Source organism: Littorina saxatilis, linkage group LG4, assembly GCF_037325665.1.
Source record: "Littorina saxatilis isolate snail1 linkage group LG4, US_GU_Lsax_2.0, whole genome shotgun sequence".
NCBI lineage: Eukaryota > Metazoa > Mollusca > Gastropoda > Littorinimorpha > Littorinidae > Littorina > Littorina saxatilis.
The window spans coordinates 59430040-59500550 of NC_090248.1; the positions used below are offsets into that span (position 1 = coordinate 59430040).

The 70511-nt window shown below is 41.1% G+C and overlaps 2 protein-coding genes across 2 annotated transcripts in view; one reads left to right on the forward strand and one right to left on the reverse strand.

Annotated features, from left to right (window-relative positions):
• Positions 1-8540: 8540 nt before the first annotated feature.
• Positions 8541-59899, forward strand: LOC138965236 (sodium- and chloride-dependent GABA transporter 1-like). The gene is made up of 15 exons (XM_070337362.1): positions 8541-9157; positions 13110-13532; positions 27815-27946; positions 30015-30226; positions 31882-31997; positions 35809-35941; positions 37991-38125; positions 41737-41840; positions 42821-42945; positions 44104-44216; positions 45669-45800; positions 47442-47544; positions 48358-48458; positions 53689-53856; positions 56362-59899. The coding sequence occupies exons 2-15, from the start codon at positions 13262-13264 to the stop codon at positions 56467-56469; spliced, it is 1953 nt and encodes a 650-aa protein (XP_070193463.1). The 5' UTR covers positions 8541-9157; positions 13110-13261; the 3' UTR covers positions 56470-59899.
• A 2780-nt stretch (positions 59900-62679) lies between these two features.
• Positions 62680-70511, reverse strand: part of LOC138965229 (uncharacterized) — an 8559-nt gene continuing 727 nt past the window's right edge. The window contains exons 2-4 of the mRNA XM_070337354.1: positions 70060-70165; positions 66905-67047; positions 62680-63829 (exon numbers count right to left, since the gene is read on the reverse strand). Coding sequence (XP_070193455.1) covers positions 63582-63829; positions 66905-67047; positions 70060-70165 — 497 coding nt within the window. The 3' untranslated portion in view covers positions 62680-63581. The remainder of the gene's footprint in view (positions 63830-66904; positions 67048-70059; positions 70166-70511) is intronic.

Consider the following 70511-nt stretch of genomic DNA (forward strand, 5'->3'; position numbering starts at 1 on the left):
CTACTAGCCCGGAGGATATTTTACTCGCCCCTGGCGATCGGGCGGACGATTCGGCCAACCCTGCAAATAAATTCAAGCAAACAAAAGACGATAAAGCGTTTGACTAATACAACAAGCGTAAAGGAAAGAAAGACAGAAACGCTCATATACAAAGGCAGCAAGCACAGCTGTGAAATTCAACATAAGCATTCTAAAAATTTCTTCCCTCCATAATAAATACATCATCAAATAATATTCCCTGAATAGGAACACATGGTTTACATTAACATTATAGGTCGAATTTCTATGCCAAAATAAATACTTTTTGTCACGACCGCGTTCAGTTTCAGAACGTTGTCACCGTTTTCTTCGTCTGCAAAGTTTGTCAAAACACAAGAAAGGTCATTTGGAACGTTTGTTATTGACAAAACAATAATAATAATAATAATAATAATAATAATAATGCAAACTTTTATAGCGCTATTCTAGAAAAATTTCTACTCTTAGCGCTTTACAATACATACATCGACAAAGCATACTATACACGCACAGGCAAAGAAACCGACCAAACATAACCAACAAACTATACATGCACAGGCAAAGAAAACGACCAAACATACAATACACGCACAGGCAAAGATAACGACCAAACATAAGCAAACATATTATGACCAAACATAACCAACATACTATACGCGCGCAGGCAAAGAGAACAATCAGCACATGTAATAATTACTGACAACTAATAATGCAGGCATACAGTGACAATCCAATACACAGCCTAAGCACAAGAACCACAGTAGGCTTCTATATAAAAACGTGTCAACAATACTATTTACACACACACAAACAGTGCTGACACAAAGCGTAGAAAATATATATACACGTTATTATACACAATACGTTACAATCAAAGATATGTCGACCCAACGGTGTCTTAAGTGCACAGACAAACAATAAGTAACAAGAACTTAGCTTGGTTGAGTTTTCGGCCGCTTGCTGGTTAACCGCAAGCGAATAAATTTTTTTTTTCATTTTTCATTCAAGTTTTTGGATTTGAATAGAACAGATTCAATACGCGGGTCAAATTCCACGTACGAATTCGGTATCAACTTTACAAGCCAATTCAATGATCGCGCGAGAGCCCTGCATCTCTTAATATTTGCCGTGTCGTTTCCTCAACCAGTCCCGCACCAAATTTGACAAGGGAGTTAACTCATCGATTTGACAGAGCAGACGACATTGGAGAGCGGCAGATGTATTGAAGTAGGGGGTCAGTGGTTCGATACTCGCCAGTGCCCTGTCTACATAACCCACTTTACACCTTCTTATCAAACACAGGCGTGCCACACTTTGATTTGAGGGAGGACGAAGAAATGGGTTACTTTCGTTCAACGAAACTGTCTTATTCGCGTTTAACAGTCTCAATCGCGCTTGGCACAAACCTTTTTCTTATTTTGTTCTTATTTTTTTATGGCGACATGGCAAGCCGAAAAAGCGACCGAGCAGCTAGCGACAAGCTGTAAACCCTTATACAAATGTGCACAAAAGTCTTCACACATTGTGCAGACTTTCCTCCACAGTGGTTGTTGGTGGATGCTCATCCAATATGCAACATACAGACGTAGAAGTATGCAACAAGTTATTTCCGTTTTGTGTGTCATCCAGTTACCGGCTATGCGATCTTAATTTTAAACGTAATTCACTCTTTGTATTATATTTTTTTATCCAGCTAAAAGATCTTGCGCCGATATTTGTTGAACATTTAACGGCAAGTACCCCGCCCCCCTCTCCCTCTTATCCAACTGAACTCAGACATCTACCGATCTATGTAAAGTTCGATTGTAAGTCATGTCAGACTGGCATGGGCTCAATGCGGTCACCCTAAGCATATTATTCTCAAAAGAAACAGAATAATGAATCTAAGATCAGAACTCAACCCGGTGCGGGTTCCAATTCAGGGTCAGTTAAAAACCGCATACAAGACTAGTAGCGAAGGATCCAGATTTAAATATGTTATGAGGGGGGAGGGGGGCCAGTCTGTTTTTCTCTGTGTGTCTGTCTGTCTGTGTGTCTGTGTGTCTGTTTGTCTGTCTGTCTGTCTCTGTCTGTCTGTCTCTGTCTCTGTCTCTGTCTCTCTCTCTCTGTCTCTCTTTGCCTAAAACTTCTATCCTTTTGTAATAAAGTTCAGTTTCAGTTTCTCTCTCTCTCTCTCTCTCTCTCTCTCTCTCTCTCTCTCTCTCTCTCTCTCTCTCTCTCTCTCTTTCAGTTGGCCTAACCAACTTCTGAGTTCTGAGTTCTCTCTCTCTCTCTCTCTCTCTCTCTCTCTCTCTCTCTCTCTCTCTCTCTCTCTCTCTCTCTCTCTCTCTTTCTCTCTCTTAGTCGACTTTCCTTGCAGTTTTATTTCCAAAACGCCAAAACCTTTCCTTCCCTTCGCTTTCCAGGCTGTTCCATCTTATTGCTTGGCGTTTATTTCACATCAAGAGATGCCCTGTTACGGCAGTAGCGTGTTGACTCCGCTAACACTGCGACGCAGGACACTATCACACAAAAATCCGTTTTCGCCCCATGCAGTTTGCTTTAAAGCAATGCATATCAGGATCAGCTCTGCGGCGGAATTTCCAGGAAATGTAAACAGCTGGAATGCTGGAATTGCAAGTCAAAGGATCCATTGCACAAAGCTGGTAATCGCGCCAGCCATTTTTCAAATCCGGAATAAAGAATTGGTTGGTTGTTGATACTTAACGTCCCTTTAATCCACCTATTTGGCTAGGAATTCCTAAAATAACGAATATCAACAAGATGACAATGAAAATGTACTCACCGGAAACCTGGACAATAACAAACAAAGACAAGAACCGGTTTCATCAGCAAAATTATATTACAAATATAAAAGGAGAGATGCCAGAAAGAAAAAGAAAAAACTCAGTAAAGAAGAAGACAGACATCACCTAACGTTTAACTAACAAAAGAACGTGTTCGTTTTTTTATTGTCCATGTTTCTGGTGAGTACATTTTTAGTGTTATCTTCAATCAATCAATATGAGGCTTATATCGCGCGTATTCCGTGGGTACAGTTTTAAGCGCAGGGATTTATTTTTAATTTTTTCTTTATGTTATGCAATTTATATCGCGCACATATTCAAGGCGCAGGGATTTATTTATGCCGTGTGAGATGGAAATTTTTTTACACAATACATCACGCATTCACATCGGCCAGCAGATCGCAGCCATTTGTGACCCTCCAACACGAAATGAGTCGCATGTCACCTCGCGCGGTTCTGCGCTAGGCTTAATTTAAGTCCGGGGAGTGTCTGGTAACAGTGTGAGGGTCACCTTAGTCACAGGCTTATAACTCAAACAGTTTTCGCTCTTTTCTAAAACAGTTTTCACCACTGGATAGAGCATAACAAACTCTTTATGAAAATGTAAAAATATGAAAATCATGAAAAGGTGACATGCGACTCATCCCGTGGTGGTGGGTCACATTTCGGCGCATATCCTACTTTTCACGGCCTATTATTCCAAGTCACACGGGTATTTTGGTGGACATTTTTATCTATGCCTTTACAATTTTGCCAGGAAAGACCCTTTTGTCAATCGTGGGATCTTTAACGTGCACACCCCAATGTAGTGTACACGAAGGGACCTCGGTTTTCCGTCTCATCCGAAAGACTATCTTGTTCTTGTTGTTATAACCTGCAGTCTCTTGTTCTTATTTTTATAACAAGATATATATTCGTTTTTGGAATATTTCATTGTAGACACAATGACCTATTTCAAACGGAAAAATACCACAAAATGAAAATAACATGATCGCCATGGCTTCACTCTTATCGATCTTTCTTGTTTTTCGTTGTAAGTGGTGCTGACAAAAAGGCTGTGCTATTTTTTTTATTTTTGCTTTTGTCTTTGAAGGTTCTGATACAATAATATCAGAGCGTTTTTATGAAATGCTTTTTGTTGAGGTGCTGAAAGAGCATGATGATCAATATTTGTTTACACCTTCACGGTATTAGGTATTAGGGTCATGTTCCCGGGTGTTCCCCCGACCCCGCCGAAAGAGGTTCAGTGGGGTTTCGTTTTGGTTTGTTTCGTGAAGTTTTATTTTGTTCTTTAGATACCGTGCTTTTTTCACACATTTTGTTTGTTCTCACACAACTGTTTTCTTTTCTAAGCCTAATTGTAACTCAATGAATAAAAAGACATTTACCGCATATTGAGTGGCCACTTAAACAAACATAAAGAGGTAAACTGCTTTGCCATTCCATTTTTTTTGGCTGTGGTAATGCTCAACTACTTTGGGGTGTGGGGGTGGGGGTGAATTTATTTATAAGGAAAAGGTAGGGGATAAATATAGACTGCTCTCAACAACAACAACATCAACAATATCATATCCGTTCCTTGTAACTGCTGTGATTTTGTTGTCTGTGCTTCAACAGATTACTTGCTTAGTTTTTATCTTTTTAAAACGGAAAATTGGCTGAATTTTAAACCACGTTTTACGACGTGTTTGTATTTTATTGTTTTTTATCGTTGGGTTTCTCTTCTTGTCATTACACGCTCTTCGATGGGTTTTAGTGTCTGATCGTTTTGCTGTCAACATTTGGTTCTCTGGAACTGCTGTTGCGCTGCCCGGTAGCTCAGTTGGTAGAGCACTGGACTTGTGATCGGAAGGTCGCAGGTTCGAATTCGGGCCGGGACGGACACGGGTCAACTTTATGTGCAGACCCAGAGACGGAAGCCATGTCCCACCCCCGTGTCATCACAATGGCACGTAAAAGACCTTGGTCATTCTGCCATAAGTGCAGGTGGTTGAATACACCCAAACACGCAGACACCTGGGTAGCGCGACTCCGTTGCTGCTAGCTTTCCACTGGGAGGAAGCGACCCGAATTTCCCAGCGATGGGACAATAAAGTAATGAAAATGAAAATGAAAAATGAACTGTGACGCTTTTTCGGACAGGTGGTGCTCGCTATTTCGCCGATGACGTTTCGTTTCTGTGACTCGTGGTTTGATTTCTCATGGCTTCTTCGACAACTTCCTTCTAGTTTCCTTTCTGCGTCTTTCGTCAGTCGTTTGTGTGCGTGACATCTGCGGAGCTCATGGACACTACCTGATAATTCGACTTCGTCTTGTGACAGAGGTTTCTTCCACACAAAGTTAGTTGATTTGTCTCTCGGCGCCGTCAAACATCAAAGTTATTGAGATTGTATATATATATCAATTAAAGCGACTTCTATATTTGTTTTGTTTTGTTAAATTCTTCGATCACAGGATCAGCAATTTGTCCTGTTATTAGCTAGGGAGATGAATGATTGTCAATCACTGTCTATATGCGCTTTCCGTAAAACAAACCGGAAAAAAAAACCAACCAAGCAACTCAAAATTCCCCTTGAAAAAAGAAGAAAAATTACATTTGTGGCGACATTTTCCAACCAGACGGAAACCTTAAGCGCACCGAAAGCCTTTAACTGCTATATAATTATATTACACCCTTTAATTTAAACAAAAATCTCAAATGATGTCTTCCTTCCAGAAAAGCACCAGCATGCTCTTGTCATTACAACATGACGTGATAAAAGTGCAGTATGAGAAATGTTTTTATATTCTTGGAGTACAATGGCGACAAGTGATACGGATTAAAAAATCATGAAGGGTACATTTATGGATAGTTTAATTTTGAACGAAACGAATCATTCAGGAAAACTACGAATTATCAGCCTTGAGAGTGGATACACAAAATACGTACGTATAAGACAAAATTCAAATATATTTACACTTTGTATTGCTGTGGCTTCCTTCCTCCTCGTAAAAAAAATAAAAATAAAAGGACACAAAAAGTACTGTGCTCACGTTAACACGAAGAGGACAATACAGCCGGACTATACAACAATTACTACTCTGAGGTCTTCGCCAGGTCACATAGAGAACGGGACATGAGAATGAGTGCATCCGGAAATTACAATAAGCACAGATTACCGAAACACAGCTGTTAAACTTTTGAACCATTGAACCTTCAGACACCACTATGAAAGCATTCCTGATATTTGGTGACATAATTACCCCTCTCTCCCCCCCCCCCCCTCCCCAACCGTACTGTGGAAATTATGGGGCGACAGGAAGCCGTTTTGGGGCAATGGGAATCTCTTAATTCGAACGAGTTCTACGCTCGAAGTGATAATTTAGTCTCCAGCAAAATGCACGACGGTATATTTGCCTGTCAGTCAGTCTGTTTCTCTTTGTCTACAGCCTCTGTCTTCGCGTGACCAACACTTAAACTGACAGTCCAGTAGCATCTCGATTTAAAATCGTCCAGGAAAATGAAGTCACCTGGAACATGTAGAGTAGATCATACAAACCGTCTGTGTGACCGTATGTCAGCCTGTCTGTTCTTATGTCCGACACTGACAATCCTAAGTAACACTTCAATATAAATTCGAACGACATATACTTTTCAAGAAGTGGTTTGAAGAATTGAAATTCGAACGACAGATTCTTTACAGGGAGTGGTTTGGACAATTTTAATTCGAAAGACAGATACTTTTAAAGTGCATTGAACAATGTAAATTCAAACAACCACTACTTTTCACGTGCAACGAAGTTCCAACGACAAACTTAGCAAAGTAGGTCAAACGGGACCCGATCCTGGTCACCCAGTTTAGCCGAGACTCCACCAGATGTGGCTCTTTCAACCCTCGATCCTTTCTCTCCCAATAATTGACCATTATGTGGAGGGTCATTGGGCTGACGATTACGCCAGACAGACACGCTGTACGGCGCGGGTTGTGTGACACACACTCACGCTCTCTCCGTCGCACTCGCTTCCAATCTGCGATCCTGGAGCAGACTAATGGGGAGAGCTGACATCGCTGACAGGAAACGTTAACATATCGGTAAAATCCAAGAACAGTGTTCCAAATCCAAGCAATATGTTGCAAGGTACCAAACTTTACATACACAGAGAACTGTGGTAATGTGTTGGAACTTCGGCAAAATCGTCGTGAACAGCAAGCGATAACTTTGACTTTGAAGTTCGATTCATTGCAGTAACAATATTTGCGTATTAATTGTTAGCGATTAAAAGGGAAGTTATGCTATTTTCTGGTACCAACGCAATACAAATGAAAATTGTCCTGTCACGATTTTCATTGTTCAAAGAAAAAAATGAAATTTTCTAGAATGTTTTTGCAGAGCGATCTTAAAACTGTGCACGCCTTGATAGCCCCGGAGGACGGCCAGATTTCAAGGTCACAGCGGAACCGAGTTCAGAAAAAAAATCAATTTTTGATTACATTGGTGCTAGATTTATGTGTGTTAAACTAATATGATTCCCCAACACGATTCTCAGCTTGGAATATGTCCACCGAGTCTCTGTACCCATGCAACCCTCTGCGCAAAATGGGACATCCACAAAAGCATTGAGAAATTATGACTGCATGGACGAGTATCCAGGGACAAACAAACATACTATCATCACCAGCACCTCCACCACAACAACAAGAACAACAACAACAACAACAACAACAACAACACAAACAAACAAACAAACACACACACACACAACAACAACAACAACAACAACAACAACAACAACAACAACAACAACAACCAAGAACAAATGTGACCCTCCACCACGGAATGAGTCGCATGTCACCTTTGCATGATTTTCATATTTTTACAATTTTCTAAAGAGTTTTTTATGCTCTATCCAGTGGTGAAAACCGTTTGAGTTATAAGCCTGTGACTAAGTTGACCCTCACACTGTTACTAGACACTCCCCAGACTTTTATTAAGCCTAGCGCAGAACCGCGCGAGGTGACATGCGACTCATTTCGTGGTGGAGGGTCACAAATATAAAGTACAAAACAAGAAATCAGAGATGATAATAACTCAAAACACGCCCAAGAAGAACAGCATGACAAAACTAAGTTCTGCAAACGTGCAAAACTTCAATACAGGGATCTCGCAGTAAAAACAGCACACTGCAACACACATATCTCGACATTCTTCTTCTTCTTCTTTTCGTTCGCTGTTAGATCGTCAGTCCGGACTGTAGGGCGAACATAAACGTTTTCCAGGGGAAACCTACTGGAAGTGTTAAAACAGTAACAGCGGGCGATGGCACGATCATTTGCAAGGCGTGCAGAGGATACATGTTCTGTCTTTCGTCGCTGTCTGGAGACATTTAAAGGCACAGTCTCACCATCTCAGGTCCGGCCTGGCTTTAATTTGTGATAAAAACATCCCTCCGCTTGAGAGAGAGAGAGAGAGAGAGAGAGAGAGAGAGAGAGAGAGAGAGAGAGAGAGAGACAGAGACAGAGAGACAGAGAGACAGAGAGAGACAGACAGAGAGAAAGAGAGAAAGAGAGACAGAGAGAGCAAGCGAAGAAAATTGAAACTAAGCAGTTGCAGCAGGAGAGGGGACTGCAGTCTTTCAATTACCGCAGACCACGTGGTACAAAAAGGACGGGGGACGGTTGCGCCAGAGTGAGAGGGAGGAGGGAGATAGAGAGAAGGGCAGATGTCCATTACCCTCTAACTGCTCTTCAGTTCCGCACCCCCTGCGCTCGCTAAACTGTTCCTGCTTACCACAGTGCAGCGGGAGGTGGATCATTTCCGTTCTCGTTCCTGTGGCCCGGTCTGCATTCTCTCTCTTCACGCCCGGCCCTGGGTGACACTGCATGACTATACTCGCCGAGTCAATGACATGCGTTCCGCTTTTACAGAACAATGGAACTCGCTTGGCATTTGGAAGTTTTAACTTTATGACACTGTTGACACACTACGGTTTATTATTTTCCGCAGCTGTGCAATAATGCAGAAAGAGACTGTAATCGGAATATTTTAACTGCCAACCTGCACGTGTTCGTCTGTTCAATTTTTGGACAATTACAGACTTTCCAGTGAGCATTAATTCAAAAAGTGACTCTAATCGCACACTCTTAGCTGCCTTAGTGCACTTGTTCGACTTTTCAACTTCTGGCATTTACAATTGTGTCGGTGATCAGTTCTCGAGGATTTACGGACAATGTATGGCATTTCTGCATTTCTCCGTGTTTGTTTAATGCCGAAATTTAGAGGGAACCTATTTTGATATTTGAAACAAGTGCGCCAGTGACAATTCAAATTCCAGGCATTCAAAATCGTCAGTCATCCCTTTGGCGTGTACACTGGTAAGTGCTGGAGTGTGATTCTGACTGCGTCAATGTGAGACGTTGTGTTAGACTCTTTGTCTGTCTCTCCCTGTCTGTCTCTTTGTATGCATGTATCTTTGTCTTTCTCTCTGTTTTTGCTACGTCTCTGTCTGTCTTTGTCTATAGCTCTCTCTCTCTCTCTCTGTCCCTGCTCTATGTCTATGTGTGTGTGTGTGTGTGTGTGTGTGTGTGTGTGTGTGTTTGTGTGCGTGCGTGTGTGTGTGTGTGTGTGAGAGAGAGAGAGAGAGAGCGCGAGAGAGAGAGAGAGCGCGAGAGAGAGAGAGAGAGAGAGAGAGGTAGAGAGAGAGAGAGAGAGAGAGAGAGAGAGAGAGAGAGAGAGAGAGAGAGAGAGAGAGAGATTTCTGTTGTTTGTCTTGGCAAAGGTTAGTGTCACTGTCTCAGACATACCCGATAGAACAATGTTTATGTTGTTCTTCTGAATTAAACAGAATTTCAGAAAGCAGACAAATCCGGCACTGAATTTTAAAGATTTCTTGCGCATTTTACTGTTGAACAGTTTAAAAACATACAGATAACTGTCAAAAAGAAAGCAACACATTTATAGATTAACAAGAATGATCGGAAACGATTTACCTGGGACCTGTTTCAACAATTCGACTCTTTATGAGCGTACTTTATTTACAGTTTGTCTATGAATTATTAAGAATGTTGCCTCTGATTTCAAACAAGTTGTGTATGTTTATAACATACACAAGTCACAGCAGATATCATATCACTGTGACGGCTATTGAGTGATCAATCTAAAATCCACGTTCGATTTGTGAATTATCTGCCTTTGGCGCTACCAGAAGACAGTTATCGCCCTTGGTTGCAAACTCATGGTTTTTTGACACAACTTGTCTTTTTTGAACTCTTAGAATGGAGCAATTGTCGAATAAAAGTTTGCAATTACAGCCTAAGACATCCTTCTCGGTAGGGAAGCACACTTTTTTAACCGATTTTTTGAAAACACGCTCGCATGATACAAAACAAGAACCAGGTGATCCAGAATGTCGTCGAAAAATGACCACTGGTGACCGTTATGTGCGTGAATTACGCCCTAACAAAACCAAGAAGTTGACTCAGTTAATTGAGTATGTTCAGCAAGTGTAGCAGTATGCAAGAAAATAATTTCAGCTAAAATAAAACGGTCAAAGCGGAAGACAATTCCACTATTTCGTCAAATGTACTGAGTGCGAGGACATACAGAATGACTTATTGTTCATCCACTGTAATCATCAGAATCATTGTTTGTGCAAAAATATGATTTTCAAAGAGAGTTTCCGATGGGGTTTCCGTAATTGTCTCAGCATTACCACCAAATATACTGCCGGACCTGTCAGTTCTTATTAATGGCCACATTCAAAACATCGTCCTCCAGTACGGGTGTCACTAGTAAGAAGTAAAATACATCAGAATCCCTGACAAAATGTAAACATAACACTTTATTTTTAAGTCGTGATACACCGACTTTTCTCTTAGAATAAATTGTGTATGAAACTAATCCAGATTCTTTGTAATGCAATAAGCCAAAATAGATCATAAGACTAAAACGTCAGCAAAAAAGGTATTCTGTAGTTTCTTTTGTATCACATCTCCCCTAACAGAGTATCGCATATAAGAACGTGGTGTGCATGCCAATGATGTGGTCGCAAACGTAGCATAGACCATTTTGGTCTCCCCACTCTTACTATATTAATAAATCAATGTCATTAAAGTTCATATCCTCATAAATACCAAGGCTTCCTTTCGACTTAGACATCTTCACAGCAAGAGGCTAAGCGAATATGCTTTTTGATTTTCTTCAGACATTGTTCATATATTTGTTGTTAAAGAACTGTATTCTTCGCTTCATCTTTTAGTTGTTCTCTTGGGAGATACAACAGCGAATCAGAAATCTTTCGTAATGACAAATGCCATGCTGGCAGCAGCTAATTACTAAAACTATGTACCTTCCGGTATAAAACAAGTAACTTTAGTCAACGTCAATGGCCATTATCTTATGAAATAGAGCACAGCACTCCATGAGCCAAGTAACAAAAACAAAAAACAACTGACGTTTGATAAATGCAAGTGCATGGGTGGGACTGAGAAATGGCATGAATCCTGGGGCCGTCCCCCCAAAAATAGAGAAAAAAATAGGACAAAAATGAAGAAGATCGAATCCTGATTTCCGACATACCGGAAGAATCTCACCCATGCAAGTGTTCGAAACACAAACTAGCCCAGTAACATAGATACAAGAAGTATGTACAATATCAGAGAGTTGTTTCAGGTAGCTGACCTCCGTCTTCAGGCCTTTAACTGCACATCTTGATAGAACTGAACCTTTAGTTGAGTGTATGCATATGTTATTAAGAAAATATAGCGTGACAATATATATATATTATACCCCAGATTCGCCTAGGACCACATAACAAGCTATGCTTTCATCAAGTGCGGCCGTGTATTAACATCTAGAATACAGGAACTGCTACATACAAGGGCGCTTGCTCAAGGTTAATAAAACAAATACGTTTTTCATTATAGAAAGTATTAAACATAAGAAACAAAAATTAAGCTAACCATTTAAAGAATTGTGTTTATCAAAAACACGCCCCACAAAATATGCTTGCCTATCCGCCCCGCCCCCCCCCCCCCCCCCCCCAACAGCGACAACAACAAAAACCAACAGCGACAACAACAAAAAAACGTTCGACCCGTGGACGACGCCCATTAGGATTTTTAGACCATGAAAATTTGACAGGTATGTCTCATTATCTTTAAAAGCATCGCCTTTACCGTGATAACAGTTCTGTTCACTATCTCATATCTGCCCAGAAAGAAGATTTTTCTCTCGAAATTAGTTCATTGAAAACATCTCACTCTGCACAGCATGCGGTCAGGCTGTTGTTGTTCGGTATGCGACCAAGTGGAATAATGACCTCATCCTATGTTAGACTCTGGCCAGATATAAGACGTCGAGCCAAAACCTTTACACTCATGTACAGAAATCTAAACAACGAAGTGACTGTGGTAAGATGAACAAAGTTAAAAAACACACACAAAGGAATACTGTACTCACCGATACAAGAACAAGACAAGACGGTACGAATTTTCGCTTATGGAAGCTTCATCAGGAAAAACAAGAACACACAAGACAACAAAAAGCAGACGCAACACGGAACGAACAAGGTTTGAAAGAAAATGGAGGGGAAACACGCAAAAAAGACAACAAAAAGCCATTGTGTGGTAAGAGGCCAAAGTGTGGAAAGAGCCCAAAGTGTGTTTGTGTGTGAATGTGTGTGTGTGTGTCTATGTGTGTGTGTGTGTCTATGTGTGTGTTCATGTGTTTGGTTGTGTGTGTGTGTGTGTGTGTGTGTGTGTGTGTGTGTGTGCGTGTGCGTGCGTGCGTTCGTTTGTTCCCCCCCCCTTTTTATGAATGTGTATCACTTTTAGTCTAGTATGCCTGTGCCCATGAGATCCTCCAACCACTTCTCTCCCCTTTTATTCATTTCCGTTCCTAGAGTTCCTTCCCTTTTTTGCGTTTTTCCCCTATATTTTTTTTCAAACTTTGTTCGTTCCGTGTTGCGTCTGCTTTTTGTTGTCTTTTGTGTTCTTGTTTTTCCTGATGAAGCTTCCATAAGCGAAAATTCGTACCGTCTTCTCTCGTTCTTGTATCGGTGAGTACAGTATTCCTTTGTTAACTCATGTACAGAGATTAACCAATCTTTGACAATTAAAAAAAGAAAGAAAAAGGTAACATTTTTGTACGTTCAATTGAGGACTAAACAAAAACATTCACAAGACCCTCGACCTGACGGGTTCAAAGTGGACAAACGAGAGAAACAGCCGAAACAAATAAATTAAAGAAAGCTGTGACTTATGAACAATCTCCCCAAGATGGTCGTAGCAATCTTCGACGTGAATCTTTTCTCTATTTCTGTCGCAGTCAAGATTTTTCAGTCCATTGCCGCCGCGAACTCAGGCCGCACTTGCGGTAGGGGCTACAGAAGTCCTTCCAACCCCTCCACCACAACCACTACCACCACCCCAACCTCCTCGCCCTCCAACGCCTCTTACAACCACAACACCTCTCCAGCCATGGAGAAGCAGCAGCCCAACAACCAGAAGAAGGAATGCATCGAGATGACCATAGATGGCCGGGTGCCCCCTGTCGGCGGGAGTCTGTCCAGGGAGACCACTCTGTCCATCGAGGCCAACGGACGCACGATCGAGACGAAGCTTGACGACGGGATCCCGGAGCGAGAGATGTGGAACGGTCAGGTTGAGTTCATTCTGGCCTGTGTCGGGCAGTGCATCGGCCTGGGCAATGTGGTCCGCTTCCCCTACCTATGCTACAGAAACGGCGGTGGTGAGTGGAGTTGTGTGTTTGTTGTAATACTACGCGTCATTTGACTAGGCAGATGCGTTTGCAATGTGGTCCGCTTCCCCTACCTCTGCTACAGAAACGGCGGTGGTGAGTGGAGTTGTGTGTTTGTTATAATGGACTGGGTGGCCGAGTGGTAACGCACTTGCGCTCGGAAGCGAGAGGTTGCGAGTTCGACCCTGGGTCAGGGCGTTAGCAATTTTCTCCCCCCTTTCCTAACCTAGGTGGTGGGTTCAAGTGCTAGTCTTTCGGATGAGACGAAAAACCGAGGTCCCTTCGTGTACACTACATTGGGGTGTGCACGTTAAAGATCCCACGATTGACAAAAGGGTCTTTCCTGGCAAAATTGTATAGGCATAGATAAAAAATGTCCACCAAAAATACCCGTGTGACTTGGAATGATAGGCCGTGAAAAGTAGGATATGCGCCGAAATGGCTGCGATCTGCTGGTCGATGTGAATGCGTGATGTATTGTGTAAAAAATTCCATCTCACACGGCATAAATAGATCCCTGCGCCTTGAGTCCGAGTCTGGAGATACGTGCGCGATATAAGACTTCATATAATATAACAAATAATACTACGCGTCATTTGACTAGGCAGATGCGTTTGCAATGTGGTTCGCTTCCCCTACCTCTGCTACAGAAACGGCGGTGGTGAGTGGAGTTGTGTGTTTGTTATAACACAGTGGAAGCCTCGTTTTCAGATCTCCAGATCACTGAGAAAATAAGGTCTCAAAAATGAGGGAGTCTTAAACTAGTCGTACATTTGTGACCCTCCACCACGGAATGAGTCGCATGTCACCTTTGCATGATTTTCATATTTTTATATTTTCCTAAAGAGTTTTTTATGCTCTATCCAGTGGTGAAACCCGTTTTAGAAAAGAGCGAAAACTGTTTGAGTTATAGGCCTGTGACTAAGGTGACCCTCACACTGTTACCAGACACTCCCCGGACTTATATTAAGCCTAGCGAAGAAGCGCGCGAGGTGACATGCGACTCATTTCGTGGTGGAGGGTCACATTTACAGAAGTGATGAACAGACAATCTGAAAAAAATAAGACCTTAAAAGGAAGGAAGTCTTAAATTGGGGGTCTTAAGAGTGGAGTTATGCTGTACTACGCTTCGTTAAACTAGGCAGATGCGTTTGAGTGCATATCTTTGTGATGAAACCGTTTATGTAAACAACACGCAAAACGTGTTCCGTTAAAAGGCCGCGGTCAATAAATATGAAACAAAAGTCGATATGCCCCCCGAGGACCGACAAAAAAAGCTGGTCTGACAACAAACCACCAAACATCGTTTTTGTCATCATTTTGGTAGTGAGAAAATAAGATCACAATCAACACAGGGAGCCATGCTTTGAAACACGGATTCCGTGCTGATAACCACACAAGTTCCGTCTGCCTCAAAATTAATGGTTTACAGAACGATATAAATCTTCTCACGAAAAAAGCAGTTCTAACCTTATGGAACACACTAACAACAGCATTTAATAGCATTAAATGACACAGTTCCTTTGAATGGGTATTTAGCTTGCGTAAACCACACACCAGTTTTCGTGGTTTATTTTACCCCTGAGCCATCGTGAACCCGTGTGATCCACTGTCCTTTTTTTCACAATTTAGTCGTCAGTTTGTGATTTCAATGGGACTCGCTGTATCTGCAATAGCACGTTATTGTGTACCTCTGAATCTAAAATGCAACCAACGACTGCGAGTCACACGAACTTATTGGTGGAGTTTTGCTTCAAACAAGCAAGCGCTATGCAGAAAATTCGTTTGCTTGGGAAACACGACTTTGCGTGACTAGCTTCCGGGCTCCCTTTTTTAAAACTAACAAAACTTCGAATTGTACTGATCTTGTCTTGCTGAAAAAATAATTATTTTATGATTTAAGAATGTTTGTGTAACAAGCTGTCAAATTATTATTTCGATTTTAAAAGTTAGTTCTAGCGCCAAAACGAAGCGTCCGATTGTGGGTTAGACAATCCGGCTGGCCACGCACAAATCATTTCTTTGAAAAATGCTCGCTCTTTACGGAGGGCACCTATAGGATGTTCTCAAGCGGTGAGTGTTTAAACGAAAAGGTGTTTGTATTGTGTGTCAAAGCCTGACAGTGTCTGTGACCAGAAACTGATGGTTTACGAGAAGCTGAGTGTGCCTTGAAGCTGTTATGATTTTTGTGTAGATTTGAACACGGGGAAACTTGCTTTGGTACATTTGATTGTATGGGGGTATCTGTGTTATAGGTCTCACTGTACAAACACTACCTCTTGTAAAATAATCTGTTTGCTGAATATGGCAAGAGAACGGATGTCCTTTCCAGTCAGCATATAACTGGTTTTTATAATAACGGCCCAATCATAAAGATCTGCACGTAAACGTGTCTGCCTTTTTTCTTTTATGACGGGTAGTATATAAAATGCTATGCGTATAATTTGCGTTTGTTATAGAAATGGTGTTGTGTACAAGTATATATTTGTTATAATAAATGCGGCGAGTACCATTGTGTGATAATATAAGATGTTTGATGGGTTGTTGACAGACCAGCTTTTTTGTCGTCCGAGGGGGAGCATATCGTCTTTTGTTTCATATTTATTGACCAAGGCCGAAGGCCGCGGTCAATAAATATGAAACAAAAGTCGATATGCCCCCCGAGGACCGACAAAAAAAAGCTGGTCTGACAACAAACCACCAAACATCGTTTTTGTCATCATTTTGGTAGTGAGAAAATAAGATCACAATCAACACAGGGAGCCATGCTTTGAAACACGGATTCCGTGCTGATAACCACACGAGTTCCGTGCGGATAACCACTGGCAATCAAAGCTGGCGTGTGAAAGCAACTTTCTGTATTTTTGAGTTCATAAAATGTTGGGATGAATATGTCAGGTTTGAGGATGCACAGTTCTGTTTGTTCATCTCGGTATTCCACTCCCTCGGCTTTCAGTTGTGAGTATTAAGCTTAGTAATCGAATGTGGACGCTACGTTGGGTCAAAGGTCACAGAAGATTTGCGTCGTTCAGCGAAGGAAAGAATTGCGATCTTGTTTCCGACTCAGTACCTCTTTGTTTTTCATTAGACCTGTCAATCTGCTTGCTCGACTTTGTGAGATGTTTGCATATCTTGTTGCTATTTTCTTTGCTTTTATCATTATTTCTTATTTGTGCTTCGTTTATCGATACAACGTCTTGTGCACCGGTCAAAATGTGTGTGTCAGGGTTTAATTGGTTTGACTTGAACTTGACGTTCGTGTTTCTCACACAAAGATACACGCACTCCATGACTTTGTAAGAAGACATAACATATCGGTAGGTTTCATTTGTTTGTGATGAATTTATAGAAGTAGTTTTGTTGTCTTGTTTACTTTTGCCAGTTTGCCAGTTGGATTTTGGAACTTTGCAAAGCAGTGTCGTGTCGTCTGTTTAGGTCTGGGGAAACGCCAATGAAAAGAGCCGAAGAATCCTCGAGCGTTTCTATTGGGTTTGCTTTTGATTATCCATGTAATAGGGCTTCCTGCAACTATGGTAACCGGGGATTTATTCCCCGGGGAACATGCGATTTATTTCCCAGGTGCTTGTGAATGAAAACTCGTGAAAATGATGACAACAGATAATATGGGCAATATTCTCCCTTTCCTTGACTTTTAGAAACGTCGGGGGCGAGTAAAGCTGCTTCTTGTTCAATTGCCTTAATATTCATACAGAAGCAGTTTTTCTCCCAGGTCAACATATGTGCAGACCTGCTAGTGCCTGTTCGTGTGTACACGTATACAAGCACAAGACCAAGTTTGCACGGGGGAAAAAATCATATTATCTATGTCAGAGTTCGGTGGTTTATGCAAACAATAAATTCCATACACGTCAAAGGTCACTCGTGCTGAGTCCCGAGTGTACGTCGGCGTTTCACCAATGAAAGAAGTAGAAGAAGAATTTTGTACAGTCAAATCTGTGCAGATTCTTCTCTCAATCAAAGTCATGCACGCACGCGCATGATAAAGATCCCAAGACAATACCCATAACTATATATATAAGCAGAGTTCTAAATCAGTCCACGCAAGCACGGAGAATGAAAGGTTCTAATGTGTTTGTTTGCATGGGGCGGCGTAAAAAACAAAACAAAACAAGTCGCGTAAAGCAAAAATACAACATTTAGTCAAGCTCAGTCGAACTCACAGAATGAAACTAAACGCATTGCATTTTTTTCCGCAAGACCGTACACTCGTAGCATCGTCTGTCCACCGCTCGTGGCAAAGGCAGTGAAATTAACAATCCAGAAAAGCGCGGTAGCGGTTGCGCTGAGGAGAATAGCACGCTTTTCTATATCTCTATTCTTTTTAACTCTCTGAATGTGTTTTTAATCCAAACATATCATATCTATATGTTTTTGGAATCAGGAACGGACAAGGAATAAGATGAAATTGTTTTTAAATCGATTTCGGAAATTTAATTTTAATCATAATTTTTATATTTTTAATTTTCAGAGCTTGTTTTTAATCCAAATATAACATATGTATATGTTTTTAGAATCAAAAAATGATGAAGAATACGATAAACGTAATTTTGGATCGTTTTATAAACAAATAATTTTAATTACAATTTTCAGATTTTTAATGACCAAAGTCAATCATTAATTTTTAAGCCTCCAAGCTGAAATGCAACCCCTATCATATCTATATGTTTTTGGAATCAGGAACGGACAAGGAATAAGATGAAATTGTTTTTAAATCAGTGTAATGTACGTATGTATGCATGCATGGTGATGTGTGTCTGCATATGTGTCTGGTTGGTTTTTATTTTATTTTTACCGTGCCGTGCCAAGATGAAATCCTTTTGCAAAATTGGTGAATAAATATCTTGTATCTTGTATCTTGTAAGTTTGGCCTTCGTCGAAGATTGCTTGGCCAAAATTTCGATCAATTTGATTGAAAAATGAGGGTGTGACAGTGCCGCCTCAACTTTTACAAAATGCCGGATATGACGTCATCAAAGACATTTATCGAAAAACTGAAAAATATGTCTGGGAATATCATACCCAGAAACTACACACACACACACACACACACACACACACACACACACACACACACACACACACACACACACACACACACACACACACACACACACACACACACACACACACACACACACACTTACACCACGACCCTCGTCTCGATTTCCCCCTCTATGTTAAGACATTTAGTCAAAACTTGACTAAATGTAAAAAGGACTGCAACAACACCAACACCACCACCAACACCAACAACAACAACAACAAGCCTCCGGCGCTGCACGCTTTACCCAGGGGTAGCAGCTCATATTTCTTTTGAAAAAATGCCCCAAGAACTATCAAGAATGTCACATATCAAATACGTATCATAATCTAAATTCAGGGTTCAGATAAAGCCCCAAACTGACAAATAAAACCAGTTTTCTTATTCTTCGTCTCCAATACTATAACATAACGTCTCACAAGAGGTTAATTATATGATCAGTATGAGATTTATGACGGGTCCTAACTTCACACAATGTAGCACGCAACATCCTGATTACAAAAAAACAAAAACGAATCAGTTTACGCAATTCTCACCCATACAACAGCAGTTAAACAAGTTGAAAAACAAAAGAGTTGTGTACTCACCGATACAAGCTATAGGACAGCACAATAATACGAACTTTCGCTTATAAAAGCTTCATCAGGTAACAAAAACAAAGGACAACAAAAAGCAAAAGCAACACTGATGGAACGAACACGGACAACAAAAAGCAAAAGCAACACTGATGGAACGAACAAGGACAACAAAAAGCAAAAGCAACACTGATGGAACGAACACGGACAACAAAAAGCAAAAGCAACACTGATGGAACGAACACGGACAAGGTTGGACAAGAAGATGGAGGGCATTTAGCATTTTTTAGAGTTTTAGCATTCGGACACATACATCCGAGGCAGATTGTGGTTTTTACAGTACTGTACACTTAATAATCTGGCTTTACACTAACACTTTTAGACTGATTTTCCAAACATAGTGGTCCAAGATTTCATGCATACAATAACAACTGGTTTCTGGTACCTCTTCCCTTGGACAGCGGTGTTTTTCTCCTCAGATGGGTATCTCAAACACGAAAATTATAAGCGAATTGTTCATTGAATGTTTCTCATTATATCAATGCCAAGTGTCTGCTTCTGCATAGATCTCACAGTTGTCAATAGTTTGTTTGCTTCCAAGACACACGTCAGGTTGAAAAATAACGTATAAGCGCGCGAACGTCTGTAGACTCTGGTGCTTTTCCGCTGCAGTTGAAATATTTATAAAGTTTAAGAATGACACTAGTACAAAAACAAGTAGGTGGTTCTGTTCAGCTGTCATTGTTATGTTCTTTGAAGTACAAACACGTTGTAATTGTCTTCTACCCTTCCCTACTGAAAAGCTGGGAGTTCATTTCCGGTCAAGTGCCGATAATCTGATATAATGGGATGACGCCATTTGCACAGCTCTGTGATAACAATAAAATATCCGAGCATAGGGCAGGATCATCTGAAAATCACAGAATCAACCACGTCTGTAGACCAGGAGAAAAACAATGAATGCGGAGTCTGAGGAGTTTCCGTAACAGTCCTCGTCTTCCTCCTGAATTGATATGCAGAGAAGAACGTCGGCAATTTTTGGAACTCTGATAAGATCAGGCCATAAGCAGATTTCAGCGGATGTGTAGGGCTTTTCTTATTTGGTCTGATTAGATCAGATCATAAACGAATTAGGATCGATTTCATAACAGAGTGCTGAGCTGAGTTTTACACAGCAGGATCGAGTTTGAGCCGACCTCTCAAAAAAAGCGAGTGTCAGCCGTGGACGTGCTCTGCATTGAATTTGATTGTGCGTGGCTGTATAGAGCAGTGTGTGTTACCGTCATTTTCCTGTATCATAACCACAGACCCATTCATGTACACAAAGAATAATCCAATGTACAATACAATACAATACAATACAATACAGTACAATACAATACAATACAATACAATACAATACAATGCTGTAGAGCAGTGTGTGTTACCGTCATTTTCCTGTATCATAACCACAGACCCATTCATGTACACAAAGAATAATCCAATGTACAATACAATACAATACAATACAATACAGTACAATACAATACAATACAATACAATACAATGCTCTTGGTACCGTCATTTTCCTGTGTTATAATCACAGACCCATACAGCTACATACTGAATAATCCAATGTACAATACAATACGTAGAGGTTACATGCCGAGTCTCAGTGATTATTAAAAATAATGGTCGAAGTTAGCGGATCATGAAAAATGCGAGCTTTAGCGAGCTTTTTCATGACCGCGAACTGAGACCATTATTTTTTATAATCACTGAGACGAGGTGTGTAACCTCTTTATTCCTCCTTTCTTCAGTTATTCAAAGAAAAGAGGAGTTTTTTTGCGAAAGTTTGATCGAATCCTATTCACTCAACCAGTCAACCTGCGCAGGCGATCGATTAATGCGCGGTTGTATAGTTCCGTGCAAATCATTCCATTCTGTTAACACTTCTTGTCAGTTTTCCTATTTTGGACTAAAATCAAGTACACAGATATGCTGTTATTCTGCTGTGGCGGCAAAGGCAGATATTGTGTGTTCCGTATATGTTTTGGTATCGCTTAGGATAATGTTCTTTCGTCAAATGGGACTAGCAGACGAACTTTTGCACCCGTGTTCCAACGTTAAAAACTGTATGAAGTTCAGTTTTCTGGGGAAAATAGTGTATGAAACCGCTTTATGTTGTTTAAATTGATGAGATGTGTGCATTTGGTTGCGTGTGATCTGTTTATTAAATGAAATATTGTTGAAAACTGACCGTCGGATTGCAGTCTGTTGTTGAAGAAACTGAGTGAAAAGAAATTTGAAAGGGGAACTACTCTTGTCGTTAGACAAAGTATGAGAGTTACTTGCCTTGGAAATTTGCTTGTGATGAACGTTTGTGCACAGCAGACCTAGATTCTGAAAACAACCAAACTCATGGATTTCATATGGAGATTCATGTGTTCAAGCCTGTAGTTGTTAATTTAAATGCGGTATGTTTGTATTGTTTGCTCCAGAGATGTATACTTCGTACATTAGAGCGTTCGGAACTTTTCAGTCGCAAAAGTAGTACCGACGCAGAACAGCTTCTCAACCCATTGCGCTATCGAGGATTCAGGCTGTTGCTTGGTCGTTATTTGTTTGGTTGCTTGGTGTTTATCGAAAAATAACTCGCTCTACAAGTGTACAGAGGTAGAGAAGCAGAGGGGAGGGGGGGGGGGGGAATAGAATACAATACATCCGCTTGCACACATACCAAAACTCAACAGCCTGACCCCAGTACAGAATGGTCATTTCGTTGTGAAATGAATTCGGAGATTAACATTTGTATACTAAAAGTAACCACATGAACTTGGCTAGGATGTCGATTTGCATTTGAAGTTGAGGGATGGTCTTATCCCGTGTAAAAGTTTAACCAGTTCTCCGTTTCTTAGAGGCGAGAATTGGCGAGTGACGCGAGTTTGGCGATGAAGTACCGTTTCTTGGGCAATGCTCGCCGCGAGGGACGCTAGGATTCTCGCCGCGAACGCTAGGTAGCCTTGGGCTTGATGGCTTGGCGAGAAAACATGGCGGCCGCACTGCTGTCAATCCGCTTGGCTGTCCATGGCTCTTTCCCGACTAGTGCAGACGACCTTTTCGGTATCAACCAATGGTGTTTAATTCTTGCGAAGCTAGCCGTCAAACCGTTTCATATACACTCTCGCCTCCTAGCTCCGCGAGCGGCTAGCCTCAATAATGTATCGCTTGAAAGAAACATGGGTAAAATGTGAGGTGGTGAACCGAATCGATAATACGAAAAGAAGTGTACCTTTGAATAATCCTCGCATCACTGGTATAATAACTTAGATAAGGGTTTCTCTTGTAAGTCAATGTGACAGCGCACGCAAAAACCAAATACATTGATTTCTTTTTTTGTTTTGTTTGTTTTTCTGATTGAAAATGAGTTTTTGTTAAAGTCATTAACTAGAGAAGCGGATTCTGGGTGACATGCAAAAAACAGATTCATGGAAATCATTCCTCGTTAGGGAACTGCGGGCTTCTGATTGCTCAGGGGACTAGCGCCAACGTTTGTGGGAAATAAACTCAGAAGTTACGGAATCTACAGAAACTGTGCACCGAGTTGCAAGCAAATAATGTATTTGGTAAGACTAGACATGTAACAATTCAAAACCTAAAAATTCTTCCACAAACTGTTACCTGCCAATAGGTTTCAGCATGTAACTCAACAGTGTTTTGTGCAACGTATACCTGTCTCTCCCCTCCCCCCCCCCCCCCCCCCCATACGCTGTAATAAATCAATGCTATTCACATTCTTTAAAATTCCGAGCAGACACGCATTCCGCAAATAATGAACAACATTCATACTCTCGTCTGGGTTGTGTGCTGATGTTAGGACCAACACAAATTTCGCCGAGCTGGTCACGGCGGAAAGCGCAGCTACTTTATAAATAGGTTTTGGTTTCCGAAAGGTCAGCGGTTCGCTATTCGTGTTACAGAGACAAATGGATGTCCTGGTAGTAGACTCAAAAGTAATAGTGCCCACGTTGGAAGTTAATCCCGACATCTGCGGTCGTTAGCCACAATTAATTCGACTAACAAATCCCAACTCTGCTCAGAAAACTGGCAAGCTGTTCATATGTGGTATGTGTCAAAGTGGAAGCACGCGCTTTTCCCATGTAACAGACTGGAAATAACTGTGGTGTGATACATAATCGTCCACACGGCATGGACGATACTTCTTTCAAGTAAATGGGCCGTTTCTTGCATGTTCTCAACAGTACCACGACCGAACTCGAAGCAAAACAAAAGTAGGGGAGTTATTTTTCTTTTGCAACAATTATCTTTTCACTGGAGCCTTGTAGCTGGATTCTTCTTCGTTGCTGGTTTCATTTTGAGGGTCGCTTAATTTTAACCATGATTTCCTTAATTAATTGTGTTTACGTTTTCACATGAGATGAGTAAAAGTCAACTTCAATTGCATTCAAGAAGCAGTGTAAGCACTGCATTTGAAAAAAAAATGTTGTTTAGTTTTTGTAAGTAAATGAAACTCGCGTGTCACGCAAAGATGTCGACCAAAAACAGGAATGGTCATACCTTTGCTCATTGTACAGGAAGCTACTTTATAGCAGAAGTTTATTTTAAGCTGAAACTAGTTGATTTGAAGAGTTCAGATATTCAACAGCACCAGACAACATTTTAAAATCAGCTGAGACTAGCAACGGTAAGAAAACAACTGACCTGAACTGACTGTTACGCACGTTTCATGCTCTCACACAAATCCACTCTGTCAGATGGGGTAAATGACTATAGAGCTCATTACTGTAGATATTGAGATCTGAACACCAAAGCAACCATATTCAAACCTAAAATGCATCTAAACCACAATGAAAATTCCGCGTCACGCGCGAAACGTGCGTCATGGAAAATGATATGTGTATGTGTAGAGCGATTGAGAGAAAACTACTTGACCGTTCTTCATACAACTTTACATGAGAGTTCCTGGAAATAATATATCCCCAGATGTTTTGTTTAAATGTTGTCGATACATGTCTTGGATGACCTCATACCCGGCTTTTTCTGAAAGTTGAGGCGGCACTGTCACACCTTCATTGTTTGATTGAAATGTTGGTCAAGCAATCTTCGACGATGCACTATGGGATTGCATTTCACTTGGAAGCTTACCAATTAAATAATGAGTTTGGTCATTGAACATTCTGAAAATGCTAATTAAAATTAAAAACATTAGAAATTGATCCAAAAATGATTTCATCTCGTTCGTTATCATTTTCTCATTCCCAAAACATATACATATGTTATATTTGGGTTAAAAATAAGCTCAGAAAGTTAAAAATCATTTCCCTGTTAAGCGCTGGTCATGTTCGAAGCCTTGCGGTTGATGTCGAAACAGCTTTTGTTTTACCTTTGTGTTAAAATAAGATGCATGCGGAACATAAATAACCAAATTTGGATGAGCTAAAAGTTACTTAATTTTTCACCTCCGATTCCCCCCTTTTGTGACCAGCGGCAAAGAAGAACCCAGCTTAAACTCTCAGTCTGCTTTAGTCGCGATTACCACAAGTATGTATACCATATGCATGACCCAGTTCAACGCGTTGGAGACAGATAGGGTGTGATAGTGTACAAAGGAATCCCTCTCTCTTTTGGCAAAAGGGCAGCGCTTTCCCGCATTTGGTTTCATTGCCATTCGACCTTCAGTGGCTAAGTAGTTAAAGGCACAGTCCTTCGCGTGAAAACCGCTCTTCGTACTCTCTTGAGAGTCGGAGTGGCGCAGTGGTTAGAGCGCTTGCCTCTCACGCTGGAGGTCGTGGTTCACAAATACCCGATTTTCCGAGCGCTCTTCAGTCCACCCAGCTTGAAATGGGTACCTGACCCTCTTTAGAGCCGGGGGAGGAAAAGGCGGTGAGGGAGAGGAGATGGGCACCACCCTCATAAATCTGGCCCCAGAAAAGTTGAGATCTCTGACATCTCTCTCCCCTACAACCAGATGGCTATGGTAATACCTTTACCTTGTTTTTACTCTCTTGATCAGACCTGTCCCGGCTTTTAAAGCGAACAAGACCATCCCTTCTCTTGGACACATACCAACGATCAATATCCTGACTGCTTGCTGCGCACAGTGAGAGTGTGTTGATGAAATCAATTAATAGAGAGCCAATAGTTGTCCTTAAACTATTAGTTCATCAAACTTGTCTCACGTTGCGCAGAACGCGCCAGGCTGTTCATTTTGGATATCGATCGGGAAGAGGGAAGGAGTTATTTTAAGATGTCGTTTCTAAACCTTCTAAACTTGATACAGATGGCAGCAGTAATTCAAGCCAGCATGAAAGTTACACATCTGCACAAATACGGAACGATTTTAATGTTTGCACATGTTAAAGAGTCTGCGCAAGTTTGATGGCTGTGTATTCTCTTTTCCCACCCAGACATACATTTAAACAAAAACTTAAGAAATTATGAACGGGACTCAAACAGGTATTCTCCTACATAAACACACGCTGAAGACAACTTGACATGGTACAGATATCCAAACTTCAATTCCAAGCTAATCATAACATGCCGGGTTTGTGAGCAAGGTTCTTGAAGATCCCCAAGCTTTTCATAACATGCAATGTACTTTAAGATCCCCAAGCTGTTCCCAACGCGGCAGCTATGAACTTGAAGCTCCCAGAGTGTGTGCTCGTTGAGGTTTCAAAAACCATCGATCACAATGAGAAAAACTGTCAATTAAATCGTTACCCGAAGCGTCTGCGGGTCTGGGATCTCTCTCAGCGTTGGAGAACGTTTGGCTTTTTTGTAGTGGGCACTCGTGCACTTCAGAAGAAACGGCCAATTATTGGCCCCGCACGACGGGCAGGGTTCAATGCGGCGAGCCGCCTGTGAAACGTTTTCAGGGCGTCCTATTGAAAAAGGGCGATGGCGTATTGATACGCTCCGCTTTCTGCCCGCTTGGCGCACGAAGGCGGACGTGACTCGGGTGAATATGACAACCTGGCTGTCCTTCTTCACAGCGAGCTCATGGACCACAATCTGTCCTAACTCCTCTCTTTTCACTTTGCTGTCTAGAATTTAAATCTTCGCAGTGTATCTCTTTCTAGATTACTTTCTAAAGCAAACAGGACTGGGTGGCCGAGTGGTAACGCACTTGCACTCGGAAGCGAGAGGTTGCGAGTTCGACCCTGGGTCAGGGCGTTAGCAATTTTCTCCCCCCTTTCCTAACCTAGGTGGTGGGTTCAAGTGCTAGTCTTTCGGATGAGACGAAAACCCGAGGTCCCTTCGTGTACACTACATTGGGGTGTGCATGTTAAATATCCCACGATTGACAAAAGGGTCTTTCCTGGCAAAATTGTATAGGCATAGATACAAAAATGTCCACCAAAATACCCGTGTGACTTGGAATAATAGGCCGTGAAAAGTAGGATATGCGCCGAAATGGCTGCGATCTGCTGGTCGATGTGAATGCGTGATGTATTGTGTAAAACATTCCATCTCACACGGCATAAATAGATCCCTGCGCCTTGAGTCCGAGTCTGGAGATACGCGCGCGATATAAGACTTCATATCTCTTCTTGTTTGTTGTTCTGTTTTCAAACAATGACAGGCGTTATGTTTGCGGGAATATGCAAAAAACGTTGCGCGTTCAGCCGAATCCCTAATCTAAAGGCTAACTAGTGAATTCAAGTAGCTTTCCTTGATTGTTGCATCACTTGCTTCATTTGTTCAAGGCGTTATGTCCCTTACTTTTGTCTGCAAAAACAAGAAAAATACCCTTATTGTTTGCTCTGAATTGTCGTGAACAAATGATTTCTTTAACATTTTAGTTTATGTACTAAGTAATGAATAACTCTGTCGTTAAGCGTTCTGGACCCTATTGGAACACCCTGTATATTTTGCAAAAAACTGTAGCCGTCGTTCTAGCCGTCGTTACTACTTTTACTCTGATCTGTTTTACTCTTCCAATAGCTCAGGTTACACAAAATGCATATCAGCTGATACAGTGACATCCATTTGTTCTGAGTCCAATTTGTTTTTAATGCTGAGAACAACATGTGCTTACAATGTCCAATGAACCACTGAATGAAGTGAGAATACAATGTTTTGGTGATGTTTGCCAGTCAGGACATTGGGTTAGGGTTGGCCGTGGGGTTGGGGGGGGGGGGAGTTGTGGAATAATCAGTATGGTAACACCTTATTTTCTTTTGTGGTTTTAATACGGAGTATAATGAAGTTACCTATCACATTTAGTAATGATTTGACCCGGGGTTATTGTGTAATAACGCTTTTACCACTAAATTAATAACGATATTTTTTGTGCGACTTTGACAATTCTGCATAATATTCCACATACATTTTGTTAACTAACTTATTATGATATAATGATAATTTCTGTCCATTTGTCTACACGAGAAATGTATGATTTATCATACGTATGGTTAAAACTGTTAGTGACGATCACTTTCAAAATCATAGTGTTTTAGAGAAAATCATATATGACCACTCCCAGATAAATTAAATTCTTTTTAAAAAGTGAATATGCTGACCTTTTTTCCCCCCACGGATTTCTGCATATTGCTTGGCGGCGTATGGCTGCCTAAAAGACGGGGTAAAAACGGTCGCTGTTATAGGTATAAGCAAGCTTTTGTGTTGTGTTGCAGGAGCCTTCCTGGTGCCCTACATCATGACAGCGCTGTTTGCGGGAGTCCCCATGTATTTCATGGAGCTGGCCCTGGGGCAATGGCTCAGCGTGGGTGGTCTGGGGATCTGGAAAATTGCTCCTGTCTGGAAAGGTAATCTTCGTCCTACTACCTCTTTATGTTCACATGATATTGTATTGATACTTATCCCGTGACCTGCCTCTTTGTCTCTGTTAGCTGAGGAGGTGATTATTCTGCGTATTATATGGGTATTCCTCGCCAGAGGCTCTGTAATACCTGAAAATCGACCCTAGGGAAAATATGCACGATATTCAGAACTCGGAGTGTGTAACCTATATATGTATTTACATATCATTATCTAGCCGGCATCTTGCCAGCGAGTTTCATTATCGATTTTGAGATTGTTTGTATCATAAGTGTTTGTTTGTCTGTCAACTTAAAAGACCAGTGGGTCTACGTACTGATAAATTAACGTTTTGTTTTGTAAATAATTAAACGTGCCAATAACCTACAATAATCTAATAAAAATAGCTTTCTACAGCTGAAGTCATGCACAGTTCCAAACGCTTTACAAATACAACGCTAAGACAAAGAATCAACAAACATAGTCTTTACTGATATGAAAGAGCAGTATAGTTTGACTTTAAGACAAGCAAGGAGAGAAATATCTTCCCAGTCGAACATCAATTTAGCTTGATACTGTTGGAAACAGCAAGAAAATGTCATATTTATTTTTCTAACATCTAGAGGCCACCATTGGTCTTTTTGGTATACTCTGCAGCATTGAATTTTGATATATTAATGACACATATTATATTAATGGATTATTCTCCAGAGATGTGTGCCATTTTGTGACATGCATTTTCAGTCCATACAATGATTATAATACAAATGGCAACTAAAATGTATTTTCTTTACTTTATTTAGTAATAATCCAGTTAGATAGTGATACAGACATGCAAGAAAGAACATAGTATATTTTTTTTGTCTTTTTTACATTTAGTCAAGTTTTGACTAAATGTTTTAACATAGAGGGGGAATCGAGACGAGGTCGTGGTGTATGTGTGTGTGTGTGTGTGTGTGTGTGTGTGTGTGTGTGTGTGTGTGTGTGTGTGTGTGTGTGTGTGTCTTGTGTGTGTGTCTGTGTGTCTGTGTGTGTGTAGAGCGATTCAGAGTAAACTACTGGACCGATCTTTATGAAATTTTTCATGAGAGTTCCTGGGTATGATATCCCCAGAGAAGTTTTTCATTTTTTCGATAAATGTCTTTGATGACGTCATATCCGGCATTTTGTAAAAGTTGAGGCGGCACACCCTCATTTTTCAATAAAATTGATTGAAATTTTGGCCAAACAATCTTCGACAAAGGCCGGACTTTGGTATTGCATTTCAGCTTGGAGGTTTAAAAATTAATTTATGACTTTGGTCATTACAAATCTGAAAATTGTAATCAAAATTATGTTTTTATAAAAGATCCAAAATTACGTTTATCGTATTCTTCATCACTTTCTGATTCCAAAAACATATACATATGTTATATTCGGATTAAAAACAAGCTCTGAAAATTAAAAATATAAAAATTATGATTAAAATAAAATGTCCGAAATCGATTTAAAAACAATTTCATCTTATTCCTTGTCGGTTCCTGATTCCAAAAACATATTGATATGATATGTTTGGATTAAAAACACGTTCAGAAAGTTAAAAAGAATAGAGATATAGAAAAGCGTGCTACCCTCCTCAGCGCAACCGCTACAGCGCTTTTCTGGATTGTTAATTTGACTGCCTTTGCCACGAGCGGTGGACAGACGATGCTACGAGTGTACGGTCTTGCGGAAAAAATGCAATGCGTTCAGATTCATTCTGTTCGTTCGACAGCTTGACTAAATGTTGTTATTTCGCCTTACGCGACTTGTTTATAGTTATTACTCAAATTCATGTCACATCCTTTCGTTTCCATGTTACAAAGGTGATGTACCTTTGAACCATTGTAACGTTGATGGACAAAATATGAATGTATTTCTAATTCGTTCTCTGCAGGCCAAGGATAGATATGGAACCAGTATTCATTAATGACATCAATTCTTATGGTTAAAATGTCTCAGTTAAGTAAATAATTTTAATTATCACCTTCGTAACATGGTTTCCACAGGTACACAGTTCTGGAAAATAACCCAGTTCCTTTTCTTTTCTTTATTCAGGTGTCGGGTATGCGGCCACCATCATGGCAGCTTGGCTGAACACTTACTACATCGTGGTGCTGGCGTGGGCCGTGTTTTACCTGGTCAACTCCTTGACCTCTGTCCTGCCCTGGGCATCCTGTGGCAACTGGTGGAACACCAAGCAGTGTCTGTCGGAGTATGACAGGGATCAGATCCCCCTCAAGTGTCAGAATGGAACCGACTACTTTGAGGTAAGCGCTCAAATGTGAGAGTTGAAGAAATCGATAATAAAGTCGATGATACAGTCCGGCTATTTTGAAATAAAAGTTCGAATATGACAGAAACAAAATTTCACTCCAATGTCAAAAGTGTAAGATGTGTCTGTCTGAGTATGACAGGGACCAGATCCCTCTCAAATATCAGAATGGAACCGACTACTTTGAGGTAAGCGTTCCACTCTTCAGCAAGCTACCATTCTGTTTGTCCGAGTTTGACAGGGACAAGTTTCTTCTCAAGTGTTAGAATGGAACTGACAACTTTGAGGTAAGTATTCAAATATGATAGTTGATACAATCGAAAACGAGGACTGTTTTTTTTCAAATCTGTTGCGCTCCTTACCATGTGCATTAACACAGCCGTGACTAGAAGACAGACGAACAGAAGAAGAGGATTTGTTTACCATTTTAAACCCGACATCTTAATATTATTGAAACCACATGGTTTCACCTTCAAACGTCTTCTCAAATGGCGAATATTTTGATGTCAGAATGAAAAAATAACATAGACAATCTTTCACTCAAGGGCCAGCGTGGGACTGATTACTTTGAGGTAAACATCCGAGTATGACAGGGATAATCTGTCACTGTAAGGATTGGAATACTTCTTTTTCTTTGTTCGTGGGCTAAAATTCCAACGTAAACTCGTGTTTTTGCACGAGTTGATGTTTACGTGTATGGCCGTTTTTACCCCGCCATTTAGGCAGCCATACGCCGATTGGAATACGAAATACAAGGACCCTGTTCTTTTTATATTTAGTCAAGTTTTGACTAAATATTTTAACATCGAGGGGGAATCGAAACGAGGGTCGTGGTGTATGTGCGTGCGTGTGTGTGTGTGTGTGTGTGTGTGTGTGTGTGTAGAGCGATTCAGACTAAACTACTGGACCGATCTTTATGAAATTTGACATGAGAGTTCCTGGGTATGAAATCCCCAGACGTTTTTTTCATTTTTTTGATAAATGTCTTTGATGACGTCATATCCGGCTTTTCGTGAAAGTTGAGGCGGCACTGTCACGCCCTCATTTTTCAACCAAATTGGTTGAAATTTTGGTCAAGTAATCTTCGACGAAGCCCGGGGTTCGGTATTGCATTTCAGCTTGGTGGCTTAAAAATTAATTAATGACTTTGGTCATTAAAAATCTGAAAATTGTAAAAAAAAATAAAAATTTATAAAACGATCCAAATTTACGTTTATCTTATTCTCCATCATTTGCTGATTCCAAAAACATATAAATATGTTATATTCGGATTAAAAACAAGCTCTGAAAATTAAATATATAAAAATTATTATCAAAATTAAATTGTCGAAATCAATTTAAAAACACTTTCATCTTATTCCTTGTCGGTTCCTGATTCCAAAAACATATAGATATGATATGTTTGGATTAAAAACACGCTCAGAAAGTTAAAACAAAGAGAGGTACAGAAAAGCGTGCTATCCTTCTTAGCGCAACTACTACCCCGCTCTTCTTGTCAATTTCACTGCCTTTGCCATGAGCGGTGGACTGACGATGCTACGAGTATACGGTCTTGCTGAAAAATGGCAGCTACTTGACTAAATATTGTATTTTCGCCTTACGCGACTTGTTAATTCTTGTTAGTACAAATAGTTGTGTGTAATGTTTCAGGTGAATGTAACCACTCAGTTCAACGCCAGCTACATGATCGATCAGTACAGTGATTACAACTGCAGCCAGATATATGATCCAGAGCGCTTTTCCTCTCCTGTCAAAGAGTTTTGGGAGTAAGTATATATATATATGCTGTGTTATGCTTTGAGGTGTGATGTATCAAGCTGTGTTGAAGAACTGTTTTCTTCAATTGTAATGTTACATGTATACTGATATTGGAAAAGTAATTGTTTGTTATAATTAAGGGTATTTTGATTCTTTTATAATGCATTTAGATTGTTCCTCTACTGAGAATCCACAGTAGGTAATAATCATATAGTCGGTCACACACAATAGAGCAGTGCCGGTGTAACACGAAATTTTTACTCCACAAAAAATGTACTCCGGAGTAAAAATTTCGTACAAAATTCTTACTCCGAGTAAATTTTTCGTACGAGAAAAGAACTCCCCAAGGCACGAAAAAATTTCTCCCTCCACGAAATGTTTACTCCCCATTTTTTTTACTTCTAGCAAAAAATCTCGTACGCGAAAATGGGATGCGGGCGAAGGGATAATGCCAAAATTGGCATCTCGCGCAAACGAATGTCGCGCTAGCCTCCCTCCATCCCTTCCACCACCAAGACTAACAGGGGACAAGGGAGTAAAAATTTCGTACACCTGGCATGGGAAGTTAAATTGCTCGTGTTAGGGTGAAGTAATTTATTCGTTTTTTATTCGTCAGAGGAGTAACATTTGTGTACGAAATGTTAACTCGGAACTCACCTGTCGTGGGGAGTAATTTTCTCGTGTAATGGGGGAGTGCTTTTTTCGTAAAGGGAGTAACATTTTCGTACGAAATTTTTACTCCGGAGTAAAAATCTCGTGGGAGTAATTTTCTCTTGTTACACCGGGTAGCTCAGTTGATAGAGCTCTGGATTTGTGATCCTAGATTCACGGGTTCGAATCCAGGCAGGGACGGACAGGGGTCAGCATTATGTACAGACTCAGAGACGGTATCAATGTCACGTCCCACCCCTTGGCACCACAGTGACACGTAAAGGGCCTCGGTCATTCTGCCATAAGTGCAGGTGGCTGATTAAACATGCAGACACCTGGGTAGCGCGACTCTTGCTGTTGCTAACTTTCCACTGGGAGGAAGCGACCCGAATTTCCCAGCATTGGGATGATACATGTAATGAAATGAAATGAAACAGTCAAGCAAACACGCGAGCTAAAACGATCAGTAAAACCCATTCATCTTCCCACCAAATGTGACCCTCCACCACGGAATGAGTCCATGTCACCTTTGCATGATTTTTATATTTTTACATTTTATTAAAGAGATTTGGAAACTTTATCCAGTCGTGAAAACCGTTTTAGAAAAGAGCGAACACTTTTCGAGTTATAAGCCTGTGACTAAGGTGATCCTCACACTGATACCTTACACCCCACGGACATAAGGCCTAGCGCAGAACCCTTGCGTGGTGACATCCGACTCATTCCGTGGTGGAGGGTCACATTTAATAATCAACCGACCATGCTACCAATCTATTTACCGACTAGCAAGCATGCAAACCAGGATGCAATCAATTAAAGTTTAAAGGCGCATCCCTTGCCTTGAAAGATGCGGCCATCGTTTGCATGAGATAAGACCGTCCCACCATGGACACATACCATAATTCAAGGTCTTGGATGCTTATTGTGCTCAATTGGCATTTTGTGGATGAGTCAATTTTATTGTGTGGATTGAAGCTAGTGGCTTTTACGATCTTTTTTTTGTTGAAACTATGCACAGAAGCCACCAAGCCCATGCATTTTTAGTCTTCGTCTAAGTGGTAGTGTGAACTTATCTCATGCAAAAGCTTTGCCAGATCTGATATGGTGAGCCAATCGTTTACAGGAAGGAGTTACTGCGGGAAGAATTTTGTCAAAAATATAAAGGAAAAATCATAACATACAATAAGGTATAATAATAAGACCAAAACTGAGAAAATGGTCTCCACGTGAGGCAATCATCTTGCTGCAGTGTGAAGGGCTAAATACAGCGGTTGTTTCCCTTGTCAGAGTATTGATTTTGTGATCTTATCAAAGTACGTATCTGATATGTATTGTGGCAGTCAAGCGGTTACGGACAATTACAATGTGTGTCAAAAAACAAGAATTGTCAGCTCTTTGAACGTTTAATTATTGAAAAAATAAAACGTTACATTTACAGTACGTCGACACCGTGGTATTTAGAGCAGACAGAGAGACAAACACTTATGCTACAAATCATGAACTTAGTGGTATTTAGAGTAGACAGAGAGACAAACACTTATGCTACAAATCATGAACTTAGTGGTATTTAGAGTTGACAGAGAGACAAACACTTATGCTACAAATCATGAACTTAGTGGTATTTAGAGTAGACAGAGAGACAAACACTTATGCTACAAATCATGAACTTAGTGGTATTTAGAGTAGACAGAGAGACAAACACTTATGCTACAAATCATGAACTTAGTGGTATTTAGAGTAGACAGAGAGACAAACATTTATGCTACAAATCATGAACTTAGTGGTATTTAGAGTAGACAGAGAGACAAACACTTATGCTACAAATCATGAACTTAGTGGTATTTAAAGTTGACAGAGAGACAAACACTTATGCTACAAATCATGAACTTAGTGGTATTTAGAGTAGACAGAGAGACAAACACTTATGCTACAAATCATGAACTTAGTGGTATTTAAAGTTGACAGAGAGACAAACACTTATGCTACAAATCATGAACTTAGTGGTATTTAGAGTAGACAGAGAGACAAACACTTATGCTACAAATCATGAACTTAGTGGTATTTAGAGTAGACAGAGAGACAAACACTTATGCTACAAATCATGAACTTAGTGGTATTTAGTGTAGACAGAGAGACAAACACTTATGCTACAAATCATGAACTTAGTGGTATTTAGAGTAGACAGAGAGACAAACACTTATGCTACAAATCATGAACTTAGTGGTCTTTTAAGTTGACAGAGAGACAAACACTTATGCTACAAATCATGAACTTAGTGGTCTTTTAAGTTGACAGAGAGACAAACACTTATGCTACAAATCATGAACTTAGTGGTCTTTTAAGTTGACAGAGAGACAAACACTTATGCTACAAATCACGAACTTAGTGGTCTTTTAAGTTGACAGAGAGACAAACACTTATGCTACAAATCATGAACTTAGTGGTCTTTTAAGTTGACAGAGAGACAAACACTTATGCTACAAATCATGAACTTAGTGGTATTTAAAGTTGACAGAGAGACAAACACTTATGCTACAAATCATGAACTTAGTGGTATTTAGAGTAGACAGAGAGACAAACACTTATGCTACAAATCATGAACTTAGTGGTATTTAGAGTAGACAGAGAGACAAACACTTATGCTACAGATCATGAACTTAGTGGTATTTAAAGTTGACAGACAGAACAAAACTTTTGATAAGGCCAAACAAAATAAATGTTGGTTTAGGGTAACCCGACCGACCCTATTATATCTCGCCGACCCTAAAACTTTTTTTCATTTCTCTAAAACACACACACACAAAACAACCTCTGGCGCAATTTGCGAATAGAACTGAGACTAAAAATAAAAATAAAGATTTAAAAAAAAAGCCGACCTACCAACCCTATTTTTTTTGTGGTCATGTTTGGCCTAAGAATAATAAACTTATCTCAAAATCGTCGACGGAGCTCGCATACAAGATGACAGCGAGGTATTAACACTGAATCCTCCGAAAGCGGCGTATGGCTGCCTAAATGGCGGGGTAAGAACGGTAATACACGTAAAATTCCGCTCATGCAAAAACACGAGTGTACGTGGGAGTGTCAGCCCACGGACGCAGGAGAAGAAGAAGAAGGGAACACTGAGTATTTGATTTTGGATGTTTCCAATGTGTGTCATAATTGCAGACACAACGCTCTGCAGATTTCCAGCGGTATTGACGAGCCTGGAGACATCCGATGGCAACTGGCGCTGTGCCTCCTCTTTATCTGGATCGTGGCCTACTTCTGTATCTTCAAAGGGGTCAAGTGGACGGGAAAAGTAGGTCAAGGTTATTGGCTATGTCTTCTTTACGGAATGTAAACGGAAAATTTTGTTAGATAATTAATATTGTCATCAGCCTTATGTTATTAAGCATTAAAAATTAATGATTACCAATCAAAGCAGAGGGTTATTTAAACGATTGGCTCAGTTTCTTTAATTTATTTTAAGTTTCTTTCGTTAATTTAGGATTAAAAGGCATTTTGAATGCTTTTTTTGCATGACGTTGTTTGTTGTTATGATATGTCATTAGTATTTCTGCATTTCTGTTCACTACTGGATTAACTTATTTTGTTGTGTAGTTTCTTAGCCTCCTGGGACCAACACCTTATTACATACTTGTGTGAAACTTGTGGAAGTAACACGTCACATCTCTAAATCCTGGTGAATGTGTGTGCATTTAAGCGCGTCAAATGGACTGTCGAGGTAGCCTTATCTTGTGTGAAAGCCTGACCAGATCTGAAATGGATGTAGAGGCAAATCGTGTAGTCGGGAAGTTTTGTGTCTTGGTTTTAAACCAAACTTTATTCAATGTTAGTATCGTGCCATACAGTATATTACACAGGGGATCCGAACTCCAGCATAAAGCTTATTTTAATAAAATCAAAAAACAAGAAAGGTAAGTTGTTGGAACGTTTGTTACTGACAAAAAGATACGTTACATTCACAGATATTTAGACCCAGCGGTTTTTTAAGTGCACAGACAGACAAACACTAATTAAACAGAAAAGGATTCATCTGGCAAAAAGTTCAGCCGCTTGCGGAGAAGACCTTACTTTAACTTACCTTTCTTGCTTTTTTTATATTTAGTCAAGTTTTGACTAAATATTTTAACATCGAGGGGGAATCGAAACGAGGGTCGTGGTGTATGTGCGTGTGTCTGTGTGTCTGTGTGTCTGTGTGTGTGTGTCTGTGTGTGTCTGTGTGTGTGTGTGTGTGTGTAGAGCGATTCAGAATAAACTACTGAACCGATCTTTATGAAATTTTACATGAGAGTTTTTGGGTATGAAATCCCCAGATGTTTTTTTCATTTTTTCGATAAATGTCTTTGATGACGTCATATCCGGCTTTTTGTAAAAGTTGAGGCGGCACTGTCACACCCTCAATTTTCAATCAAATTGATTGAAATTTTTGCAAAGCAATCTTCGACGAAGGCCGGACTTTGGTATTGCATTTCAGCTTGGTGTCTTAAAAATTAATTAATGACTTTGGTCATTAAAAATCTGAAAATTGTAATTAAATTTTTGTTTTATAAAACGATCCAAATTTACGTTTATCTTATTCTTCATCATTTTCTGATTCCAAAAACATATAAATATGTTATATTTGGATTAAAAACAAGCTCTGAAAATTAAAAATATAAAAATTATGATCAAAATCAAATTTCCGAAATCGATTTAAAAACAATTTCATCTTATTCCTTGTCGGTTCCTGATTCCAAAAACATATAGATATGATATGTTTGGATTAAAAACACGCTCAGAAAGTTAAAACGAAGAGAGGTACAGAAAAGCGTGCTATGCAGCACAGCGAAACCACTACCGCGCTAAACAGTCTCGTCAGTTTTACTGCGTTTTGCAAGAGCGGCGGACTACGGTCATTGTGAAAAAATGCAATGCGTTCACTTTCATTCTGTGAGTTCCACAGCTTGACTAAATGTAGTAATTTTGCCTTACGCGACTTGTTTGTTCTCACTTACCTTTCTTGTTTTTTGATTCTGTATTTCGGAACGTTGGCAGTCTCTTTGTGTTTGAATTAGTTTATATTAACAAAGTTGTGTGCATTTAACACCTGCATGTGGTGTACTTCACGGCGCTGATCCCTTGCCTGCTGCTGTCCATTCTGTTGATCCGCATAAAGCTTATATTAACAAAGTTAATGAGTAGTCTTATCGCCAGACCCGTGTGCCTTTAACACGTGCGGGTGGTGTACTTCACGGCACTGATCCCTTGCCTGCTGCTGTCCATTCTGTTGATCCGCATAAAGCTTATATTAACAAAGTTAATGAGTAGTCTTATCGCCAGACCTGTGTGCCTTTAACACCTGCAGGTGGTGTACTTCACGGCGCTGTTTCCTTACTTGCTGCTGTCCATTCTGTTGATCCGCGGGGTGACGCTGCCCGGGGCCATAGAGGGAATCAAGTTTTATATCGTCCCGGACGTCTCCAGGCTTAAAGACTCCGCCGTGAGTATAGCCTTATCATGATATGTACCTGTGGTATATATAGAGAATACTACATGGCTTCCTATGTGATACCAGTTTTATATTGAACTGCGAGCGAAAACGAGCTTTTCAATATTTGAAAACACAACGAGTGTAAAACTGGTATCACACAGGAAGCCATGTAGTATTCTGTTTATCCTGCATACTGTACTTGCGTGTCTATTGCCCCAAACGTACCTCATATCATATCATATCATATCCGTCGAATCGCCCAGATTTGAAGAAGCTTCAAATGGAACCTAGATCTCTCCGAAAGCCTCCTGTAATATTTGACGTCAAAGCAAAGAGACGTCACTCTGGAAAGCATATCGGGATGTGTACGTTCTTAAAATTCTTCCAAGTGTTCAAAGAATGACGTTTGTCTCGCTCGGTGACTTGGCATCACGGGCAGTGTAAAATCAGATCTCTGCCAGACACGATCTCTTCACATGCACTGTGGAGTGAACGATATTATTATGACATGAGTGGTATGTCCCACGTATGTGGGATAAAATACGTGTAATGTCAGATACATTCTATATTGCTCCAGGCCAGAGGATTATGCTGTGAATATAGTCTAATCATGAGACCTGTGGTATATAATTCGTGTGGTGACAAATACATTCTATATTGCACCAGGATCAGGGCCGGACTACCGGGGGGGTTATGGGGGTTGCGCAACCCCCCCCCCCCTAGCCTAAACATGTACCTTACTTATTTAATTTTTTTTTTATTATTGCTTATTTTATGCCGTTTCATGCAAGGAGCGACCATTTTCCTATCTCAGAATATGACCTACCCGTCAGCTTCAGGGGGCTTCGCCCCCTGACCCCCACAACGAGGGGGGGGGGGGGGGGGATGGGTTCTAGGGTTTCCGGACCCCCCCCAGCCAAAAAATAAAAATATTGAATGAGGTATGCATTTCTTTATTTTACATTGAGTTTCAATTTTTGGGGTATTAATCAGTGACAAAATCTGCTGCCTGAAACTGGTAATGATCATCCTCAGAATGCACCAGATTGCACCATTTTGCATCCTTTTTTTCAAAATTTTCCGGGGGGGCATGCCCCCGGACCCCCCTAGCAAGCTAGGCGCTTTGCGCCGTCGGCTCGGCGCTTCGCGCCTTCACACCCATATCTTCACAATATACTTTTGAAAAAAACCAGTCATAAAATGAACTGATCCGCCCCTGCCGCCAGGGGGGACATCCCCCTGGGCCACCACTGGCAACCCCCCCCCTCCTCTTCGCCTAGTCCGGCCCTGAGGATGGAGGATTCTGATGCGAGTAGTCTTATCACAAGACCTGTGGTATAACACGTGGGATATCAGATATATTTTACATGGCTCCAAATATCACCAGACTAAAAGAATCCGCAGATACATTCTATATTGCTCCAGACTGGAGGATTCTGCTGTGAGTATTCTTATCACAAGACCTGTGGTATAACACGTTGCTATGACATAAATTCTACATGGCTCCTAATATCAACAGGCTGGAGGATTCTGCTTTGTAGTATATAACTCGTGTGGTATGAGGTACATTCGACATAACCCCGAATATTACCAGGCTCACGCCTTATCACAGGACCTGTGGTATAACACGTGTGCGTGGTATAAGATAAATTCTACACCGCGAATATCACCTGAGTCAAAGGCTCCGCCGTGAGAAGTCTTATCATAATGTCTGTAGTATAATACGTGTGATATCAGATACATTCTACATGGTCCCGAATATTATAACCAGGGTGCCCTGAGTAGTCTTATCACCAGACTTGTATAACACGTGTACGTGGTGTAAGATACATTCTATAATATAGCTATTCTGATGAACACGTGGGGGAATTCGGGGGCTGTGATTGGATGGTCTCTTCCGATCATCAAAGCATAATGCTGCGGAAGTCGGCCATTTTTCTCAATATCCAAAAGCATATTGTCAATAACAAAGACGCATGGTTCCGGTTTACCCACCTGTACCACACGATGTTTCACTGATCGACAACAGCATACACTGACAACTTGAAATTCTTCTCGGAAATGTTTTTCAGCTTTACCCTTTTCTGCTAACTTCCTGATGAAACAGGACTAAGCCTATTATTTTCTGTCCCAAAACACCACAGAATGCTCAAAGTCGAAAGATTTTGTACAAACAGGGGAGTACAACGGAACAGCCGTTTTTGTGTGCCTAAGAGCTTAGTTCACAGTTGCCGACTGACACAAATTTTCGCATTCGGCTTTTCTTATCTCGTAACTCCACACTAAATACCCCACTTCCCCTCTGAAGTATTGATGTACAACCCATGGCACTAACATTCATGTAGTCGTTTATAACTGAGGTTGAAAAATTCGCTTCATGACGAGACAAGTATAAATGCCATTCACCCAAACTGGAAACGTCGCTGCCGTCTGCTCGCTTTGTGCGGATTAGCTGTTCTCTTTTCCTCCCCTTGTTTCATCCTAGTTCTTCAGTTGTTTCTAGTTTTCCGTTGATGTTGTGTTTTGGTCTTCTTCATAAGTAGTCTTGTTCAAAATTAAAAAAAACTCAAACTTCTTTTTGTTGTATACGAATGAACTAATAAAAAGCTGTTTAACAGCTGTGTTGTCAAATCGAGTTTTTTTCCAAAGTCAGTGTGGCGCCTGCGCAAAACTAATGCGCATGAGAAACGGCGTCTGCTATCAAAACCTGAGATCAACGCATCGACGCAAAAACTGTCATTTTGTAAGTTTGGAACAACAAATAAAGGTCAGAACAGCTATATAATCGCTATTGTATTTTCAGCGTAGCAATAGGGTCCGATATTTAGACTCGAACAAGTATAATGCGACTCGTCTTCGACTCGTCGGCATTATACTTGTCTCGTCTAAATATCGGACCCTATTGCTACGCTGAAAACACAATAGCTGTTAATATCACCGGGACCAAAGACTCCGCTGTGAAAAGTCTTATCGCGAGACCTGTGGTATAACACGTCTGGTATTAAATAACATTTACATGGCCCCGAATATCACCAGGCTGAAGGATTCTACCCTGAGTAGTCTGTTCAGAAGAGTTGGGGTATAAGACGTATACGTGGTATAAGATACGTTCTGCGTCCCGAATCATCACCAATTTATTGTGCAATTTGCTCTATGTAGTGCGTGTGTGTGCCCATGCGTGTGTTTGTGGTAATGTTTGTTTTTTGAGCAATGTGTTATTGATTGTTATGTTATGTGTGTGATTGCATGTTAAATGATGTTTTGTTGACGTAGGATTTTGATTGTACAGCGCTTTGAGCAGGGTACATGCGCTATAGAAATATTAAGCATTATTATTATTATTGTTATTATTATCACCGGTATTCAAGACTCGGCCGTGAGAAGTCTTTTCGTTAGACCTGTGTGTAACACGTCTGGTATACAAACATCACCAGGCTCAAAGATTCCACAGTAAACATTATAAAGATAACATGTTTGGAATGAATGTTTGAATCCATGCTTGCACAAAAGAGCAATATGGTCCGTCATGGGATGTCAGGGCATGCCCTCAGTTTTGATAAATCGTTAGAAGTTTATAATTGCTGTGTTTCAACTGACAAGTCTTTACTGTTGTGCAACAGGTGTGGATCGACGCAGCGTCCCAGGTGTTGTTTTCCTACGGTCTGGGTCTAGGCACCATGATCGCGCTGGGCAGTTACAACAAGTACCATCACAACGTCTACAGGTAATACAGCCGTCGTGCAGATATTTAAAGACACATGCATTCCTCTGCACACTTTCGAATGAGAAAATCATTTTTGAAACGCTATTTTTGTGCGGATCTCCTGTCTGAACACTTCAATTACAATAAAAACAATAATGATAATAATAATACTAATAATGCATAATATTTATATAATGCATGTATCCAGGGTTTAACCCATGCTCAAAGCGCTGAACAATCAAAATCCTACGACAACAAAACAATAAAAACACTTTATTGTCCATTAGAATGGATTCCTTAAAATTGAAAATTGTCTTTGTGGCGTCTCAAAAATCTTCTTAGCTGGCTTTGTTGCTTTTGACATTTTAGAACGTTAGCAGTTTGTCTGTTTTGGGATTGGAGACTACGTACATGCTAAGCAAGACTTGATGGTGATGTTGATGATGCAATTTCAGGGCCGGATCTGGGGGGGGGGGGTTCCTGGGTTCCGGAACCCCCCCCCCCCCCCTGGCCATCCAATGTACCTCTCAGAGAGAAAAAAAGTGGACTTTTTAAGCTCTTCCCCCAACTCCCTCAGTTTATTTGGTCTTCTAAAACTATTTCAAATTATGAACAACATCAAGTCGACAACGGCCGCCTGCCCTCCCCGTTATAAGTCCATCATCATAGTAATATTCAAAGTAAAGAGTCCTGTCAGACTTATTTACTAGGCATATATGTCTTTGGGATTATTCCACTGAACCACTATGGTAAATGAATATATGAAGTATTTTGTTACTGTTGAAAATGTGTAATTTTGATTCCCAATTGCAAGGGAAGACCAAAAAATGACCTCACAAATGCAAAATTGTCTCGGCTTCTGGGAGGCTTTGCCCCCCAGACCCCCCAGCGGGGCGTTGCCCTTGTACCCCACCGGGGCCTCAGCGGTCCCTGGACCCTTGCCTTCAGTTGGAACCTCAAACGAACTTGGTCCGGCCCTGAGTTTCTGTAATTTTCTTCAGGGATGCTGTCCTGATCTCCTGCCTCAACAGCTCCACAAGCTTCTTCGCTGGCTTCGTTATTTTCTCCATCGTGGGATTCATGGCACACGAACAGAAACGACCCGTCAGCGTGGTGGCTGAAAGCGGTAAGTGTCTGATGGTACAGTGAAACACCCTTTCAAGACCTCTAACATTCAACAAAAAAATCAGGTCTTAAAGTGTGATGGGAGGGGGGGGGGAGACTTCAAATAGTGGTAAATTTACAGAGGTTATGACCAGAAAGTATGAGAAAACAGGGTCTTAAAAGGGAGGGAGTCTTTATTGGGGGATGGGGGGGGGGTGTGTTAATAGGGGGTTCCACTGTAATAATTACCTACATTTTCATACAGGTGGACTTCACTGTTTTTGAAAACAGTTGGAGAGATAATTGTTCTGCAGTATCAGCTAAGAGAATCTTGCATTACGTGAAAGAACGGATCCCGATCAACCCGTTTGTGCCGCTCTTTGTTTGCTTCAAGCTCAACAGATTGCTGTGACAAATTTAACCTGTGCCTTTTCCAACACTGTTGACAATTTTTATATAAGTCCCAATAATGCACAAAACCAGACTTGGGAAAAAGAGATGTGTATGGATAGAACCTTAATAAAAAATACTATGCAGAACGGACAAAATAACCTCGACATACGGGTCTCTAACGAACAACACACACAAACTATAAAAGAATAATGACAAAACAACTTGTTCAACATAAGATGGCTTGGAGGATTGACAATGGAGGATGGTAATCGTGTGTAAAATGAGGGGCGGGGATGTAGCTCAGTCGGTAGCGCGCTAGATTTGTATCCAGTTGGCTGCTGTCAGCGTGAGTTCGTCCCCACGTTCGGCGAGAGATTTATTTCTCAGAGTCAACTTTGTGTGCAGACTCTCCTCGGTGTCCGAACACCCCCGTGTGTACACGCAAGCACAAGACCAAGTGCGCACGAAAAAGATCCTGTAATCCATGTCACAGTTCGGTGGGTTATAGAAACACGAACATATCCAGCATGCTTCCTCCGAAAACGGCGTATGGTTGCCTAAATGGCGGGGTACAAAACGGTCATACACGTAAAATTCCACTCGTGCAAAAACACGAGTGTACGTGGGAGTTTCAGCCCACGAACGCAGAAGAAGAAGAAGAAGAAGAAGAAGAAGAAGAAGTGTGTAAAATGTGCTCTAACAGACCCAGACCCATCTCACAGTGTGTAAAACTGATGTGCTCTAACAGACCCAGACCCACCTGACAGTGATTTTAATTAATGTGCAGGTCCTGGACTGGCGTTCCTTGCTTACCCCAACGCCGTGACCCAGCTGCCCATCTCCCCGCTGTGGTCCATCCTCTTCTTCTTCATGATCGTCATGCTCGGCCTGGACAGTCAGGTGACAGTCACACTTGCTCTCTTTGGTTTCAGTTCTTTCACTCACAGACAATGCATTTCACGTGCAAAAGCATTTGAGCGTGTTGAATCCATCTCTTGCTCATCTCTCAACCATCTCATCCTGTTTCCCTTCAATTTACCCCCTCTCCGCCTTGAATCGCTCCACGCCCACCCCCATCCTAAAACCAAGAAAACAGAACAACAACAACAAGGGCGGATCAATTCACTTTGGAGGGGGGGGGGGGGGTTACAAAATGACTGCGAAGATACAAGTTGACGGCGCCAAAGGCGCCTAAGCCTCTAGGGGGGTCCGGGGGCATGCCCCCCCCTCCCCCGGAAATTTTGTTTATCCAAAGAAACAAAATAGAGCTATCTGGTGCATCCTGAGCCAATAAATTACCTCTTTTTTTGGGAGGTGGGGGGGTGGGGGGGGGTTTACGTAACCCGTGTACCCCCCCCCCAGATCGGCCCTTGAACAACAACAACAGAAACAAGAGCGAAAAGAAACCCCACCGTAGCTGGCAACTCTTCAATACACCATGTACAAACCCCATGAGTTTTTAGATAAACATTGCACGCTTCATTGGAAGCCAGCATACACCCTGTGTCTCTCAATACATAAGGCTGAAATAGGACATCTGTTTTGAAAACTTCATCCCCTCTCCCCCTTCCCCCCCCCCCCCTCAACCCTCTCTCCCACCGACCCCCCCCCCTCCCCCCTCCCCACGCCCAACAACCAAAGCGCCTACAACACCTATCATATAGCTCTATTCAAACAAGGCTAAATCACATACACCGCCCTCCTCCTACCTGAACTTAAGTTCCCCATTCTGATATATTATTTTGGCAAGTTATATTTAATATTCCTATTTGGCTAATAATTTTTTTTTTAATGTTTCTAGTTACGTATTTATTTACTTATTCAGCCAGTTATTTATTACATTATTTTGGCATTATCCAAAAGTCTGAAAAATATTTTACATAAATAAAAAGCAAATAAGCCTACAAAACCGCTCCACTCCAACTATATTTCGCGTACACTATGGCAACAACCCCAACAAAATCTTTACTTCCATCCCCATTTTGAAATATCGCAACAACAGACTTCCAGATCTATAACACGATCATATGTGTTCTCTGTTTGCATGTCTGTCCAGTGTCCTGTTCCCCCATCAAGCATATCAACTCTACCTGTCCCAAGATAGGCCAATTGGTTCTAAGAGGACGTTAAAACTAATTATCAACAACCATGTACACAACCTTGGACCTTTTCAGACTTGTTTTTTCTCTTCATATTCATTTTCACTACTTTATGGTCCCATCGCTGGGGAGTTTGCCGCCCCCCCCCCCCCCCCCCCCCCCCCCTTCACATACACCAACACACACTTAATGAAACTGCTGCATAGCATTATAACATCCCTTGTTACTTGTCGTCTGGTGACGGTTGTTGCAGTTCTGTACATGTGAGGGTTTCTTCACTGCTCTCATTGACGAGTTCCCACGCTATCTCAGACGTCATCGGGAGCTCTTCATCGCTGCCGTGTGCTTTTGCTCCTACCTCATCGGACTGTCCTGCATCACGGAGGTATGTATGACGTCACTGTGGTTGGCATGACGTAAGTTTGGTGAGGGTCGCGTGACGTTATCATTATGCATGTCATTTTAATGCTTATCACTAAGTTTAAAGCCTTCTGTCCGTACACGATTTGATTATTCATCTCAGATCTGTCAAGGCCTCTTTACAAGGGAGAAAAAACATCCCTCCACTCAGACACATCATCAAATTCAACAGCCTGCATGGGTGTTTCTTGTACCGGCACGGTGGCCTAGTGGTAAGGCGTCCGCCCCGTGATCGGGAAGTCGTGGGTTCGAACCCCGGCCGGGTCATACCTAAGACTTTAAAATTGGCAATCTAGTGGCTGCTCCGCCTGGCGTCTGGCATTATGGGGTTAGTGCTAGGACTGGTTGGTCCGGTGTCAGAATAATGTGACTGGGTGAGACATGAAGCCTGTGCTGCGACTTTTGTCTTGTGTGTGGCGCACGTTATAGCCTATGTCAAAGCAGCACCGCCCTGATATGGCCCTTCGTGGTCGGCTGGGCGTTAAGCAAACAAACAAACAAATGTGTTTGTTTGTGTGTGATGGAACATTTGTGGGTGCAAGAATTTCTCAACAGACGCAAGTGGCAGTTTGTGATATGCATTCGTAATTGATTTCTGCGGCAGCCAAGATGATGTGTTTTCGTATGTTTTTAACTCGCGTAAAAGCCGTGCCATATCTTAGATGGTGATGGTGATGCGAATTGATTTCACGGGAGGGCCATTGCCCGTACCTTAACATGACTACGGCTTCATGAGATTTTATGCAGGCTATGGTGATCATTTTGCTTTCGGATCTGAAAGTTATAAAGAATCGCATCAGTTAATGCGGACGCGTGTGTGCGTGCGTGCGTGTGCGTCTGTCTGCCTGTGTGTCTGTCTGGCTGGCTGGCTGTCCGTGTGTCTGTCTCTTTGTGTGTGTTCTTCACCGTTGCCTGTTTTCATACAGTCAAGTTTTGCAAACGCAATGACATTTTCCAAACGATCTCGCTTTGTGGTAAATAAGCTCATTTGTTATCTGTCTGACAGCCTTCCCCACAATAATACAGATACTTAGCTCCATTCACTTCAGCAAATGTTTGGATAAGGCCACCAATATCTAACGACGCCCTGAAAGGTTACTATAATTTGTGTAACCGTGTAAGTGTCAATTACATATTTACGAGAAATTGTATATGACGAGTTACGTTGGCACGAGCCCCTGGGTATAACAATTTGGAGAACTCTAATTTCGCACTTAACGCTATCTCGCTGGTTTTTTTTGCTGAAATAAGCGAAGTCATGCCACCAGCAAACCTAGCAAGCAAACAGACACACATGTTTGTATGTGTGTGTGTGCACAGTGAGTGTGTGTGTGTGTGTGTGTGTGTGTGTGTGTGTGTGTGTGTGTGTGTGTGTGATTGTGTATGTGTGTGTGTGTGTGTGTGTGTGTGTGTGTGTGTGTGATTGTGTGTGGGTGGATGTGATATTAATGTGTGTGTGTGTGTGTGTGTGTGTGTGTGTGCGTACGCGCGTGCGTGCGTATGTGACTGTGTGTGTGTGTGTGTGTGTGTGTGTGTGTGTGTGTGTGTGTGTGTGTGTGTGTGTGTGTGTGTGTGTGTTTCACAAATATTCAATGATATTTTTCAGGGCGGGATGTACGTGTACACGATTTTTGACACCTACTCCGCCAGTGGCATCGGACTGCTCATGCTTATCTTCTTCGAGTGCATCGCCATTGGCTGGTCGTATGGTAATACATGCATAGAATTATGTTAATTGACGGGGGAGACTGCTTTTTGTCTCTTTTATTTATTTCATTTTATTTTTGTTAGAACCATAGCACTTGTAAAGGTTGAGCTGGCAGCAGCTGCATGTAGGCAGGCGCCTTACAAGCCCATGATCTTACAAGTTGCAATCGGCACTCCGGCACGCGTCACAAGTCTATCATCTTGTCTTTCTATGCACACTCAGATTTCTGGCGTTAATGGACATTTCGGCAAGGGATGTATTGTTCAGAGTCAACTTTGTGCCGACTCTCCTCTGTGCCCGAACATCCCCGTGTGCGAGCTTTCATACGGTAAAGATACAAAATTCACAGCAAAAGCCTCAGGGCTTGGAAACATGACAACACACATTCAGAATAGAATACTGTTTGGCAGACCGCTTTCCCCAGCGAGATAGTAACCCGGATTTCCATTAGGGTAACCTCACGGGGCTATAAGATATCTTCACTTCGCTTGAGCTGAAATGTGTGCATGAAATTCGTAGATTGCGACACAAGAGGGGATATACCAGGGAAACTTCAAAATCCCGAATCGACTGCAAGGGGGTGGGGGTGTAGAGGGAAGGGCTGGGGGGGGGGGGGGGGGGGCGCTAGCGTAAAGAAAATTCTAATCCCGAGGAGGACCATTGTGTATTACATGAGCCAGACACGTTTTTCGACACTAAAAATAGAAATGTCGAAAATTGTGAACCCATTTTATAATTATATAATTATACTGGTATGTAAATACTTAAAAATAAATATACTAACATACTTATTCGCGATGATTTCATTCCACAGGTGTAAACCGCTTTTACGAAAACCTGCGGGACATGTTTGGCTACTACCCTTGCTTCCTGTGGAAAATATGTTGGACAGTGACCACTCCGCTCATCACAGGGGTAAGCTTGATACAAGCACCTCGAGTTTTAAAGTTATTGAACTGGTCGCGTCCAGGTGCAGGGAGCACCTAGTTATGTATCAGGCAGCTATCCGTTTGGAAATCGTAATTGTAATCTGCGACAAAAAGACAAGTCGTTGCTTCAGCAAGGCCGCTGTGAATCCTGCACTGCCCCTTTAATGTGCCCCCCCCCCCCCCTTTGTTTTTTATATTTAGTCAAGTTTTGACTAAATATTTTAACATCGAGGGGGAATCGAAACGAGGGTCGTGGTGTATGTGCGTGTGTGCGTGTGTGCGTGTGTGTGTGTAGAGCGATTCAGACTAAACTACTGGACCGATCTTTATGAAATTTGACATGAGAGTTCCTGGGTATGAAATCCCCGAACGTTTTTTTTCATTTTTTTGATAAATGTCTTTGATGACGTCATATCCGGCTTTTCGTGAAAGTTGAGGCGGCACTGTCACGCCCTCATTTTTCAACCAAATTGGTTGAAATTTTGGTCAAGTAGTCTTCGACGAAGCCCGGACTTCGGTATTGCATTTCAGCTTGGTGGCTTAAAAATTAATTGATGACTTTGGTCATTAAAAATCTGAAAATTGTAAAAAAAAATAAAAATTTATAAAACGATCCAAATTTACGTTTATCTTATTCTCCATCATTTGCTGATTCCAAAAACATATAAATATGTTATATTCAGATTAAAAACAAGCTCTGAAAATTAAATATATAAAAATTATTATCAAAATTAAATTGTCGAAATCAATTTAAAAACACTTTCATCTTATTCCTTGTCGGTTCCTGATTCCAAAAACATATAGATATGATATGTTTGGATTAAAAACACGCTCAGAAAGTTAAAACAAAGAGAGGTACAGAAAAGCGTGCTATCCTTCTTAGCGCAACTACTACCCCGCTCTTCTTGTCAATTTCACTGCCTTTGCCATGAGCGGTGGACTGACGATGCTACGAGAATACGGTCTTGCTGAAAAATGGCATTGCGTTCAGTTTCATTCTGTGAGTTCGACAGCTACTTGACTAAATATTGTATTTTCGCCTTACGCGACTTGTTTATTGCTCTTTAAGTTGTATTTTCTCGTTTTATATTATCTTTAGATTGTTAATCTAGTACTATTTAATCTTGATTTGTCTTTTCTTGTCTCGTCTTGTCTTGTCTTGTCTCGTCTCGTCTCGTCTCGTCTCGTCTCGTCTCGTCTCGTCTCGTCTTGTCTCGTCTTGTCTTGTCTGGTCCGGTCCGGTCTGGTCTGGTCTGGTCTGGTCTGGTCTGGTCCTGCCTTGTCTTGCCTTGTCTTGCCTTGTCTTGTTTTGTCCTGTTTGTCTTGTCTCTCATCCGATCTCTCAATATCTGATCTGATCTCATTTTATTCCACCTGAACTAAACTCAGCTGATCTCATTTCATCTCGTTTCATCTCACACCACCAAAGCTGATCTCATCCCGTTTCATTACATCTCATCTCTCTCTATTCTAATCTCATCTTGTCTAACTACTTCTTATCTCCACTCATTACCTCGCGTCATAAATCATCTAATCTCAACTAATCTCAACTAATCTCATCTAATCTCATCTATTCTCATCTAATCTCACCTCATCTCCCCTAACTTGACCTCATCTCATCTCATCTTTACTTTTATTTTACTTTTTTTTTTTTTTTACTCATCTCGGTTCGCCTTGATCTGATCTCATTTTGATCCAAAATCAGATAGACTGCTAACGTTCCACAATTCATTATCAAAAAAGAAGACTGGCAGATTATCAGAACGCTTAAGTATTGACAACACAAAACGTTACATTTACATCTTGCCAGAGGGTTTTGTCGACGATTTCATAATTGCATTATTTGCCTCATAAGTATGTGTCTGTCTGCAGCCTTAGAAGACCACTGTATCGACGTTATCATTCCACCCTCGTTGCTGTGTCAGGGCGTGGTGACGTATGTCCCCGTCAAGTATCGTATCTCTATGTTATCATTCCACCCTCGTTGCTGTGTCAGGGCGTGGTGACGTATGTCCCCGTCAAGTATCGTATCTCTATGTTATCATTCCACCCTCGTTGCTGTGTCAGGGCGTGGTGACGTATGTCCCCGTCAAGTATCGTATCTCTATGTTATCATTCCACCCTCGTTGCTGTGTCAGGGCGTGGTGACGTATGTCCCTGTCGCGTATCGTATCTCTATGTTATCATTCCACCCTCGTTGCTGTGTCAGGGCGTGGTGACGTATGTCCTTGTCGCGTATCGTATCTCTATGTTATCATTCCACCCTCGTTGCTGTGTCAGGGCGTGGTGACGTATGTCCCTGTCGCGTATCGTATCTCTATGTTATCATTCCACCCTCGTTGCTGTGTCAGGGCGTGGTGATGTATGTCCCTGTCGCGTATCGTATCTCTATGTTATCATTCCACCCTCGTTGCTGTGTCAGGGCGTGGTGACGTATGTCCCTGTCGCGTATCGTATCTCTATGTTATCATTCCACCCTCGTTGCTGTGTCAGGGCGTGGTGACGTATGTCCCTGTCAAGTATCGTATCTCTATGTTATCATTCCACCCTCGTTGCTGTGTCAGGGCGTGTTGATGTATGTCCCTGTCAAGTATCGTATCTCTATGTTATCATTCCACCCTCGTTGCTGTGTCAGGGCGTGGTGATGTATGTCCCTGTGAAGTATTGTATCTTGATTTGTTTATTCTCCTTGCCAAACAAAGTATATTTGGAGCCAAATTAAATAAGACAGTACCAACACTAAATGTTTTTGTGAAAATTGTCAAACAAAGGTTTTTGATCGAAAAATATAATGCTAGTGTAAATAATTATTATGGTAAATTTGCAAAGGATTGGTGTTTATATAGACACTTTTTCCATTGATGCCATAGGATAATTGTATTGATTGATTTCGTAAGAACATTTTTGAATGTGATACCCCCTGTTCCATTAATTCATAACATGTTACACAGTACTTGTATGCCTATAATTAAACCCCATGTATACTTGGAGGCTAAAGTGTGACCACCGTCCCCACTTACCCCTGCCCCCCTTATACCCCCGCCCCCCCTCCCCCCCTCCCCCAACCTCAGTTACCCCCCCCCCACCCTCATTGTCCCCTGTCTTTTCAACAACCCACCCTACTGTCTATGCATGTGTCTTGTCTAGGTATGTGCGTGTGTATGCGCTAAGACAATCATATCCTGTGTTGATAAATTCTGTGTATGCTGTATGTTATGTTGTGTGTATGTGTTTATAAAAGAAATAATTTAAAAAAAGAAAAAAGTTTCGTATCTCTGTGTTATCATTCCACCCTCCTTTCTGTGTCAGGGCGTGGTGATGTATGTCCCTGTCAAGTATCGTATCTCTATGTTATCATTCCACCCTCGTTGCTGTGTCAGTGCGTGGTGATGTATGTCCCTGTCAAGTATCGTATGTCACTTGCATTGAATGATCCGGTAAGACGTGCCGACATTTTAAATACAGACCTCGATAAAATTAGTTGTTGGGCAGCACGTTGGAAAGTCACATTTAATGAAACAAAAACCAAATTGCTGAATATAAAACGTGATTTAAGCCAAATTGACCCGTTATTTTTCAATGGAATTGTTTTGGAAGACACAAAGGAACACAAGCACCTTGGTATTATTTTGCAAAATGACTGTAAATGGGACGCTCAAGTCAGAAATATTGTGAAAAAGACCACTTTGTTGATTAATTGCTTAAGGCATTATAAGTATAAGTTATGCAGAAAAAGTTTGGAAATAATGTACAAATCCTTTATTTTGCCACATTTTGACTATGTTGATGTATTATGGGATAATTGTACCGAAGCCCTGTCGAACACCCTGAAAAAACTACACCTTGAAGCTTTACGTATTATAATTGGCGGTGTGCGGAGAACTAGTCATGGTAAGATTTACAAAGAAAGCGGATTTTGTAGTCTAAAGGAACGCCGAAGACAACATAAATTGATTTTATATCATAAAATGGTTCATGGTAAATGTCCCCTATATTTAGTTGACCTTTTGCCACCACTAGTTTCATCCTTAAATCCCTATCACAGAAGACGACCACTTGAAAGATTTGTACCAGCTCACAGGACAGAAATCTTCCGAACATCCTAGCCTTCGTTCCTTCGACTACAATTTTATGGAATGATCTGCCTGATGTGGTTAAAACCACAAACTCAATTAGCGAGTTAAGCATTATTTACAAAGTCCTCATCATTATGTGCCAGTTTATTATTATTTTGGAAAAAGACAGGTAGAAATACAACACAGCAGAATGCGTTTAAACATGAGTAACCTTAATTCCGATTTATGCAAACGCCATTTAAAAGATAACCCACTGTGTGCGTGCGGTAACCGGAACGAAACAGCTGAACATTACTTGTTATACTGCACGTTATTTGAACATGCTCGTATGTCCACAATTAACTCACTGCCTGCCAATTTTAGACACGTGGAAACATTATTAAGAGGCAGCGAGCAACATTCATTTCGCATAAATACATTGATTTTCGAGTCCGTCCAATCCTTTATTGCTGAATCTGGTCGACTAACTTGAAGGATTAGCCCACGTACTGGTATTGTGTATGTTTGTGTGCAGGAGAACGTAAACCCGCCTCTCAGTGTTGTTGCATCAATTACATATTTAACATAAGTAATACTTATCATTGAGTTTTTGTTTTTGTTTTGCTGTTCTCTTTTGTCTGTGTGTGTGTGGTTGTTTTCTTCCATACATTCGTAACGAACTATGCTGCCCTCTCCATGAAAATGTACATTTATCTGAACTTACTTATTGCATGTCTCAGGATGTTCTCCCACGCGCTTCATTCATAGTCTCACCTTCTTTTTTTCTCTTTATTTTTTCTTTTCTTTTTCTATTTGATTAATTTCAATTTTTGTTTTTTCTCTGTAAATCCTCCTGTTTTGATTAAGTTCCCCATTCATTTTGTTCTTCTGGTTAATAATTTTGTTGTCCACCATCATGAAAACTTGTGTAACTTAGCATTGTTATGGTCACGTCAAATAAGCATCTGCTTGAGTTCGTGTCCTAGCTGCATTTTTGCCAGTTGTTTCATGTCATGTATTTTGAATAAAATTGTGTTTAAACCAAGTATCGTATCTCTATGTTATCATTCCACCCTCGTTGCTGTGTCAGGGCGTGGTGATGTATGTCCCTGTCAAGTATCGTATCTCTATGTTATGATTCCACCCTCGTTGCTGTGTCAGGGCGTGGTGATGTTCAACATCCTGACCTACGTCCCTGTCCAGTACGTGGGCTACGAGTTTCCCACCTGGGCCCACGTGATCGGCGTCATGATGGCGCTGTCCTCCATCGGCATGATCCCCACCTACATGGTCTACAAGATCGCCGTCACCAAGGGACCCATCCTCCAGGTAACCTTTCTCGGAGCATATGACGCACATACGCAACACACTCTACTTTTTCTTTCATTTTCATTTTCATTGCTTTATTGTCACATCGCTAGGACATTTGGGTCGCTTCCTCCCAGTGGAAAGCTAGCAGCAACAGAGTCGCGCTATACCCAGGTGTGTGCGTGTTTAGGTGTATTCAGCCACCAGCACTAATGGCACAATGTCCGAGGTCTTTTACGTGCCACAGTGGTGACACGGGGGTGGAACATGGATACCGTCTCTGAGTCTGCACTAAGGTTACCCGTGTCCGTCCCGGCCCGGATTCGAACCTGTGGCCCTCGGATCACAAGTCTAGTGCTCTACCAACTGAGCTACCGGGCTCGCTACTTCTGCGTGAGTTAACGATATTTAACCATTCTTTTGTTCGCTAGTCTTTTCACAGATCATTTTCCTCTTGACTTGAAATAGCTTAGATAAGTTACAGCCTACATGGTCTGCAAGATCGCCGTGACCAAGGGACCCATCGTCCAGGTAACCTATCCTTGGCTTTGGGGATGGGGGGGATAGCTCATTCGGTAGCTGCGATGATAATGTTTTACGCGCTCACGGGGACACAATTAAAGGCACAGTGCAGCTCACTGCCTTCGTTTTGCGTTTTAGTTGCAGCTGAGTGCATTTACAGTTCAAAAATCCTCTTATGGTAGTAAAACAAACCCAAAACTACCCAACGACGACATCTGTGAAGCTCGACAGTTTCGTGTTCACGCGAGTGCATAAATTAACCTAGTTATTACGTGGTGTTTGGTCGGAGTTCGATTCAACTGAATGATTCCGGCCTCGATTTTGTTTTATACAAACGCATGATGACGTCTGACATAGTTTGCTAAGTGACGTGTCTTTTTGTGCATGATGTGGTGATCTACCTGATCTAAATTTAGATCCAAAAATAGGTCAAGACCAGCCGGGTCCGAGTACGAAATTAATTCGTAAAAAAATCGCAGTTCTTGACTCTTTGGGTGCAAGTCAATGAAACTTGGTAGTTCTTCGAACGGATGGCTGCCTGAGGTATGACTAAACGCCCCAGGGGCTCCGTGCACCTGGATTTGACAAGTTCAGTACCTTTAAGCCTGATCTTTACTGGGCGAAGTCGACTACGCGAAGTATACTTCACGGAGCGTTAGCACTGTGTTTTCGGTATAAAGACTTGGCGAAGCTGGTCGCACGGAGCGTTAGCACTGTGTTTTCGGTATAAAGACTTGGCGAAGCTGGTCGCACGGAGCGTTAGCACTGTGTTTTCGGTATAAAGACTTGGCGAAGCTGTCGCACGGAGCGTTAGCACTGTGTTTTCGGTATAAAGACTTGGCGAAGCTGGTCGCACGGAGCGTTAGCACTGTGTTTTCGGTATAAAGACTTGGCGAAGCTGGTCGCACGGAGCGTTAGCACTGTGTTTTCGGTATAAAGACTTGGCGAAGCTGGTCGCACGGAGCGTTAGCACTGTGTTTTCGGTATAAAGACTTGGCGAAGCTGGTCGCACGGAGCGTTAGCACTGTGTTTTCGGTATAAAGACTTGGCGAAGCTGGTCGCACGGAGCGTTAGCACTGTGTTTTCGGTATAAAGACTTGGCGAAGCTGGTCGCACGGAGCGTTAGCACTGTGTTTTCGGTATAAAGACTTCGCGAAGTCGACTTCGGGCTGAATTACAGCCTGTCCTTCGGGGCATGTTTCCGGATGTTATCCCAACTTTTAACGAGACACAGGTGTTTAGGTGAAATCAACCACATGCACTTATGAAAGAGTGAAAGGTCTTGTACGTGCTACTGAGGTGACACGGGGTTGGGACACGGATACCGTATCTGAGTGTGCACAGAAAGTTGACCCGTGCGTGTCTGTCCCTGCCTGGGTTCTAAACCACGCAGTCCGAATTTCTGTCATGGAATTTCCCCAAGTAATTTCGTCTTCTTCTTCCTCGGTCATGGGCTAAAACTCCTACGGTTGTTACATGTACGACCGTTTTAAACCCGCCATTTAAGCAGCAATCACCGCTTTTGGGGGATGCATGCTTAGTATTTTCATGTTCCTAGAACCCATCTTCTTCTTCTTCTTCTTCGTTCATGGGCTTAGACTCTCACGTTCACTCATGTTTTTAGCACGAGTGGATTTTTACGTGTCTGACCGTTTTTACCCCGCCATGCAGGCAGCATACGCCGATTTCGGGGGAGGCATGCTGGGTATTTTCGTGTTTCTATAACCCACCGAACTCTGACATGGATAACAGGATCTTTTCCGTGCGCACTTGGTCTTGTGCTTGCGTGTACACACGAAGGGGGTTAAGTCACCAGCAGGTCTGCACATAAGTTGACCTGGGAGATTGGAAAAATCTCCACTCTAAATCCACCAGGCGGCAGCGACCAGGATTCGAACTCACGACCTCCCGATTAGGAGGCCAACGTCTTGTCTACCAGGCCGACGTCTTACCTACCAGGCAATTGTGCCCCATTGATTACTATAAGTTCTGTGTTTGTTTCAGAGACTAAAAATTCTGTTCAGACCGGATGTCACCATCGTCAGGGGAGACGCCCCTCCACCCTACAGCAGCATACCAAGAACCACTTCCGCCGGTGTTGTTCCGCTATGATCAAGTTGTTATCCCCTGCGACTTTCGACCTCCCGGATAGTTTAATCCAAGCTGCAAACAGGGCTTGTGACCTCCGTATTAAGCTGTTGCTGACAGATCAGTGTTGTGAATGCTTTTGTTTCTGACTGTGATGGTTGCGCAGCCCTGTTTACGAAAACGGTAAGGTGCAAGGTATTGTTTTGCAATTTGTTGATTGGAGCAACGTTTGGAGGTCCGTTGTGGACGACTTTTATCATGCATAACTGTTTCTGGTATTTCTGATAATATAAAGGTCGGCTGTTTTTACCAGCGACTGGAGCAGAGCTTTAAGATGTTTGGTGGACGATTAGTAGTTTAAAAGAAATAATTGTGGTACTTCTGAGAATTCAAAAAGTCGATTGTTTTCACATGTGAATCGTTTTTTCATGCTGTTTATTGAAAAGGAGTGGATTGTTGTTTTCGCGAATTGTTTCAGTAAGAAAAGTCGTGAAGAGTCTGATGTGCTTCGTTCATATTTATGAAAGGATCACGTCAGTTTTCGGCATTGATTCGAAGCGTGTTTATCAGAGGCAGTTGTCCGTTTACTTTAAATTATGTTCATTCGTTGAGATTAGTTTTGTAAATACTGACGAGTGAAAGAAAGTGACATTCTTCATGTGTGTGTTACCCAATCAAAAAAGGAACCGAATCATAACCTGTCATTGTATGTACTGAAGTGGTTTGACAAATACGACGGTGTTTTCATTGCAAGGTGATTTAGACGACATTAGAAACAGGGTTAGGGTTACCCGAATTTATCGCATAAAGAATGAATCTTAATGCCACCAGGTTTCAACAAGTTTTCCAATGGGATATGTAGAGATTTTTCAAGGGAGCAACAATGTTACTAGATATGTTGCACATTAGTTTTTATTACTTTGCGATTACTATTTCAGTGAAGATTAGAAAACGTTGTTCTAACGTTTACCAATAGTCTTACTGAGCATATCATGCACAAACGCAACACTATCGCTGCGGGAGTTAATGATGTTTAACGATTCTTTTGTTCGCCAGTCTTTTCACGGATCGTTTTTCCGTTTCTTTAAAATAGCTTGGATACGTTACAAATGTTCAATGAATGAATATTGTTTTTTTTTCTCTTTGTGCGCTCGGTGGAAGTAATGTAGTCATTATAAGGACCAACTCGAGCTCTGTGTATGTACATTTATAAAAGTCACTCATTCTATGTCATGTTTATGTGATGTTGCTCGTATATTTTTGCATAACTCATCGTCGCTATCTGATTTTTCCTGCATCGCTTAACTAAAGCCATGAACCCAAAATGTCAAGGCGAAAAATAAATGATATTTGGATTAAATGTATTCTTGAAGACAAAAAATCCTTCAAGATCACACACAACCCGTTTCAAAGGCAGTCGTTCGAAAGTTGTTGAAAGAATAGGATCACAACCTCAGATTTTGCCAGGCATCTGCGTGAGATAATGCCACCCCACCACTTGTGAACATACATAGAATCAACACTCTGGCTGCTTCCTGTGTGAAGGGGGAATTCTTATTTTGGATCGCTTTTCTAACAAGTGAACATTTGAAGTGAAATGCATTTGCTATATTAGCTGAATAAGCGAAATATCCCGAGGGACAATGTTTTACTTTGTATATGCCTAACGAGTGACAATCGTCTGTAATCAGTTTAACACGTGACACATGTATTCGTTTTAGTTCAAGAATAGTGACTCTCGTTGGAGCGTGACTACGGATATGTCAAATAGACAATGATCATTAACAGAAGTATCCCTATTCTTGTCTATGTTCTGAGCATGTGCAAGACATGTTGTAGTTTCAATCGTGAAAACATATTTTTTTCCAATTTAAACGTAAACGGTTTGGTTTATTTTACCACAACAGACTTGAAATCCGCGATAGCTTCGATTGAATATAGTACCGTGTTCGTGTTGACGTTGCAATATGAAGTAAGAAATGCGCGATTACTTGTGTGCATGTGTTTGTATGCATGTGTGTGCTTGAGTGTGTGTACGTGTGCGTGTGTTTGCGTGCGTGCGGCGTGTGTATGCGTGTGTGTGCGCACGTGCGTGTGTTTGTGTGCGTGCGTGCGTGCGTGTGTGTGTGTGTGTGTGTGTGTATGTGCGTGCATGTTTTTGTGTACGTGCGTGCGTGCGTGCGTGCGTGTATGTGTGTGTGTGTGCACAAGCATCTCTTTACAGGTTTCTTAAACAATTTTGTATGTGTCAGCTTTTAATCTTTGGACGTTTTTCTGTATTATTGAGGACAAGACAACTGGTTGTAAAATGTTGCCAGTGTTTTGACACATTTTTTATTTGTTTATTTATTTTCTGTAAATAACACGTATCCACACGATGTACAATTTTCACTAGGTGTATTTATATTTAGTGCACTAGTCAAGACATTGCTGCTCTTACTAATGCACTTAATATAAATACACCCAGTGAAACTTGCATTAGTAAGAGCAGCAATGTCTTGACTAATGTTAGGTTGTCCTCTTACAATTTTAGTGATACATGCGTTTCAATTGACAACAGAATGACAGAAATGTGTAACACATGTTAGAGTGGAAAAATCATGTCAGCCACCACAGGTCTGGCCAAACTTAGAGGCCCATTCTGTCTCGTAACCCTAACCCTAAGTGTTCGTCCTGTCTGAGATCTGACCAGGCTGTAGCATGTGGTAAAACCATCCCTCCACTTGATCACATACCAACAATCAAAAGCCTAGCGAGTTGCTGTGTTGAGCTGGGATTTTATTTCATTGAAATAATTTCTTAAAAAGCCACCAATCAATAACAAAAGTAGCCGTTTTCGTCGCGGAGGCACGTTGCATTATGTCGTCAGCTTTTACACGCAAACTGAAAAGCACCATTCACAGGCAGGGCAAGGTGCATCACATGTTTTTTTTGCGTAAGCGTGTTGTGCCCCGAGTTCATAGGACCCTTCATTTGAAGCAAATGCTTTAGGTATGTGTATATTATATACTTGATCTGCAACTTTTTTCTCAAAAGTATATCTGACACTGGTAAACTAAACTCGGCAAAAACATCATTGCACCCTTTTGTGTACCCCAACTAGAGCATTCATTCCCGTGTCAATTCATTCAAATTTTCTATGCCATTAAAGTCCCTCTACCTGGCTATCTGGCACACTTTTTAGATTACAGATTTGGTTAAAAGGGGTCACGTGACCGCCGTCCTAATAATGGTTTTACCGAGTTTATGATATGATGGTAGAATTCGTTCTGTAGTTAAAGTTCTTTATTCTTTCAAAATGATACTGTAGCAAGTGCCAGTGGTGTGTGTTAAGCACATAACGCTGAACTTTCGTGTATGTTTAGTATAAACCAATTCAACGATGTCAAGGTTATGTTGATACGTACTTCGTGAGTTGTAATCAGTTTTGTTACATATTTGTTTCTCCTAGAAGGCAGTTGTGCAATATAGATCGTGTGTATGTACAGCATGTTTAGATTTATGACGGTCATATTTGATATTGTCTGGTGATTTTGTATACTTTTCCATGGTGTTTTATTAAAGTAAGAACCCAAAGCAATCTTTTATTGTGAGTTTCAGATTTTTGCAGTCCTCTATTCAATGACAGGACAGACGATATTGTAAATCAAGATAAGAGCTACTTGGACACATACCAACATTTGACAACCTACAGCTTGTTTTTGTGCAGAAATTTGTTTTTTTAATGTGTGTGTGTGTGTGTGTGTGTGTGTGTGTGTGTGTGTGTGTGTGTGTGTGTGTGTGTGTGCTAAATTTTAGTCACAAGTTGACTAATGTGTCAATTACACCATTATTTCAGTACCAAAACACACATACACTCACACACACTCATACACACACACACACACACACACACACACACACACACACACACACACACACACACACACACACACACACTTATGTTTCTATTGCGTTCTTTCTCTCTCTCTGTATTTCACAAAAAAAACCTAATGTATTTGAATATGTTCTTCTCTTTGAGATTCTTTATTCAAGTATAACAGATTTGATTTAACCATAACAGTGCACAAAGTAAGAAGACAAAAGTTACTCTATTTCAGCAGTTATTCACGTAAATCAAAGGACAGTCGACTGAATTGAACAAAGTTAGACATTAACAGAATATGTCAACATAATATCTGTCTAATATCTTTAAATATCTTTAAAGGATAAACAAAAAGGTAGTAGGGTCGGGAGTGAAACAATGATATGAGTGTAATGTGTTACGGCCTTATCAGGACCAGAAGCTACAACAGTCTCGCAACAAAAAGTAACATAAATATCGGAGAGAATTATAAATAGTGAATAGCGTGTGTATTGAGAACAGAAAAACTGAATGTGTGCAAAATGTCCCAAATACAGAGAATTCCTCTCAATTGTCATGGCAACTGAATGCATAAGAGGTAGCGCGAGTAATGGGGAGGATACACTATACAAGTTGCAAAGAACTAACCATACATAATGTAAACGTGTCACGATAACCATATAATAGTTCAATGATTATAATTATGCTCTATATTTATCACAGTCATATTATCTCTGTCTGGTTGCACACTAAATGCGTGCATAACCTGTATAAATACACGTGCGAACATGAACGACTGGACAATGTCAACTAGAGCATTGTGCAATACCAAACAAACAAAACCCAAACAATCACCCAAGATAGAGAAGGGTGTCGTCTTGGTACAGTGTAATAGTTGAGGCAAGTACATTTTTTCAGCAGTTTCTTTTTTGTTAGGACAAGACAAAACAAGACAAGACAAGTCAATAGGCGATTTTTGGTGTTTATGGGTTGTGAAAGAATGTATACTCTTGCGTTTATTGAGGCAAACTTTCCCACGTGACGATTTCGACCAGTCATTGGCGCGGGGTGAGTCTGGAACACGTGGACAAGAAGCAACTGCCTCTCACAACCCATACACGCCCGAGTTATTTCCGAAATCCGTCTATATGTCGAGCGAATCAAGACTAGATGAGAAAAAAAATACAAGCTAATTCTCGACAAGGATAGTGACAATGGCAAGACTTGAACGTACAAACATGAATTGCCTACTTGCAATAGTTTGTTGATGAAGTACTTGTGTACTCAAAGCACAAAAGATAACAGCGAGCTCAAAGCAGCCAAGAAATATATCCATAAAATGTATTAACAGCAGTATACGTACGATATTATTTTAGTTTAACCCCTAACGTACATTAATATTTAAGTTTTACCCATAACATGTATTAACAGCAATATACGTACATAAATATTTAAGTTTTACCCTTAATATGTATTAACAACAGCAATATACGTACGATGATAATTATTTAAGTTTTACCCATAACATGTATTAACAGCAATATAATTAAGTAATTATTTTAAATTTTACCCACAACATGTATTAACAGCAATATACGTTAGTAATTATTTAAATTTCACCCATAACATGTATTAACAGCAATATACGTTAGTAATTATTTAAATTTTACCCGTAACATGTATGAACAGTCATATACGTACGATAATATTTAAATTTTACCCATAACATGTATTTAACAGCAATATACGTACGTAAATATTTAAATGTTACCCATAACATGTATTAACAGCAATAATTTTACGTAGGTAATTATTTAAATTTTACCCATAACATGTATTAACAGCAATATAAACATTTTAGATATTTATGTGGCCATGTAAAAGAGTATTTTGCTGCCGCCAGCATCAAAAAACGTCAGAATAAGGGAAAAAATCTCACCTTTAAGCTTTTCAATAAGCCTTTACAACTATCACTTTTTTTTTTAAAGCATATGATGATAAACTTTGTGTTTATGACAAAATATCTAAAAGGAAACAGAAGTCATAGATAATCACAGAAACAAAACTCATATATTTCTAAAGTTCGAAATTTTTTGCACGTTACATTCATGAAAACAACTTTTTAGAAAATGGACGGACTTCGACATTAAAACAGACCAACAAACAGACAGACAAACTAACAAACAAAAAAACACAAACAACAACAACAACAACCACCAGTAACATGTTAAACACCAGCAATGTTTTGACTTGATGCACACAGGAACACGAATCATGCAGCTACTTTGGTCTGTCAGTCCTGGGCTAAATCACATGCAATATTCATACTTCTTCTTCTTTTTTTTCTAATTCTTCTTCTTCTTCTTCTGAGAGAGAGAGAGAGAGAGAGAGAGAGAGAGAGAGAGAGAGAGAGAGAGAGAGAGAGAGAGAGAGAGAGAGAGAGAGAGAGAGAGAGAGAGAGAGAGAGAGAGAGCGCACAATCTAGAGCAAGGGAAGCAACTTGTCGTTCCTACTCTTTACCATTAAAGAATGTATTACGTCCCTTACTTGCTTGCCATTAAAAAAAAATTCTGTAAAGAGAAGGGATTTCGATGAAACGAATAATAAAAAATCTGCATTAGAAAGTGCCGCCATAGAGATTTGTTTTCTGTTTACCTTACTGCTTGTTAAAAATACCTTCCTTCCCTCCTAAACCATCGTGTAAACCACGACAAACCTGCACAGACATTTACGAGGCCTAAGCCGACCAATCTGCTACTTCGATACCCAACACCTGCACCCAAAGGCAACAGCCCAACACCTGCACCCAAAGGCAACAGCCCAACACCTGCACCCAAAGGCAACAGCCCAACACCTGCACCCAAAGGCAACAGCCCAACACCTGCACCCAAAGGCAACAGCCCAACACCTGCACCCAAAGGCAACAGCCTGAACTGGTCTCGCTGTTTGTGTTCATTTTTTTAAATTTTTTTTAACGAGGCCTAAGGCGACCATTCCACTACTTCGATACGCACCCAAAGGCAACTGCCTGTATTGGTCTCGCTGATTGTGTTTATTGTGGGTTTTTCTTTTTACGAGGATGTTACGAGGTCTAAGGCGATACGCACCCAAAGGCAACAGCCTGAATTGGTTTCGCTGTTGTTGTTTTTTGTTGTTGTATTTTTTGCTAAGTAGATTGTGCAGAAAGACACACATGTCATCTAAAAGTTCAATTAGGAACAGATGTTCGGACATCAAAACAACGAAACAAAACAAAAACAACTTCAATTAGCAAACATTTCACGTCTCACGTCTAAGAGTTAGGAGCATAGGCCGGGGCGGCCGGGGCGGCAAATCCTCCCCCTCCCCCTACCCCACCTCCAGGGGCGGCGCCCGGGGGGTAGGCGGGGTTGGCGTACAGGTAGGGTGGGGGTGGGGGTGGCTTGTACCCGTTCGGTCCCGGGTACATGTAAGGGGCAGGCTGCGGGTAGCCCATAGGGCGAGGATGCTGGTTGTAAGGTCCCGGGTTGGCCATGCCTTGTGCCATGCCCTGTGTGTTGGCTGCAATCACACACACAGTAAAGACATTTTAACATGTGACAGTCACACACACAATGTAGACATTTTAACATGTGACAGTCACACACACAATGTAGACATTTTAACTCGTGACAGTCACACACACAATGTAGGCATTTTAACACGTGACAGTCACACACACAATGTAGACATTTTAACATGTGACAGTCACACACACAATGTAGACATTTTAACACGTGACAGTCACACACACAATGTAGACATTTTAACACGTGACAGTCACACACACAATGTAGACATTTTAACACGTGACAGTCACACACACAATGTAGACATTTTAACACGTGACAGTCACACACACAATGTAGACATTTTAACATGTGACAGTCACACACACAATGTAGACATTTTAACACGTGACAGTCACACACACAATGTAGACATTTTAACACGTGACAGTCACACACACAATGTAGACATTTTAACATGTGACAGTCACACCAACAATGTAGACATTTTAACATTTAAGAGTGACACAAACAATGTAGACATTTTATTTGAAGTCTTATATCGCGCGCGTATCTCCAGACTCGGACTCAAGGCGCAGGGATCTATTTATGCCGTGTGAGATGGAATTATTTACACAATACATCACGCATTCACATCGACCAGCAGATCGCAGCCATTTCAGCGCATATCCTACTTTTCACGGCCTATTATTCCAAGTCACACAGGTATTTTGGTGGACATTTTTTATCTATGCCTATACAATTTTGCTAGGAAAGACCCTTTTGTCAATCGTGGGATCTTTAACGTGAACACCCCAATGTAGTGTACACGAAAGGACCTCGGTTTTTCGTCTCATCCGAAAGACTAGCACTTGAACCCACCACCTAGGTTAGGAAAGGGGGGAGAAAATTGCTAACGTCCTGACCCAGGGTCGAACTCGCAACCTCTCGCTTCCGAGCGCAAGTGCGTTACCACTCGGCCACCCAGTCCTTTTTAACGTGTGACTGACAGTCACACAAACAATGTAGACATTTTAACATGTGACTGACGGTCATACAAACAATGTAGACATTTTAACATGTGACTGACGGTCATACAAACAATGTAGACATTTTAACATGTGACTGACGGTCACACAAACAATGTAGACATTTCAACATGTGACAGTCACACAAACAATGTAGACATTTCAACATGTGACAGTCACACAAACAATGTAGACATTTTAACATGTGACTGACGGTCATACAAACAATGTAGACATTTTAACATGTGACTGACGGTCATACAAACAATGTAGACATTTTAACATGTGACTGACGGTCATACAAACAATGTAGACATTTTAACATGTGACTGACGGTCACCCAAACAATGTAGACATTTTAACATGTGACTGACGGTCATACAAACAATGTAGACATTTTAACATGTGACTGACGGTCATACAAACAATGTAGACATTATACCATGTGACTGACGGTCACACAAACAATGTAGACATTTTAACATGTGACTGACGGTCACACAAACAATGTAGACATTTCAACATGTGACTGACAGTCATACAAACAATGTAGACATTTTAACATGTGACTGACAGTCATACAAACAATGTAGACATTATACCATGTGACTGACGGTCACACAAACAATGTAGACATTTCAACATGTGACTGACAGTCATACAAACAATGTAGACATTTTAACATGTGACTGACAGTCATACAAACAATGTAGACATTTTAACATGTGACTGACGGTCACACAAACAATGTAGACATTTCAACATGTGACAGTCACACAAACAATGTAGACATTTTAACATGTGACTGACGGTCACACAAACAATGTAGACATTTCAACATGTGACAGTCACCCAAACAATGTAGACATTTTAACATGTGACTGACGGTCACCCAAACAATGTAGACATTTTAACATGTGACTGACGGTCACCCAAACAATGTAGACATTTTAACATGTGACAGTCACACAAACAATGTAGACATTTTAACATGTGACTGACGGTCATACAAACAATGTAGACATTTCAACATGTGACAGTCACACAAACAATGTAGACATTTTAACATGTGACTGACGGTCACACAAACAATGTAGACATTTCAACATGTGACAGTCACACAAACAATGTAGACATTTTAACATGTGACTGACGGTCACACAAACAATGTAGACATTTTAACATGTGACTGACAGTCACACAAACAATGTATACATTTTAACATGTGACTGACGGTCACACAAACAATGTAGACATTTTAACATGTGACTGACAGTCACACAAACAATGTATACATTTTAACATGTGACTGACAGTCACACAAACAATGTATACATTTTAACATGTGACTGACGGTCACACAAACAATGTAGACATTTTAACATGTGACTGACGGTCACACAAACAATGTAGACATTTTAACATGTGACAGTCACACAAACAATGTAGACATTTTAACATGTGACTGACGGTCACACAAACAATGTAGACATTTTAACATGTGACTGACAGTCACCCAAACAATGTACCGTAACATATTTGTTAGACCTGCAAACATATGAGTAATTGAGGAGGGATTTGAGTAATCAATTGCTAACGCCCTGACCCAGGGTCGAACTCGCAACCTCTCGCTTCCGAGCGCAAGAGCGTTACCACTCGACCACCCAGTCCTATTATTCTGACACCGGACCAACCAGTATAACACGGTTTAAGTTACAGCCTACTATATAATATTGATTTTATTTTGTCGACATTTTCTTGAAAAACAAAACGAAAAACTAACACACTGCATAACATTAAACGGAACATAGAGTACAGTAGGGGGCAAAAGAAACGCACCAAAATCGCGCCCACTGTTGAAAATGATTTTGTTCGTCATTTTCAAATTGTCGTAAAATATGAACCAGATAAGGTAACCTAGAAACAGAAACAGACTCGTGGAGGATATTTTACTAGCTGTCCGATTAGTGCAAGGTTTTTAATCGTTGTTTTATCCTGCTTCACCTTTTCATAATTGTGTATTACTGAGTAAAAAAGCAACATCAGGCCTTGTTTCTTACTGTGAACGACGGTAACGTTGTTTGCGTGAGGGCCGACAACTCTTCCCCGGTACGTCTGTTTCTTGACGCAGCAGCAGACGACAGTCACCACGATGGAGATGCACGCGATCGCCGCCACCACGCCCCCGACGATCATCCCAACACTGCAAAACACACACACAATCATTTACACACAATTATGTATCGATCACATGGCTCAAAGTAAAAAATCAAATGTTCCATCGATACATGGTTATTTACAAACATGTGACAGTCGATCGATAACGCTGAGAATATGGGACTGATCAACGCGTGTGTCTGTGGTTGTCGCCGTGTACTGTTTATGGCGGCTTCCTTTTAGTGGGCTATCATGTATGGGTGCCTCGGTTGAAGTCAATGAATACATTTGATCCTATAGAATTGTCTTTGTTTACCAGAAAATAATTTAATAGATCTGCGGTGCTCTCTAAAAGATCAACTGATTTCAATTCCACTTGTTTCTCATTCACTCGCTGGTCTCGACAACCTTGTCTGCAAGGATCCTTTTTTTTTTTTTAAAGTTTGCTATGCACATCAGTGTAGGATTTTAATCAATAAACATACATCCTTCAATGCATACAAATGTCCACTCATACTTGATTATTCCTAACTGGCAAAAATATGACATAATTAAGATACGTCATAAATCATATTATAAAAAGACAACAACAATACGTATGTCCTAAATTTACTTTTTATATCAACTATCACAAGTAAACACAGATACATAACTCACAATAAAAAAAAACAAGAAAGGTAGCTAGGTTGTTGGAACGTTTGTTATTGACAAAACAATACGTTACAGTCACACATATATCGACCCAACGATAATAATTTGATTTTGTCACTACCAAACGTTCCAACAACCTACCTTTCTCGTTTTTTGATTCTGAATTTTGGAACGTTGGCAGTCTCTTTGTTTTTGGATTTACATAACTCACATTTACATAGGGTCTACAGGGAGAATTATACATACACGGAAAAGATAGTGTCATTAACTGTGGTGAATTGAGTGCTTCTTTCAAACATCAATCCATCATTTAACTGACGTATTTCAGTCGATCAATACGCTTGCTGCGGGTAGATGAACAACGCGTGTGTCTATTGTCGCTGTCAGGCATAATTAATGCTGTCTTTTTAATGGGTTGCTAACTTGCTACGCATGCTGCGGGTAGCTGAGCAACGCGTGTGTCTATTGTCGCTGCCAGGCATAATTCATTATCTCCTTTGAATGGGTTGCTAACTTGTTACGCATGCGTACCTCGGTTGCAGTCAGCAAAGAACATTGATTCTGAGAAAATGTCTTTCTTCCACCATCCACAAAGCTGATAGATCTGCGTTGCTATCAGAAAACCTAAATATTGATTGGAGTTTTCTGCTTCTGTCATTCACTCGCTAGTCTTAGCAACTCTTTGTGCCAGTGTCGAGTTTTGTGAAGGCGCATTCGTTCCAAGGAAAAGAGTCACCCTCTCAGATCCGCCAAGGCTTTTACTAAAGACATAAAAAACACCCTTGGACTGGACATATTCCAAAAATCAACGTTTTGATCGCCTTCTGTGCAGACCGAATTTATTTTGAAAGAAGTTATTTTACACATTGACACATGTGTCCGTTAAGAAATAAATGCGTCACAAAAACTCAGCTCTGCGCAGAAAGCAGCTAAATGTGTGGCCTGCGACCAAGTATGTTTTAGCAGCTGGTTATATTACCGGAATACACATCTAGTATGTTTTAGTAGTTTTAGTCGTTCTTTAACCACTGTGATGTGTTGGAAGAGTTTATTTTTATGTGCTGTTTTAGAGGTACATCTTATCAGTATGGAACATGTTCAGTTCTTACAGTAGTTGATAGTGGGGGGGGGGGGGGGGGGGGGGGGATCCTATCTTATTCTGCGTACTTTTATTGTGGTTCCGATAGCTCTTAGAGTTTCATAGTTCTCACCATGTCTGTATAGTGTATGTATTAGTTACTGTGATACCAAATTGTCTTACCCATGTATGTATGATGCTATGCGCCAGAGATGTATGAATGCTATTTATTTTTGTTTTTATCACACAGCAAGCTGCTTTCCTCGTGTATTTTTTATGTTCATTCATGTATTGTACACTTGGCAATAAATTATCTATCTATCTATCTAACAAGTAGAGGGATGGTCTTATTCCAAGTAAACCCTAGGCATATTTGAGTCAGTGAGCAGAACACACACACACACACACACACGCACACACACTCACACACACACACACACACACACACACACACGCACACACACACACACACGCACACACACACACACACACACACACACACACACACACACACACACACACACAGCTAATTTAAGTAAATATAGGAATTAATTCGGTTACTGATTCTTTCCGGTCCTTTGCAATCGACTGACCAACCGGCCATGCCCTGTCAGGGGCGGATCACATCATTAATTTTTTAAGTTTTTTTTCTCCAAATTTCTTGTAGGGACAGATCGACGACGCGAAGCGTTTAGTCGAGGGCGCGAAACGCCCGAACCTCCCAGGGGGGTTCGCGGGCATGTCTCCCCGGAAAATGTCGATAAAAACAAGAAACAAATGACCAACTACCTTCCCAAACCGTCATTTAGAAGACAAAATCCGGGTCCGGGGGTATGTCTTCCCGGAAAATGTTTGATAAAAACAAGAAAAATGTAGCAATCTGATGCAATCTGAGCCATATTTCTTTACTTTTTTTCAAAACTTTTTTCTCCTTCAAAAAACAAGAAAGGTAGGTTGTTGGAACGTTTGTTATTGACAAAACAATACATTCGCAGATATTTCGACCCCAAAAAATGTTGGAACTTTGGCAGTCTTTTTTTTCTTTTCTTTTTTTTCTCCTTTTTTTTTTAGGCTTGTCGAAAACCCCTAACCCTGGATCCGCCCCTGACTGTGTGCGCTTGAGATTTGTTCCTTCCGAAGTACACTAATGGAGCTTGAGTACCCGAAACACTCCAGGACAAGCGCGCTATTCTCAGAGTGACGCTGAACCGACAATTTGATGGTCCGAGCCGTCCTGGACAGCGCAGTGGTCTTTGCCGTCAATTAGCGCCTAGTGACAAAAATGGCGAAAATGGTCTTCCCATTCCGATACAGGTATGATAAGTTTACCCGAGGTTGCAGCAGGAGCGATCGATGGACGAACCACAGCACCCATAGCGACAGTACTTCACGCTAAAGGACCTGCCCATGTAGCAGTACTCTCCTCCCAACGCATCTGTAAGATTTGACAGTCAGTTAACAAGTATCAATTGTGAACCTGACCAGAATCAAACAAGAATTATATTCATGCAACAGAAATAAAAAATAATTACTGAATAACAAAAAGCAGGTAAGTTATACAAAACATCAGAAATTGTGAAAGAAACAATTGAACGTCTGCAGAGACTTTCTTCCGAGATTTGTTAAAATCTCTTAGCAGAGAAAGAGAGAGAAAAAAGTATCCCTTCACAGACAGCCTATTGGGAGCATCAGACCCTCCTCAAGGGGGACCGAGATTTACAATGCAAAGTCCCTTTGTGGGGGACGTATCACAACGAAATCTAGTCCTGAGAAGGACCATT

Bases quoted from the DNA above. Each gene is read 5' to 3' on its own strand.
- LOC138965236 (XM_070337362.1), top strand. From the start codon at position 13,262: ATGGAGAAGCAGCAGCCCAACAACCAGAAGAAGGAATGCATCGAGATG. The intron at 42,946-44,103 runs GTAAGTGTCTGA...ATTAATGTGCAG, and splicing joins CAGCGTGGTGGCTGAAAGCG to GTCCTGGACTGGCGTTCCTT. The intron at 44,217-45,668 runs GTGACAGTCACA...CGGTTGTTGCAG, and splicing joins TGCTCGGCCTGGACAGTCAG to TTCTGTACATGTGAGGGTTT.